The sequence below is a fragment of the Amphibalanus amphitrite genome, unplaced genomic scaffold (assembly GCF_019059575.1).
Source record: "Amphibalanus amphitrite isolate SeventyFive unplaced genomic scaffold, NRLGWU_Aamphi_draft 000167F_arrow, whole genome shotgun sequence".
In the NCBI taxonomy this organism is placed as follows: domain Eukaryota; kingdom Metazoa; phylum Arthropoda; class Thecostraca; order Balanomorpha; family Balanidae; genus Amphibalanus; species Amphibalanus amphitrite.
The window spans coordinates 217,207-281,963 of NW_024881662.1; the positions used below are offsets into that span (position 1 = coordinate 217,207).

Sequence of the window (64,757 nt, forward strand, 5' to 3'; positions counted from 1 at the left end):
GCAGTAACGTCAGCTGACGTCGGACGTCACTGGCCGGCGCTGACCTGTGACTGACAGCCGCCCCAGAAGTCGGCTGCGCACCTTCTAATCAGCACACTTTAATTGGTGGCAGCGGGCGGTGTGCGCTGCGTTTGTGGGTTTCCAGGTGACCGGAGCGGGGGCAGGTGGCGACCGGTCACCCGCGGTACCCTCTGTGACCCCCCTTTGGACCCCCGCGGTCGGCGATGTCCGCTGATAGACGGCGGCCGGTCTGAAGCGGCTGTTCTGGGAGGACTGTTTGCGGCCCCCCAGACGGGCGACAAATGCTCCGATGGAGCACCCAGTGACCGCCGGTGGCCGCTCGAGTGATGCCTATCACCGGCTCGGCGGGAGGCCGCCCGGACCGACGGAGGCCACTTACCGAGCGGACAGTGGACGCGGACAGGGGATATGGACAGTGGACACCCAGGGCAGTGCTAGTGGGCAGACTGAGTACTATTGCAATCCTGGAGCGGTGGTTTACCTTGTACTGAAAAGAGAAAAAAAATGATTACATTGTACATGCGAGCCGATTACCTTCACTTTGATAGGCGTTTATAAAATATTTTGATTTTCCCAATATATATTCCGACCTGACAAGTAACGCTAAGCAGGGCGTCCATATACCTATCGACAATTTAGGAGCCGTCTGCAGATAAATTGTTTACCTAGTTAGAAACAATGGATCAGTGTGTTCATGATAAGAAGTGTCCTAATGATGTAAATGTTAAGAATGTTTGATTTGTGATTGCATCACCTTCAGCGTTGGGGCGCTATTGCTGACCTGTCCTGGATGATATGAGAAAATCCGTGAATTGCTTAACAATTTTGTCAACTTAATTGTGCCTAACGTCAATAGCCATATGGTGTAGATGGCTTCGACACGCGATTCATTGATTTGTTGAATTGAATTATGCATTCTCGGGTGTCGTTACGGGCGAGCGCGAAGCGAAGTCCTTCGTAGATTACCGGAAAATTATGCGCATGAGCTGTCTGCCGGCCGTGGTCACACTTTTGGTCCGTGGTCCTTGGCGCGTTCCGTGGCATGCCAATAAGACTTGCTTGTCTCGGCAGTTTCGGACCAATAAGAGCAGCGAGCTTTTATTGCAGGTAACCCATTCATTCTATTGTAAATCAGGATACTTTTCGTTGTGGTGAGTGGTGACCGTCACGGCACGTGCCACGTGCCAAATCAGAGGTGTCAAAAATTGTTCCGCTGACATGAACTCCGCAATGACTGGGCCGATTGGGATGAAACTTTGTTTTTTCACTGGGTACATCGACACAAATGTATGTATATTCGGCTCTAAGAACGCGATTCTCAATGCATCTCTCAACCAAGTGCGGGATCCACGATCTCGCTGCATCTGAAATCAAAACCCATGCCTGTCATTTTCGGGTGCAGTTACATGGTGTACCAAGCAGGCATTTGGAAACGACTGAAGTGGAAGAAAACACAGAAAACGGAATACATCAAAGCTCATTCACCGTTCCACCAGTACCAATTGCTGGTCCTCGTAATGATCACAAAACATTTGCCCGTCTTTGATGCGGAACCCATTCCTTAGTTTCTAGCATACCTACCTTCGACTTCAGTGAACTCAATTATGTCCTTTCTTGTGTTGATGTGTGTAACATTTCAATTACGGTTTTTTTAAATTGGCTTTTGTTGTGACCCTAGACGAAGTACCGTTTCCAACCTGGGACGGAAGAAACGCGTCTCAATTTATATTCATTCCGAAGGCAGCCAGTAGGAACAAGTCAATTTCGGCCCGTCAAAAGCCCGCGGAACGTTTGTTCTTGGAACGCACAATTCCTGTAATTTGGCCACGCGCTCGACACAAAACCAGCCTCAGTTGGAACATTCATCACGGTGCATTATCCTCGGAGATTGTCGGCGGCTGGCGCTCCTCCCTTCCTGCCCGTGTCCGGCTGTCGACACTGACCGGCGACCGGTCGACCGGCTGCTCCAATCACAGTCAGCACGGCGCACAAAGCCGGCCATTATCGACTGGCTAACGGATTTGTCGCCCGGCCTCCGCTGTAATGAAGCCGTGCGTCGCGGTCATCTCCGGCGACATTCCTCTCTGGGCTGTGCGGAGTCGGACCGCCCGCCGCCGCCGGACCGCCCGCGCCGTCAGCGGCCGGCGGCGCCGTCAAAGGCCGCCGGCGCGCCGCCACCCTTTGACGTCGGCCGCGCCGCCCGATCGGTGACCGGCCGGTGACAGCTGACCTGCGTCACAGAGCTCTAATCCGGCACCGACCACCGCCGCGGCGGCCTGGGCGGCCGACGGGCCCACTCCGGCCCGGCTGCCGTAGGTCAGTGCAGGTCACTGCTGTGGGTCAGGACAGGTCATTCCTGCAGGTCGAGACCGCACTCCAGTGCCTATTAAATTGGTTCTGTGACCACGGAATGGTAGTGAACGCTGCGAAAACCGAGCTTATGCTGTTTGGCACGAAGCAAATGCTCCGTGACATTCCCAGCGTGCAAGTCAAGTTTGCCGATGCTACGATCAGCTGTGCTGATCAAGTGCGTAATTTAGGAGTGACGCTAGACAAAAACCTGACCTTTCAGTGCCATGTCAACAAGCTTGTTCCAAAATGTACCGGTATGCTCATTGCCCTCAATCACGCAAAGCATGTCATTCCCCTCGCCACTCTCAAATATCTCATCACTGCTCTTGTTTTCTCAACGATACGATACTGTTTGTCGGTTTATGGCATTTGTGGACAAACTCAAAAACACCGCATTCAAAAGCTGATCAATTTTGCCGCACGTATGCTGAGCGGCCGTCGTAGACACGAGCATATTGCTGACGTGATATGTCGTGCTGGGTGGCTGAGAGCAGATCATCTCATTCAGTATCATAGAGTGATGGCTGTGCACCGTCTGATCGCGTACCAACTGCCCGTATCCCTGGCCCGCACTATCGGTCCTACCGCCAATCAGCGGCACCAGCACCACACGCGAGGCGCTGAGCGGCGGCTGCTGCCTCAGATTCGAACCGAGGCTGGTCGCAGTCGACTGAACTACAGTGGAGTAATAGATTACGATAGCGCACTGCAACATTCGAATGGCATCGTAACGAAAGCAAATGTGAAGAAATTTGTAAGCGGTAACGCCCAAACTTGAGCGACAGCCGTCCACACGAGTGTTTGAGCCTCGTACGTGAGCGCGTGTGAGTGTGTGAACTGTGTAGAAATGGTAGCCCATCTGTCATTTATTTTAGCTTGTGTTTGACGTGCGGATGTGAAAAGCCACAGCGTGAAGTGGATCATTCGTTAATAAACATTCTGATTCATGACAGGTCATCCATGCAACCCGACCCTTCGACTCTTCCTGGCAGTTGCACACCACTGCCTCAGGTCGTTTGGAGTTGTGATGCTCCTCTATCTTCTGCGGATCTAGTCGCGCTATCACGCGGTCACAGCCCCCCTCCAGCCAGACGGAACCCCAGCCGGATCTGGGGCTCGTTTCCGCGTCTGGCAGCGCAAACCAACACCACGTTCGTCTATGTATGAACGCCAGAAGCAGAAGCAGCTACTTAGCACTGCAGCTGGACGGCGGAGGCTGCAGCGTTGCTGACTAACTGGACTGGTTACGTCAGGCTCCTAGGAATCCCAGTGCCGGATTTCCTGCGGTGTTTTGATGCTGAGTCCCGACGGAAGAGGGGTCTGGAGGCCCCGGTCAGCGGTCGGGCTGTCCGTATCGGTCTGGTCAGTGGTCAGTGGTCTGGTTAGAGCGCCTCCCACCCTCTCTCCTGTCCTCCCTCCGCCCGCCGTCCGCCCTTCGACGTCGCTCGGCGGTCCGTGTCGTGATCTCATCGAACCAGCGCCATCGCTCCGCTAACAGGCATTGCAAAACGTCGCATGATGTAATCAGACCAAAGATTGGTAGTTAATGGAAATGTGATAGATACGATGTGTCCGAATGATGCAGTGGTGCGGCGCGACAGTCGGCAGCTGGTCGTGCGACATAGATCTGCAGTAAGTCCATTGTTAATGCTCGTTAAGCCGCTGTTTGACTGAGGACGATGGTTAATGGCTGCACTGATAATGTAGTGTCGGAGACATTACACGAAGAACGTGTTGCGATACGCGTGTCGGGCTCCCGGAGCGAACAAAATGGACTGACCAATGGTCGTATTTCATTTGTTGTTGATTATTCGTGTGAATGTTACCTACTTGTGATTGCAAAGGTAATTTCTTATTCTTGATTGATCCTTGTGAAAGGAGGCTAGACTTGTTTATTCTCTGGAATACCTATGTCATTGTTGAATGCTGCTACTTTGGTTTGATCTTGAGTTTTATCTGCTCGGCATTTCATTGACGCGAAAACTAAATTCCTTTGCCTAAAATCATAGAATTTTACTGGCTTTATGAACTTGTTTATCTCAAATGACGTCCAAACCTTATCATTTCCATGAATTCCGTTGGAGCAGCCGGCTAGGTAACAGAAGGGCTCGGTTTTTATATAGGCTAATGAGCCTCCTATAGAAAAGAACGCATGAATCACCATCTCCTCCGCTGCCGATCTCCTTATTGATCCGAACTTTGGTAGCGGGACTTATCCGCGAGAATCAAGTGACCGGCGTCGCGTCTTTGGCGATATCCATGTTGGGTTCGACTTGAATTGCCTGTCGTATCGACGGACAGACAGAAAACCTACACTGGAGACAGACAGTGGAATTGCATGAATTGTTTATTTGTTTATATTATTCTCACTGTGGTTTATTTGGAACTGTTGCAACCATAGAGATCTTATATAGAGAGGTTCACCTTTGACGTCATTGGTCAACGGCCTGACCTTAACCTTCGCACTTGTAAGAGGGTGTCGAACAGACGCCCCATTCTCAGTTTTTCGCAAATAACTCGCGCAAAAAGCGGCTGTTCGCGACGAAACTTTCAGTACCCTCGAGTTAATCAATATTACGCATACCCTTAAAATTTTTATGACCCTGACCCAAAAGACCTTTGACTTGTGACCTGTTTTCCGAGACCATGTTTGGCCGGAATCGCGATTTAGCGTATTAAGATCTCTATGGTTGCAACCTGCATGCTACTAAAGACATCTCCTATGCTTATGTTTTTTTTTTTTTTTTGGTCTGAGAAATCGCTTTTATCGTGTGAAACATTTCAGCTAATTTTGTTTCTCTAGCGCCTTGCTCTGTGTGAGGGTCGACGGCGTATCTGTAAAGCTGGCGAATAGCGACGGGATGGCGATGGTATTCACTGTCTCTGTACTGGACCAGCCTCCAGTTCCACTGTCCAGTGCTCGTCTCTCTGTCAGTGATACCTCTACTGGCCTTGGACAGACTGAGAGAGGACAGGGGACAGGGGCAGCGGACGCCCCCACAAAATCATCAATTAGCGGGCCGTCCGGGAGGAGCGGAGCACTCCGTGACGGCCGATTATCGGCGTGACCGGCCCGAGAGTCGCGTCGGTGACGTCAAGGGTTAATTGATACGGCCGGCCGGCGGGCCGACCCCTAATTGAGACGACACCAGTGCCGGGCGGCGGGCATTCATTTGGCCGCGCCGACGGGCCGCCGTCGTACGGCTCCAAAGGATGGCTGCCGCCGGCCGACCCCGCCCATTGTCCCCACGGCCGTATTTGTCGCCAAACGGCGGAAGTGGCGCGGCGGCGACCATCGGCGGCGCAGTGCGGCGCACCAATTAGCGGTACGGCCGACGGAGGAGCGGCCGGCCCGGAACCTAACGGCCCGCCGCGCCCCCAGAAACGGGCCCGAAAATAGCAATTTTGGTGGTGAGCTGACCGGATGCTGTGGGCGGGTCGAGGCGTTAGTTTTAATTGAAGAAGGGTCGATGGAGCATAACTGGTGATTGCAAGGGTAATCATCGCCATTTGTGAGGAAAAGAGGACACCGAGATGTCCTGTTGTTCGTCTTTTCTGACAATTGTTTCCGCGGCCGTGTGACTATCCTAAAATGGGAGTCACACACGGGGTCTTCAACTTAGTGACCGGAAATGCCAAGTTGCGAAGACCGAAATAGGTGAATGGCGTCAAAAACATACATGACGATACCTTTTATTACATGAGCATCATTTCGATGTATTCTGGAACCTGTAATATCCAGTGGCTTCAGGATATGATTCCGCATCATGTGTTTCTTGCGCCTCCATTACTAACTCGTTTCTGGTGAGACGGTTTTTGTCTCTGTTTCTTGTTTGAGCTGCATAATTTGCCTTGCCACCCGAGTCAACCGTACCCTAAACCGCTAGCCGCACTTGCCTCCATACCCGTGTCACCCAGCGCTCAGCTTCCATTGCCGTTCGTATGTATACGTGTCTGTCTGCCGCCTCGGCGGCCAGCGCTCGGCCTGCAGTAGGTACCCAAAAACTTGTAGCAATTAATAAATGTCAATTATGGGTTTTATTACCCGACAAATTATTCGTTGTGGGGCAGGTTTTTGGCGGCGCGGTCAGGCGCCGGAGGTGGTAAGACCTCCGGGGCGGCCGGCGCGACGCGACCCGGTTCTAGCGGCGCCTCAGTGGACGGGGCAGCTACCTATCGGTGGACACCATCGCGCGGCGGCTGCTGCCCGGGTGGCACCGACCTCCACTGACCGCTGTCCACCCGCTGCCTTCCACTGCTGTTTGGCCGTCCGCCGATGGCCAGTGTTCACCGCCCACTGCCGTCCTTTCTCTTCCTCCATCGCTGACCACTGCTGTTAGCTCACTGTTGTCAGTCCGCTGTTGTTCGTCTACCATTTCCTCCTGTCGTTTTCTCACCATTCGTCTACCGTCTTACATTCGTCTATCTCCGCGTCGTCCACGGTCTTGCGGTCTTGCATCCAAGCTTCGTTCGCCGCCACCGTTCGCCACCTATCCACTCCACCGCCGTTCATTACCATCCGTCCGCCGCCCGTCCGTCCACCGCCGTCCACCGTCCGTCCACCGCCCGTCCACCGTCCGTCCACCGTCCTTCTACCGCCGTCCACCGCCCGTCCGTCCACCGCCGTCCACCGTCTGTTCACCGTCCGCGCCCGGCCGCGCGGCGCTCGTTGTTTATTCTGTCGGACAGTTTTTTAATGATTCCCGGCTGAATGTAATTAACAGTGGCGCTGCAGATACGGATCGTCCCCGGGCTGGCTACAGATGGCCGACACACTAAGTATGTCAGAGAAAAATACGACTTGTTCGTGTGTGTCCCACTCGTAATTAGTCCCATAAAGGCTAATGTTGATCTCGTTGCGCGCCGAGATAGGCGCGGGCAAAAACGGCCGGTCCGACTCGACCACCAGCGAACGGCCGCGCCGCCCGACCGGCCAATGTGTCAGACAAGTGGCCATGTCCGAGCGACGGCTGCGTGACAGCGCTAGTGAAGCTGGGACGGGGTGGTTCGGCGAGTGACAGCCTTAGTGAAGGTGGGCAGGGTGGTTCGGTTGTGTGACGGCGCTAGCGAAGGTTGGCCAATGTGGTCTGACTGAATGGCTATGCTGCAGCGTGACCAAAGATGGGATAGATGGTTTGACTGCGTTTTGGGAAGGCTCAGGTGGTCTGTTTGGGTAAAATATCCGCGTTCTGTGTGAGGCGACTTGCAAGATATGTCGCTTATTAAATATCAGCGGCTCCTCCACTAGCGTCGTTTACATGTACCTATGGTTGTGGGGGTCCGGACCTCTAATAATTTCGCTTCCTTAATGCAGCCTAATGTATTAAGATAAAGCCACTTTTGGGTTGGACCCCCAAATCCTGAAACCATGGCGGAACCCCTGGTAAAGAAATAAGCTTTTTCCGTTGTTGTGGTGGTTTTGTCTTGGAAAGTGTCGTTGAAATTAGACCGAATCAAATCAGAACGTTATGTTCTGTCAGCAATTGTGCGTGGACCATAACGTGCTTTGGATGCTACTGCAGCCTATCATTATGTTAACTGACATGCGGCCCATCAAAGTTCTATCCATGTTTGCATTTGAATTAGCCGGATACCTCAGGCGAAAATGTCAGATTTCATCAGTGTATATGCATACCTTTCTACCAGGTCGGGAGTGGGTTTGACGATTTGAAAACAAACAAACTTGGTCCCAACAGTAATCTCCGTATCCGCACGCCAGTAGCAGATGGACAGTGTCTACCGGCCTGCCCGAGCATCTCGATGCTTATCGAGAAGTTATTCATCCAGTCATCGACGATGCATTCCTATCGAATGCGTTTACAGGTCTGTCGATTCTTTCCAATTTTTAGGGGGCTGTTTCAGCTGTGTGTCCTAGGTCGTTGTCTGTCTGATGTATGCCGAACTGTAAGGCCCTGAATTGATATTTGTGCTGCCTTTCTGTGCATGATTTAGGGACATTATTGCGCAAAGAGGCTTCCAGAGTTTTACCGGACGTTTCTGCCGTCATCAGCTTCTGTGGATGTTTTACAGCATGGCGTCACATTGATGTGCCAGTATGACAAAGTGGCTCCCCAGAAAATTGTAAAAAACGATCCAAGCTATTCTTGGCGACCATTCGATTCTTGAGCAGGCGCTCCAAGCTAAACCACGAAAGACGGTCCGCGGCGGCTGTGATTTATGTCCAAGTACCGATTACGCTGTACAAAAGATCGCTGACGCCGTCAATATTGATGATTCATGCGTCAGACACTTTCCTATAACCCAAAGCTCGCGGCCTGACAACGAGCCATCAGCGCCGCGCCGTTCACCCTGGTGCTATCGTTCCGATCACGGCGGCGCTGACATGACAGACTCACGTTCTGTCGCCGAAAAATCCACTTCCAGTAGCGCTAACCAGTCAGCTAGAGAAATAACGAAGTCATCAGTCATTTGTGAAGACACACATTTGTTGCAGGATTTCCTGTCAGTCGCTGGAGCGAGCAGTAAAACTGTATATGCCTCTCAGAAAGGTGGCCGAACTATAAATCCCTATGTGGTCACCACGCCGGGAAGATGGGACAGCTGTGAGGTTGGATATATATATATATATATATATATATATATATATATATATATATATATATATATATATATATATATATATATATATATATATATATATATATATATATATATATATATTTGTATATTTCGGCAGGATATCTTCTTGAATACAAGTTTTATTAAAAATGACCGCGTTTTTTGCCTTTTCACGTTTCTTTTGAAGCTTTTCTATCGTTCTTATGAGTGTTTTTTGCTCAGACGTCAGATCAAAGATAAGATTACCAAGTGACATTTATATGCATAATTCGACGTTTCAAATAGACACCGCTATCCATTTTCAAGATAACATGGTTCGCTCGATGCTACGTTTGCAAGCTTCGGTTTGCAATACATAAATGACAATAATAAAATGCAAGTTTGCGCGAGCCTAATTTCCTAAATATCTTACATCATACAAACATTCAATGGACGACAATCACATAAATCGCACCGCTGCAGCACAGTAAGTTGTCTGCTCTAACCCATGTTCTCATGCTGCTACACTTCCCCAGAGTAAAAGATTGGAATACTGTTGGACCTGTTTGTTAAGCGTTGGTCGCTTTTCATGTATGTGTAGTGCTTCTAACACTGCTAATTTTCGCTTATCGTGACATGATGTGATGATGGTGGTGTTCTCTGTCAGGTGTTGTCTTGTAAGTGTTGAGCCGTGTTTCTCATGCATGTGTTCTTTTGGTGCTCCATCTCTTAAATGCATAGTGAGTCTTCTAGAGAGCGAAGTTGTAGTGACACCAATATAGGTTTCTTTACGAAGCCTGCAATCTTCGTGAGGACATGTGAATTGATACACTACATTGGTGCACTTCAACTTATCTCTGCTAGAGTTGATGTTGTTTTTCATGACAAGGCTACGTGTTTTCATGTTTTGGTAAAAGATGACCAGTTGTAGTTTTTGGTTGTCTTGTACACACTTAACATTTTTCTTTACAATGTGCTTAATGACTGTTTCGTCAACCTTGTGGGACGTATTCATGAAGTTTCGATAAAACAATGTAAGATGCGTTTCTGACTGTGCGCCAGCACCCACTGCGTCACTACGATCCATGTGTTTTACCAGTTGCGCCTTGATCTCAGCATCTACTGCCCTATTTGAATAGCCGTTGTTGACTAAGATTTGTTTGACTCTTGTGAATTCAGAGTGCATCAGGTCATAGGTAGATGAAACCTTAATAGCCCTCCTTACAAATGCTTTGATGACACTCTTTTTATACTTATCAGGGCACTCGCTTTTTGCACTCATGACCTGACCTGTGTTTGTAGGCTTGCGAAAAACACTTGTTGTGAACTTATTTTCCTCCACAGTAACGCTAACGTCTAAAAAGGCTAACGTTTTGTCGATACTTTTCTCAAAAGTGTACCGGAGTACAGAGTTCGCTTCAAGACCTGCTATTACTCTTTGTAAATGCTCATCGTCCTGTACCTCTACAAAAATATCATCAACATATCTGCAGTACGTTGTTGGGACCGGACAAACTTCGCTCAGTGTTTTGTTTTCAACAAAGCACATGTAAAAATTCGCAAAGAGAGGCCCCAGGGGTGAACCCATTGCCACACCCTCTTTTTGGACATATAATTTTCCATCGGGACCACGGAATGGGCATTCAGTAGTGCACGCACGGAGAAGTTTTTCGAGAATCTTTTATATATATATATATATATATATATATATATATATATATATATATATATATATATATATATATATATATATATATATATAATTTAGATAATTATATATATATAATTATATATATATATATAATTTAGAATATATATATATATATATATATATATATATATATATATATATATATATATATATATATATATATATATATATATATATATATATATATATATATATATATTGTATTGTATATTGTATGTTCTAGATGGCGTTGGTGGGGAATTAGGGAGATTGTTCGTCCTTCTATGCAATTTAGATAAAAATGTGTTAATGTGATTGGTTTGGAAAGCATCTCGGCATAACCATTGTGGAGTCAAAGGGCAATGTTATGTTATACAATAATACAATGTGGTCTTACAGTGCCTCTAGTTTTTTTTTTCGGTACCTATTCTCAATTTTGCATAAGTAAGCGGCATTAGGAAGGCATAAGGAAGGGACTCAGCGAGACATAATGAAGCATTTTTTTTGGGAGTAAGCCCACTTCCGTGGGGTCTGATGCCACCTTTCCGGTCCTGCCCATTCTCCGTTGGTCCCAAGATCAAGAATAATACCAATGATACCAAAAATGATACCAGTAAGAAGCGAGCATTTAGGACTTACATCCATGCATACATTTTTAGACCAAGGAACTGCTTATCTAGTAATAGACCAGTTCCCATCTTCTTGTGAGTTGTGACTAGCTATACTTTTTTGTCGTTATGGTGTATGTATCCAGTGGCGCAGCCAGGATTTCGTTTCGGGGGGGTCATCGCTTCCAAAGCGGGCCCCCTAGTGTGCGGGCCCCCACCCATTTTTCAGAATCTCTCCATATTTCATACGCATTCTGCTGGGCGGGCCCCCTTTACCTGCACGATAACCCTGAGCGAGTTTGAATCAGAAAATTTGCATAGAACAGTAGCTCGGTAATCACCCGGTCTTCACTTTTTACGCAAATTGACCACGACAGAAATATGTTACTATGACGTATGACTTCGTATCTTTCGAGTCCGATATGAGCCCCAATTCCGCAATATGCATAGCATATTATATGCAATCGGAACTGTTGCCTGCTTCTGTCGCACAAGATTTAAAAGTAGTCCCATGTGCCTGTCCTAAGTCATCTATTGGCTGCTGTAGTAGATTGTGCTTTTATTCTTCTTCATTACGTGAATTCGCTCGTAAGAAGTTTTAACCCTCGCCGGCACAGGGGGGAGGGGTTGATGCAACCCCCTAAGGTTTTTTTTCGCGAAGAACTCGCGTAAAAAAGCGGCTGATCGCGACGTAACTTCCATAGTGCGCTGAAATTCGCGCAACTTATAGAACAAGGATGGGTAACGTGCCTGTGAAGAGTCACAGCTCGATCGGGCCGGTGGTGAGCACATGGCGCGTGCTCAAAAAGTGCAAATTCGCGTCATAGACTTTACATGCATAAATCGGCTTGCAAAAATGGGCGACAATGGCTCAACTTGCCCGACACGGGTCCGGTCCCCGTGCAGTATCTCGGTAACCGTGGGTCCGATCGGCACGAGGAACACAGTATCGTGCATGAGAATCGAACGGGCTATCGAATGGTGTGCGGTGCAGGGATGGCACGCGCCACGTGCACCCGTGAGGGCACTTATGCTTGAAAAATTGACGTTTTGGACGGATTTTGGACTTAATGCTATTTTTGGGTGACTGTCAGACGGAGCGGGTTCAAACAACGCTTGTTGGCAAGAGAAATGTACCTACCGCCTCTCATGGGAAAATTGTGAAAAGCTAATTGATCAAAAACAAGGTGGAACAAATTGCTGGAGAAAATAGCATTTGCTTATGACTTACTTAATTACAGGGGTTTTGCTACATAACCTGGTATGTTTGACAATTGAAATGGGCATAGATTGGAAGAGCATTCAATTGTGACCAAGGTCCAATCATCGCTTTTGCATGACGAGCAACAATATTCTTAAGAATATAAATGTTTCAAACCTCTACATAGTAATTCATCGATGGCTTTCACTCTTCAATAACCTACGCCAACCTATGTCATGAAATACACTTGGCATGTTCTATAGTAGAACGCATGGTTATTATCAGACACGAGCACCTCGATGCGATGGATATTTTTTCCCAAAACCAAAATGCTTAGCCGTCAAAAGGCAATCGACCGTAATGGATACATAACCCACAGACACAAGACCAACCAAACGCCCACCGATCGAAATGCCCCTTATTCGCGTTGCGAAGCAAGCGGGTCACCCTAGCGGGCCCCATTCACCCGGGGGCTCGGGCCCTATCCACATGGGGGACCAAGCCCTATCCATACGGGGGCCCGGGCCACGTTCACCTGGGCTCCGGGCCTCGTCCACCCGGGGCTCCGGGGCCCGCCCACCAGGGGGCCCGGGCCCCATCCAGCCGGGGGCCCGGGCCCCGTCCACCCGGGGCCTGGGGTCCATACTCCCGGGGGCCCGGACCCATCCATCGGGGGCCCTGGCCCCATCTACCCGGGGGGCCATGCCCCATCCACCGAAGGGGCCCGGGCCCGTTCTCCCGGGGCCCGGGCCCCATCCACCCGGGGGCCTGTGCCCTATCCACCCAGGGGCCCGTGCCCTATCCACCCAGGGGCCCGTGCCCTATCCACCCAGGGGGCCCGGGCCCGTTCTCGGCCGGGGCCCGGGCCCCATCCAACCGGGGGTCCGGCCCCGTCCACCCGGGGCTCAGGGCCGTTCTCCCGGGGGCCCGGGCCCCATCCAGCCGGGGGCCCGGGCCCCCTCCACCCAGGGGGCCCGGGCCCGTTCTCCCGGAGCCTCGGGCCCCATCCACCCGAGGGGCCTGGACCCGTTCTCGCGGGACCCGGGGGTCCGGGCCCCGTCCACCCGGGGCCCGTTCTCCCGGTGGCTCGGATCCATCCACCGGGGCCCCATCCGCCGGGGGGCCCGGGCCCTATCCACCCGGGGGCCCGGACCCATCTACAGGGGGCCCGGGTCCCATCCACCCAGGGGGCCGGGCCCGTTCTCCTGGGGGCCCGGGCCCTGTCCACCTGGGGCCCCAGGCCGACCCCTCACCCGAGGTGTCGCAGTGGGCATTTCTCGAAGCGGGCTCGTCCGATTAGATTAGGACCTCTCTCTCTCTCCTCTCTCTCTCTCTCTCTCTCTCTCTCTCTCTCTCTCTCTCTCTCTCTCTCTCTCTCTCTCTCTCTCTCTCTCTCTCTCACTCTCTCTCTCGAGCGGGCCCCTGACAGAAATTTCGGGGGGGTCAGCTGACCCTCTGACCCCCCCCCCCCCTGGCTGCGCCACTGTATGTATCTGTCGCAGGTGGTGCTGCATGCTGCTTTTTCAAATAAGAAAATTTCTAGAATGCAAAGTTATTGATGTTCGAACGATTAATTTTGAAGACTACATGTCGGCCGATAATTATTTGATACAAAAGCTTTGTTCGAAACTGTCGATAGCGTATTTTTGTTTCCAGAATGAATCAACAGCGAGATAACGTTTTTGACCGCTCGTTTTGTTCCACTCTGTAGACATCGGAAACCAACTTCGAGCATCAAAGTTGAAAATGGAAATGCTGTAACAATGAAAGATCCACAATCCACAATCCACATGTCATAGACCTATAATTATGAATCTAAAACTATCGAAGGGTGCACAACATTTTGCACGTCAGTTTGCTCGGGTCTTGGAAACATAGACTCGTTGGAGTGTTTTGTTGACTTGGATGACTTTCAGCGGCGCACGCTGTCATTAGGTTTGACTATCTGTTGTGTAAGGACCGAGTGTGTGCGGTCTGCAGCCGAACACGATGTCCACTTGAGTATCGCGCCGCATTGGCCGCAGTGCGCCGCAAACCGCTGGAATCCAAGTGACGCCGCGCTCAGTCGGCTTATGAGACTCGACCGCCCATCAGGAGGAGGTGTTGCCATCGTAATCAATATCGTCAAACCGCGTCGTGCCGTGTTATACGTGACAGGTGTGGCGGCGGCGGCTTATCCCCCGGCTCATAACACCCCGATCTGCTCATCACTTTTCCCCTCTTTTCTCCCACATGATCTATAGAGCACTTAGCATTGTCACACGGCTCGTTCCAACGTGGAGGCCAGCTCGGATCGCGGCCGTAACGGATTATATCTAGGGGCGCAATTAATTTTGGTCTTGCACGGATAGCCATTATATCAGTGGAAGAAACTGTTCGTGGAAAGGTGCTGTTAGCCCCGTGAGGTGGGTAATTGGTGGATCACGTCTATTCGGACGAGGGAGCCTACAGTGTCATAAAGAATGCTCGCTGCCAGTTGCTTCAACAATGCAATTGATAAATTAGGCTCTGTCGCTTGAAGCCGACTGAACTAATGGTGATGATTTCATGAAATGGATTGCCGTCATCATGTGAGCTTTACGTCAATGCAGCTGTGGTGTGGTCTATAGAAGTGTAATGCGTCGGTGCGTTGACATGAGACTCTCGCAAGCGACACAGCCCGGGCGAAACGTGTTCTAGGTGGGTATCAACACATGTATTGTACCAACAAACATATACTATGTAGTTTCTCATTGCTCTATATAAGTAAAACAGGCACGTCCACAATAATACAATTATATTAAATTATAATATCATCTGACGAATCATAAGACACTTGTATACAAATTTTAGCTCGAAAGAACGGATCATATATATGGAGATAATACGGCACGTATGGGACGAAGCGGAACGATATGAAATACCTCGGATAATTATCGGCCTAAAATGCAGCGACAGATACAGATTGTAAATACTTGGTCCGGAATGAGCACAGTCAAAGTGCAAAAGTGCACAGCAGTTCACTAACCACGGAAGTGCGTGAGGCCTGCGCTTTTCAGTGAACAGAAGAGCAACCAACGCCCGGATGCCTCGCCTCTTACGAAAAATGTGGGCATCGTCGCAGGTCAGTGAAGTCAGTACAGAGGAACATTGGATAGACACAGGCAAGCGACACTTCGCACACAGGATCGATTCGCTCGGCGGTGACTACACACTAACGTATCACAGATATCGGGTCCACATGATAACCCCTGATCGAAGAGAGAACTCCTCTCATCGGAGAGCCCGCTGCTTCTCGCGGACTGAACGAGAACGCCCACAGTCGCGAGAGCATTGCGCTTCTATCGTCAGCGGCGACGACGCATTTGTCATAGAAACGGGTGCCGCGGTCGCCCCTGGCCGCACGCAACGAGAAAGGAGCGGAGGAGGAGACTAGTGCGGCCGCCCGGCCGAGCCCTCCCGAAATAAAGCTTTACTTCAAACGAGCCTGGCACTGAGGATCTCAGACCGCCCGGTGGCAGGAGCCACAGCGTCTGATCCCCAGTAGCACCAAGCAAGACAATCATCCATCTCACACGCACCCACCCCGTCCCAGCCCTTCCCCGGTGACCGCTCCGGCCGATCCCTCAGGGCGCCCGGCTGGCCAGTAACAGGGACTGGGATGTCGGCAGCGGCATGTGCAGCGAGCGGGGCACCTGGCCGGGCAGCGGCAGGCCGGCCAGGGACGGCACTAGCGGCACGGCCGCCCCAGGGAACATGTGGAAGCCAGGCAGCATCGGGTTAGCGGCCATCCGCAGCTTCTCCACCTCAGCCTCCTGCAGGCGCTTCGACTTGGCGCGCCGGTTCTGGAACCAGATCTTCACCTGGGTCTCGGTGAGGCTGAGCTCGTTGGAGAACTCGGCCCGCTCGGCGATGGAGAGGTACTGCTTCTGCTTGAACTTGTTCTCCAGCGAGAGCAGCTGCTGGTTGGTGAAGGGCGTGCGCGGCTTGCGGTTCGGCTTGTGCTTCCGCAGGTGCACCGACAGCGGCAGCAGCAGCTTGGGACTGTCGTCGGCATCTAAGGAGAGGGAAGACGATTGTCAGCGGCTGTTAAAAGCGGTTTGTGGCATGGACAGATAATGGTGGGTGAAACTTAAACTGCTTACAAGAGATAAGCATTCGAACGACAGACATTGTTTTGATCTGGGGAAAACCAATAGCGGTGACAGAAACAACTGTTCATGAACATTATGTTTTAGCGAGAGCAAGAGGCGGTTATAAGCAATTCATTGAATGTCATTGGTTTCATTCATTGAATCGTGGAACTTGTTTTGCAATAACAACGACATTATGAATGTTGGGTACTTATATTGGCAGAAAATAGAAATGCATATTTGAAAATAACTTAACTTGAAGCAGCATTTCTCATTGACATTTTCCTGGTGTGCTAACAGGTGCTACAAATAAAACAATTATATTTCTACATACTAGATGTAACGTTAAGGCTTGCTACGTTTTTTTTCAAACGTTAACAAACATTCGTTGTAGCCGAGAGAACGGTTCACGACTGTTTGTATCCTTGCCAACATATACCGATTCAGTTCAGTTATGCTGTCAACTTATATCCTTCTGATTGATGCGTAGCGACCCCACCTCGGATATCTATTGAATGTTTTGGAATTGTTATCGGTGGACGATAGGCAAAGTTTATGAATTATGATACGCAACCTCCCAAATATGTATCATATGCTACACCTTGTGATGGCACATGCATTTGTATTTGCAGCACTGGGAAGGTTACTTATTGATATTTTTAATCGTGCGGATTCTTCATAAATTCGAAACATTCTATGAGCAACAGTACTTTACAGCGAATTGATGTTGCGTTGCGTTCTTCAAAAGATATTCGTTTGCTGTTTTCATCTAGGTCATCGGAACTCGGTTGACTTATTATTTTTAAGCCCCAAAATGACGATTTTTTCTGGACTTGTTGCCACTTAGTCAAGATTTAAAATAAAATACAATATTTTTTTGGAAACAAGAGGTAGCTGAATATAATTAAGATACATTTGCATGAGGTAAACGCGGCAAAGTTTCTTTTGTTTCAGCTATTTTCGTTTCTTTTCTGCACGACTGACCAATGCAAAGCAGTTTCATCAGGTTACCATGCGACACTCCGTCCGATATCTCACGACTGACGATTATCAGGCCGCTGATCAAGATCAATGAGGTGGGATGAAATAAAGTGTGAACATAGCACACACTGACTGGTGCCACACTAGGACCGAGGCCGGTTCTCCCGGGGGTCGAACTCACCTGACTTCTGTTTGGGCGAGTGCAGGCTGAGCGGCAGGCCGGTGGGCCAGAAGCGCTGCTGTGCAATCGACGGGTGGATCCTGTACGGGGACAGCAGCTCGGGCCGCAGCGGCGCAGAGGCGGCCGACACGGCTGCTGCCGTAGCGGCGGCGGCAGCGGCGGCTGACACGGCAGGGCTGACGGCGCCGCTGCCGAACTGCCGGCCCGGCTCCGGAGAGCCAGCCGGGCTCGACGCCGGACTGCTGACGCTGACTCGAGTCGGCCGCGGCTCGCGACTCAGCAGCGACTCGACGCTGAACGATAGGGTCGGCCGAGCGGGGGCCGGCGCCGGCGGCGGCGACTCCAGCTCCGACCCGGAGGCCTCCGAACAGCTGTCCGATTTGTCTTCGACGGTCATGGCGGCGGCAGCAGCAGCGGGAACACAGGCGCCACTCTCGGCTACAGCGAGTCGACTGGTGCCGCTCAGCCGGCCGGCCCGCGCCGGCGTGGCCGACGACGGGGCGGGGCCAGCGCCGGTGGGAGGAGCCCTCCAGCCGCCGGCCAATCAGAAGACCGCTTACAAACGGCGGGCCGAGTTTGTAATGATAATTGTGCGGACAATAGGAAACAGACTAGCCCGGTGCCTCTTGGGGCATTTTACGTGATTACCTACATGGAGGTTTCACATTATTTGCCATGATTGGTGAGCTGAAAATTAAACTTTAATTATTCCAGGTAGAAACCAACAGACCGTCATACACGAGATGACACCGGCTTCCAGAGATTTGATTGAGATTGATAAATGACCGGTGATTATTAGTTCGAAATCGGCTCCAATTACTGATAGTGAATATGTAGAATAGATAGTGTTATTATCGGGGTGTTCCGAGCACAACTGATTGGTGGAAATCACGTAACATCACGGTTGACACATGGTCAACTGATCGACTGACTGACGGTCTCCAAATTGTTACGAAAGGTTTTTTCTTCACATTTTTAAAAGATGCACATTTTTTGGTGATTTTGTGCAATGAGCATGCACAGCTAACAGGCGAATTGTTGGGTTTTATTATGTGATCATTACTCAAAATTTTTACATACCCTCCCAACTAGTGATGTTGGTATCATTGTAGACCAAGTTGGCAGACTTGTGCATGGATCCGAGAAAATGGATTTTGGATTTGATCCCACGGATCCTGATCTCGGATCCGACGGAATCGTAGATCCAGCTCTTAAATTTATCGAGAGATCCGTAGCGATCATGGATCCGAGCCTACTTTTTTGTTTGAGATCCAGTGAGATCATAGGTCCTCACTTGTTTTTCGAAAACACAGAAATCCCAAAAAAATCACTTTTTGCAACTCATAAACGTTCTATTTTAGTGACTTTATGTGGTTGCACGTCATAACCCATAGTTTTGTGGCACTTGTTGACGTAGAAATACTTAGAAACCTGGTTTCAAGCGTTGTGCATGGTGGGATCCACTCAGATCATAGAACCATGTTCTTGGTCTATCGTCAGATCCTATGAGATCGTAGATCCAGGATAATTTTTCACTCGGATCCGGTGGGATCATAGATCCTACCCTGCACTTTGCTTCGAGATCCACTGAGATCATATAGATCCATCACTCGGGTCCATGCACAATGCACATGTCTGTAAGTTGGCATCGCTTTGGTATCGGTATATGAAAAAGTTTGTAGGTATCCGATTCTCATCACAACTCCCAACACAAAAAAAATCCTCTTTATGAAATTCATAATTATACCTACCCTACCTAGTGGGTGGCAGATGGTAGATATTTTTGGAATACCATTATGAAGTGGTTTCTGTTGCCTTAGTTCAGTGGTGATACCGATTTTGAAGGTGCCTAACTAAATCCGAAAAAGAAATCTTTGATGAGAATGGGAAGCATGGGAAAGCCGCTTTTAATGGGAGCTCAAAGGGGATTTTTCTTCTTTTTAGCTAATCCCTCCCTCATTTTTTGCACCTCCAGACATTGATTCATTCACTTTTCCCTAAATCGATCACATTTTTGTCTTTCTCATGCTAAACCTTTGTCAGAGTCGTGCACGCGTGTGTCGCCATCGCTAGTCGCCCCCCACCCCCCGAAGGTGGGTCGCTTTCTCCGTCGGTCACACCGTTTGTGGCCGGGGAATTTCATCAGCATTAATTTCACATCAGCCGGGAACAAACAGCGAAATCGGCCCATCTATTCAGATTTACGAATTGCTCTCCCGATAATGGGGAATATATAGAGGATCGTGCTGGGTGGCGGGTCTGTAGATGTGCTTCCTTTCCTTCAGTCTGCTGTAGTTAAGTTTCACGAAAGTGGTGTGCGCCTGAATGAAGGGGCTGAATGTTCCGTTTTGATGTTTTTACACGCATAAGACTTATTTAAACTGTCTTATAGCGTCTTTCATCAGCTTAATGTTTCATTACATGCGTAGGCTAAATAGTTGGAACATGCGTAGGCGTGTAATTGGATTCCTTTCTTATTGTTATTTTATAAAAGGAAAAAAATCAACCACGGTTGGGCCTAATAAGATCTTATTCGGCGTTCTGTTTTCTACAAGCTATAAATAATTTTGACACACACCAAGACCGAAAAACCTATCCTCTTTGCTAATCTACTTACCTGCATATTTTAATTAGGTAGAAATTATATTCAGTTGAATTTGAAAGAATTAAATGCATCGTTGTTATTATTGAATATGAAGACTTGATGCCGTTAATAATAGTAAACTACGTGGCCTTTGTGTAGGCGTAGAGAATTGTTAACGTTAGATATATTTATAAAGTTCGTCATTTTGTCGGATCAGCTGATCGGATCACCCTCCTCGGAACTTGCCAAGGATGCGGGCAATAAAGGATATATTCCACTTCGCGTGCGGTATATCACGGGTAGATTGTTCTCCGTACCCAGCCGGAAAGATTCTCCCGCATCTGTCACCTGTACCGAATACCTCAACGACACGGGTGAACCAAAATCGGTTTACATCCCGCGGATAATCCTCACCGGGCTCGCAGTTCACTACGGGCTCGTCGATGGACTGTGGGCGGCGGGTGCTCCTTCCGCCTGTGTGTGAGGTGGGCTGTCCGGAAGCCGGCCGCCTGTCTGGGTGGGGTGGCGATCGCCACTCAGCCGGCTAAGGGCCACCGTAAGCCGCCCGGCCACAGAGGTGCCGACACGACAGTGCGCCGTCTCTGAGCCGATTACCGCGGTGCCGGCGGCACGCTGACCTCCCAGCCGGCCGCTCCGGTGGCCGCTAATCCCCGCCGCCGCCGCCGGCGTGAGCCGCCGGTCAGTCCGGTCACCGAGCGCCGCTAATTGAGTCAGCGGCGATCACGGCGCAGCGGCGGCCAGTGCGCCGCGCCGCGCCGGCTGCCCGGTTTTGTCGGCTCGGGCCGCCCTGTAATTACCGGCCGGGCGCCCTCGATTCATCGCGCCCCGGGCATCAATAATGACGCGAGCAATTACAATCATTACGGCGGTTAGACGGCCGACGCTGGAATGCGTGTGTGTGTTTTCTCGATCGATGAAGACATGAGAAGGCGCAGCGGGTTAAACCGCCGCGCGCCGGCGCAACGGACGGGGACAAGCGGCTGTGGCCAGCGCCTGACCGCAGCATGATGGGCGAGACCTCAATGAATAAGGGATGGTCGCGATACATTGGCCGGTCTACCAGAAGTGGTACGTCAATTGCCACAAATGCTTAAGCGCCGTCGCTCTTTGTACTGGGCATCTGTAGGACACGTTGCATGGACAATAGAGAAATTACGTTTTACCTACGCATTACTTTTTAGAACACGTTTCAGCCACGTTTCTTACGTTTTACGTTTCACTAAATTGATATTTTACTTTGTTAAAAACAATCCAAAAGTGTTCAAGAGTATTCTTCAGAGGCCAAAGTCACAGAAAGCATGCCCACTTGAACCAATATCACCGCTGTTCGGTTGTATGGGTGCTCTCTGCTCCTAACCTGAAGGGGCACTGAACTGAACGAACAGCAGACAAGGTTATTATCGCATCAGTAGCCCCACGCTAGTTTGTGGCTAGCCCAAGCTACTCCCTCGCTCTGCCACTAGTTCAAAACGGGGCACATGCCATAAACAAGGTGGTTTATGCCGCGATCGATCATCGTTGGAGTGAGTCACTGAATGCTCTGTTCGGGTGAGGGTTCTGTTTATCCCGGACGGCGAACGGCAGCACATTTTCAGCGTCGGTCCCCCTTTAGACTCGGGCTTTTGTTGGTCAGTACCCGGCCCGGTCCAGTAAGCAGGTGGAATGTTTGACCAAGTACGTATGTGCCAGAATAGTTGATCCAGAAGTTATCGTGAATGACTGTCGGCAACGGCCTTGAGGTTCAAACAGGTGCATCTTTGGTTTTATTTTACCTGCCGATTACCTACTTTTATTCAACTGGTAGGTATGTATCATCGTTTTCGAAACAATACATATTTGGAGCTAATCGCCATCGGCACTTTTCTCCTTGCCACTTCAAATCCTTCCTTTATCCAAAAGCTGTGATCCGCCGCTGCTGGTACAGGCTGCTATACGTCATCTGTCCTACCATATCAGCCACGCCGACCTGTCAGACGATCAGTCAGAGCGCGCAGGGACGGCCGATTGCGGCAAAAACGTCTCAGAGACGCACAGGGCCGGCTGCAGACCCGGCGGCACCTAATGTGTTCGCTCACCTGTGAACCGACTCCTCATAGCGTCACGTCGCGGAATCTCGTTCAACCAGTCATTAACAGGTGGCACGCAGAAAAAGCGATACAATGAGACGACCGGACCGTGCAAAAACACGAGTGGGGACAGGAGAGACGCGCACGCCGCGGGGACACATACAAACGGGTTAGGTTGGGTTCGGTGAGATAATCCGAGAGCCTTGGTGGTCAGTTACAGATGGTCAGATTGCATGCCCTTGAGCGACTGGGCATACGCATTGGAACGATTTGGAATAAGAGGACGTCTCTCTAATATGTTTTTTTCTGTAGCTTCGACGTGACTTATAAGACCCATATATTCGCAAAGGTCCTTGCAAATTGAATGTGGTGGGATTGCTCGGTTTTGTTTATTCTTAAAGAAGACCAGGGCGATCTGCCCCGACAGGTCAGTTGTGAAGGGCGATGCGCACTCCTCTGTCCCTGTCTCTGTCCCTGTCCACTCTATACCACTCCGTTTTCTCCTGTCCCCACCGTCCGTCTCCCGTTCTCCGCTCTTGCGCCCCTATCCCGACCCCGGCTCTATCTCAGCTCGTTCTCCGCTCTTCTCCCGTTCCTCGTTCACCCTCTCCTAGCCCAGCCTCGGTTCTCCCTCCGACCCTGCCTGCATCTCCCGTTCTCCATCCGTGTTCACTGCTCCCCTACCCAGCCTGTCCTCTCTCCTCCCGCTGCCCGGTCGGCGGCCTCCTCAGCCCCGCCGCCGCCAACGTCGAGCCCAATTAAAACCATTCAGCGGCCGGGCGCGTCAACCCAGATACCTGAGCCGGCTGCCGACCACAATACAAACCTAATTTCCTGATGCATTCACCACGCCATGGCTGGCTATTGTCGCCTGCAAGAAGTCATATTTCAGTGATTGGCCGCATTCAGACGGCCCTTTGGAAGCTACTCGGCTAGCAAACGAGGAGCTAATTGGAAAAAGTGGTTGTCTCCCGTCGACTCTGTCACCAAACACTACCGACGCTATCGCGCGCTGAATGGGAGCCATCTTTTTACACAGTGGCGGCGGCGGCGGGGCCGGCCGGCCGGCCGGCGGGTGGGTGCCGCTGATACGGCCGGTGTATGCGTGCCGCGTGTGCGTACCGCTCACCCCCGCCGCGCTCCCAGCAGGCCGGAACTCTGCCACTGTCCTGCCCCGGGATGTGGCCGGTGCCGTGCTCGCCCCGTGTCCCGGTCCCGCCGGCCCGAATTTAGTGACGTTCCCAGTCCATTAATGGCGATCAACAAAGGCCAACAAAACCCTCCTTTGCTGCCTTTACAAGTTGTTATTCACACTGGCGCGATTTTTTTCCACCCCTACTCCACTGGCTCTTTCAGCTTCTCAATTTAACTTCAATTATATCAAGTCCCTGGCTGAATGGCGACTGACTCTCAATTACATTCCAGCGGGGTGGATTCCGAGAGCCATTGACTGGCCGACTTTATCCGCGGCCGCCACCTGCGCCGGCGCTCAGCGCAGACCTGCCGCCGCCGCCGTGTTTGTCACCAGCTGTCTCATCTCGGCCGTCTGCCGCGCTGCACTGAATCCCGGCACCGCTGGCCGGTCACGCAACAGCGGTCAGCCGACAATAAACTAATGAAATAATGGCGTCCGACAGAAAGCCAAGAAATTAAATTTGATTTTCGCCGCCAGCGAATCACAGAGCCAGAAAATGGCGCGACAAAAATAAGCAGCTGGCGGTTCCGTTCGTTGGCCACGAATAAAGTGTATCCTATTGAGCTTTCATTAAGCCCGCTTGATGCCGCTCGGCGCGCCCTGTCGCTGGCACAAAGCCGGCTCGAGCGTCGCACGGTCGCGAGCGGCTTGTTACTGCAATTTATTGGCTAGCGCGCTGTTAGAGGCCGGGTGGGCAGCGCCGGCTGGACGGTGGACGGACGGCGGGCCCGGTGCGTTCGGTAGAGGCGCGTCTCGCAGGTGGGAAGGGACGGCAGACGGACGGCCAGATGGCTATGGAATACATATGGTCAGAGGCGCTGCCGCTGCGGCGAGTAACCCAAACACGATTGTCGTTGACTGACACTGTGACATGACATGGGGGAAGGGGTCAGCACGTGCCGCGTGATATCGACTGACAGGGCTGACAACTGTGTACAACAGAGTATTCCTTCCTATATGTCACCCTTCCACTGGCGGATCCTGAAAGGGGTCTTGGACGCTGTGGGGAAGGGGTATACCCCGAAAAGTTTTTTCTTCAAATTCCAAGAACTCCTGGAGTTTCGATTCATTACGCACTGCTTTACAGAGTGCAGTCTAAAGCAATATTTTCCCAATAAAAGTTGTTGACACGGGCATTTGTCCCAAATGCCCCCTCCCTCCCCCCGGATTTGCTAGTGTACCCTTCCTTTGTTCTATAGTTCCTACTAGGGTGACCCGCGTGCTCCGCAACGCGAAAAGGGATATTTTCGATCGGCGGGTGTTCGGTTGTTCTTGTGTCGGTTGGGTTATCTATCCATTTCGGTCGATTGTTTTTTGACGGCTAAACGTTTTGGTTTGTGGAAAAAATATCCACCGCATCGAGGTGCCCGTGTCTGATAAGCATGCTTTCCACTTCAGAATCTGTCAAATGTGCTTTATAATTGAGGTGCGTAGTTTTAAGACAAATGAAAGGCGTAGATAATTTTCGCTAAAAATTGTTTTGCAGAGGTTTAAAACATTTATATTTTTAAGAATACTGTTGCTTGTCATGCAAACGTGATGATTGGATCTTGGAGAGAATTGAATGCTCTTTCTAATGATAGCATTTTCAATTGTCAAGCGTATCAGGTTAAGCAGCAAATCCCGTGTATCTTTTTAGTGGCACATTATGGACAAATACCATTTTAATTCAGCGATTTTTTCCACATTGTTTTTGATCAATTAGCTGTCCACAATTTTTCCATGAGAGGCGGTACATTTCTCTTGGCAATTGACGTTGTTTCAACTCTCTCAGTCTGATGGTCACGGGAAAATAAAATAAAATCCAAAATCCGTTTAAAATGGCACTTTTTGAAATGAAATTGCCCTCACACTTGCACGTGGCGCGTGCCACCCCTGCACCGCACACTATTCGATTGCCCGTTCGATTCTCTACACGATGCTGTTTTCCCCGTGCCGATCGGGCGCACGGCTACCGAGATATTGCACGGGGAACGGACCCGTGTCGGGCAAATTTAGCCATTTTCGCCCGTTTTTGCCAGCCGATTTATACATGTCAAGTTTATGACGCGAATTTGCACTTTTTGGGCACGCGCCACGCGCTCGCTATCGATCCGATCGAGCCGAGACCGCTCAAAGGCACGTTGTCCATCCTTGTTCTATAACTTGCGCAAATTTCAGCGCGGTAGGTGCAACGGTGTGATCTGTAACCCGCGCTACGTAGCACCATGTCGCGACCTTCGTAATAGACAGAAACTACGCCTTCCTCAAATAGTAATATAGACAAGCGGCTGCGCCACTTGCTTCGCGGCGTAGCCATAAAATGCGGCAGCAGCCAATTTGCTTTCGAATGGTGTTTGATTTGAATTGATCTGTCGTCTGTAAGCAGAGATATGGACGGAAACTTGCAGAGGAAAATTTTGAACATAATAACTTAGTTGGATGAAATTTGGGTCATATGGGGTCAAGTCAGGTCAACTTGGCCATCCCTGGTCACACTGGGTCAGGCCAGGTCCCCTTCGGTCAGGCCAGGTCGTATAGGTCACCACGTCACATTGGATCGGTCTGTACCACACTTATTCTACTTCTACCCATACCACTACTCCTACCACTACCCCTACCACTACCCCTACCACTACCCCTACCACTACCCTTACCACTACCCTTACCCTACCACTACCACTACCACTACTCCTACCACTACCCCTACCCCTACCACTACCCCTACCACTACCCCTACCCCTACCCTACCCCTACCCCTACCCGTACTACTACCCCTACCACTACTACTACCCCTACCACTACCCCTACCACTACCCTACTACTACCCCTACCACTACCCCTATCACTACCCATACTACTACCCCTAACACTACCCTACCACTACCCCTAATACTACCACTACCCCTACCGCTACTCCTACCAATACTACTACCACTACCACTACCACTACCACTACCACTACCACTACACCTACCACTACCACTGGGTCATGTGAGGTCACATATTATCATATAAACTGATGAACTAAAAAAAGAGTTCCTAACCGTGCTCCTACTCGTGTAATTCCATCATTCTTAACCATATTTGGTGGAAACAGCGCCTTATGACGAATGTGGCGCGTTGCGACAAACATGGCGCATTTGTACCTGTCATTTTGTCATGCATCCTTCCACCGAATTGCTCCTTTATCGGACCATATTTGACAAAGTTGTGCGGTTAGCGGCAAAAATGGCGCATCGTGACAAATGTTGCGCACTATGGCAAACGTGGTGCATTCGGTCAAGCGCAGTGAAAACTGTCTTTATTTACCGAAAATCAACACCTTCATTCGCCTCTGTTTATCAAAATAAATAACTTGCCAATCTGCAAATGAGAGGCACCCGCCACCGATCGTCATGCATTTTATTGTCAAAGGCGATTGAACCCGGCTGCCGATGCCTTGAAGCAAGCTTGAGAGCCGAGCAGAATTAGGAGAAAATGCGCCTTTTTCCAGCGCGTGCCACGTGCGAACCATACACCCCCCGGGACTCGAACCTCGACACTGCACGTGCCCGTGACGTCATCAACACCCTGCGAAAATTTCAGCCCCCTCGACCGCACCGTTTGACCTGCGCACGGCGTCAAAGCACCCCTCTGCACGGTGCAAACACACACACAGAGTTTCATTTCACAAATAGTATAGTAGACAAGCGGCTGCGCCACTTGCTTTGCGGCGTAACCAGAAAATGCCGCGCCAGCCAATTTGCTTTCGAATGGTGTTTGATTTAAAACGGTCTATCGTTTAGAAACAGAGATATCGACGGAAACGTGGAGAGGAAAACTTTGAACATAATAACTATTCTGAGGGCTTAGTTGGATGAAATTTGGGTCATACGGGGTCAAGTCAGGTCAAGGTGGTCATCCCTGGTCACCTTCGGTCAGGCCAGGTCGTATAGGTCACCACGTCACATTGGATCGGGCTGGGCCACACTTCTACTACTTCTACCCATACCACTACTCCTACGGTCTACCACTACCCCTACCCCTACCCCTACCCCTACCACTACCCCTACCACTACTGCTACCACTACCCCTACCACTACCCCTACCCCTACCACTACCACTACCCCTACCCCTACCACTACTACTACCCGTACCACTACCACTACCACTACCACTACCCTACTACTACGCCTACCACTACCCCTACCACTACCCTACTACTACTCCTACTACTACCTCTACCACTACCCCTACTACTACCCCTACCGCTACTACCACTACCACTACCACTACACCTACCACTACCACTGGGTCATGTGAGGTCACAGACTATCAGATAAACTGATAAACTAAAAAAGGCGTTCTTAAAACTGCTCCTACACGTGTCACTCCATTATTCTTTATCGTATTTGGTGGAAATGGCGCCTTGAGACAAATGTGGCGCATTGCGACAAAAGTGGCGCATTTGTACTTGTCGTTTTGTCATGCATCCATCCACCGAATTGCACGTTTATCGGACCATATTTGACAAAGTTGTGCGATTTGCGGCAAAAATGGCACATCGTGACAAATGTGGCGCACTACGGCAAACGCGGTGCATTTGTGTAAGCGCATTGAAAACTGTCTTTATTCACCGAAATCAACACCTTCATTCGCCTCTGTTTACCAAAATAAATAACTTGGCCAATCTGCAAATGAGAGGCACCCGCCGCCGATCGTCATGCATTTTATTGTCAAAGGCGATTGAACCCGGCTGCCGATGCCTTGAAGCAAGCTTGAGAGCCGAGCAAAATTTGGAGAAAAAGCACCTTTTTCCAGCGCGTGCCACGTGCGAACCATCCACCCCCCGGACTCGAAACACGACACTGCACGTGCCCGTGACGTCATCAACACTCTGCGAAAATTTCAGCCCAATCGACCGCACCGTTTGACCTGCGCACGGCGTCAAAGCACCCCTCTGCACGGTGCAAACAGACAGACACACAGAGTTTCATTCTACAAATAGTATAGTAGAAGCGGCTGCGCCACTTGCTTCGCGGCGTAGCCATAAAATACGCAGCAGCCAGTTTGCTTTCGAATGGTGTTTGATTCATACCGATGAGCCGTCTGGAAGCAGATATATAAAGGAATATACTGATGGCTTAGTTTGATAAAAATTTGGGTCATACGGGGTCAATTCAGGTCAAGTCGGTCATCCCTGGTCACACTGGGTCAGGCCAGGTCGTATAGGTCACCAAGTCACATTGGATCGGCCTGTGCCACACTTCTACTAATTCTACCCATGTCACTACTCCTACCACTACCCCTACCACTACCCCTACCCCTACCACTACCCCTACCTCTACCCCTACCCCTTACTACTACTCCTACCACTACCCTACTACTACTACCCCTACTACTACCCCTACCACTACCCCTACCCCTACCACTACCCCTACTACTACTCCTAACACTACCCCTACCACTACCCCTACCCCTAATACTACCACTACCCCTACCGCTACTCCTACCAATACTCCTACTACCACTACACCTACCACTACCACTGGGTCATCTGAGGTCACAGACTATCAGATAAACTGATAAACTAAGAAAGTGTTCCTAGCCTTGCTCCTAACTTGTCGCTCTATTATTCTTAATAATATTTGGTGGAAATGTCGCTTTGTGACAAATGTGGCGCATTGCGACAAAAGTGGTGCATTTGTAATTGTTTTGCCATGCATCCTTCCACCAAATTGCCCCTTTATCGGACAATATTTGACAAAGTTTTGCGGTTAGCGCCAAAAATGGCACCTCGTGACAAATGTGGCGCATTGCGTCAAATGCGGTGCATTTGTGTAAGCGTATCTATATTACTATTTGAGGAGGGTGCGTCTGTCCGTTACCGAGGTCCCGACTTGGTCGTGCTTTGCGTGGACTACAGGCCAGACCGTTGCACCTAGCCCGGTGAAATTTGCACAACTTATAGATCAAGGAGGCGGGACGTGCCTTTGAGGGGTCTCAGCTCGATCGGATTGATAGGGAGCGCGTGGCGCGTGCTCAAAAAGTGCAAATTCGCGTCATAGACTTTACATGTATAAATCGGCGTGCGAAATCGGGCGAAAACGGCTAATTTTGGCCGACACGGGTCCAGTTCCCGTGCAATATCTTGGTGACCAGGGGTCCGACCGGCACGGGGAAAACAGCATCGTGTACAGAATTGAACGGGCTATTGAATGGTGTGCAATGCAGAGGATAGCACGCGCCACGTGCACCGGAGAGGGCACTTTTATTTGAAAAATTGCGGTTTTTGAGGGATTTTGGAATTAATTTTATTTTTAGGTGACCGTTAAATGGAGCGAGTTGAATCAACGCCTATTTGCAAGAGAAAGGTACCGCCTCTCATATAAAAATTGTGAAAAGCTGATTGATCCAAATCAAGGTGGTGCAAATCACAGGAGAAAATGGTGTTTGTCAATTTTGTGCCACTTTATTAATCACACGGGGTTTGCTGCATAACCTGATACCTTTGGCAATTGAATATGGTACCATTGGATAGAGCATTCAATTCTGTCCAATATTCACTCTTCATTTTTGCATGATTAGCAACAGTATCCTTAAAAATGTAAATGTTCCAAACCATTACATTGTCATTTTTAGCGAAATTCATCGATGGCCCTCAAAAGACTTCACGCCAGCTTTCGAATCATTCTAAAGTAGAACGCATGATAATACGACACGGGCACCTCGATGCGATGTATCTTTTTTGTTTTCTTACAAAATGCTTGGCCGTCAAAAAGCAATCGAACGAAATGGATATCTACCAACCAAATCGACACAGACCAACCCAATACCCACGGGTCAAAAAATCCCCCCTTCGCGTTGCGGAGCACGCGGGTAACCCTAGTTAAAAACTGTCTTTATTTACCGAAAATCAACATCTTCATTCGCCTCTGTTTATGAAAATAAATAATCTGCCAATCTGCAAATGAGAGGCACCCGCCGCCGATCGTCATGCATTTTATTGTCAAAGGCGATTGAACCCGGCTGCCGATGCCTTGAGATCCGAGCAAAATTTGGAGAAAATGCACCTTTTTCCAGGGCGTGCCACGTGCGAACCATCCACCCCCCGGGACTCGAAACACGACACTGCACGTGCGCGTGACGTCATCAACACCCTGCGAAAATTTCAGCCCCATCGACCGCACCGTTTGACCTGTGCACGGCGTCAAAGCACCCCTCTGCACGGTGCAAACACACAGACAGACAGAGTTTCATTCTACAAATAGTATAGTAGACAAGCGGCTGCGCCACTTGCTTCGCGGCGTAGCCATAAAATGCGGCGGCAGCCAATTTGCTTTCGAATGGTTTTTGATTTAAATTGATTGGTCGTCTGGAAGCAGATATATGGACGGAAACGTGCCGAGGAAAATTTTGAACATAATAACTATTCTGAGGGCTTAGTTCGATGAAATTTGGGTCATACGGGGTCAAGTCAGGCCAAGTTGGTCATCGCTGGTCACACTGGGTCAGGCCAGGTCACCTTCGGTCAGGCCAGGTCGTTAAGGGCATCATGTCACATTGGATCGGCCTGTATCACACTTCTACTACTTCTACCCATACCACTACTCCTACCACTACCCCTACCACTACCCCTACTACTACCCCTACCCCTACCCCTACCACTACCCCTACCCCTAACACTACCCCTACCACTACCCCTACCCCTACCACTACCACTACCCCTACTACTACCCCTACCCCTACTACTACCCCTACCCCTACCCCTACCACTACCCTACTACTACCCCTACCACTACCCCTACTACTACCCCTAACACTACCCCTACCACTACCCCTACCCCTACAACTACCCCTACCCCTACCCCTACTACTACCCCTACCACTACCCCTACTACTACCCCTAACACTACCCCTACCACCACCCCTAATACTATCACTACTCCTACCACCACTACTACTACTACTACCACTACCACTGCCACTACCACTGGGTCATGTGAGGTCACAGTCTATCAGATAAACTGATAAATAAAAAAAGAGTTCTTAACCTGGCTCCTACTCGTGTCATTCCATTATTGTATTCGATGGAAATGGCGCCTTGTGACAAATGTGGCGCATTGCGACAAAAGTGGTGCATTTGTAATTGTCGTTTTGCCATGCATCCTTCCGCCGAATTGCACCTTTATCGGACTATATTTGACAAAGCTGTGCAATTTGCGGCAAAAATGGGACCTTAAGACAAATGTGGCGCATTACAGCAAACGCGGTGCATTTGTGTAAGCGCATTGAAAACTGTCTTTATTTACCGAAAATCAACACCTTCATTCGCCTCTGTTTATCAAAATAAATAACTTGCCAATCTGCAAATGAGAGGCACCCGCCGCCGATCGTCATGCATTTTATTGTCAAAGGCGATTGAACCCGGCTGCCGATGCCTTGAAGCAAGATTGAGAGCCGAGCAAAATTTGGAGAAAATGCACCTTTTTCCAGCGCGTGCCACGTGCGAACCATTCACCCCCCGAGACCCGAAACACGCCACTGCACGTGCCCGTGACGTCATCAACACGCTGCGAAAATTTCAGCACCCTCGACCGCACCGTTTGACCTGCACACGGCGTCAAAGCACCCCTCTGCACGGTGCAAACAGACACACAGACAGACAGAGTTTCATTTCACAAATAGTATAGTAGATAGCAATACTTGGTTGTGGTGGATTATTCACCTAACCTGCACAACGCCAGCATGAATAATAAAGTTTTTAGAAGTACCTAATGTTGAACATTGATGATGCTTCAATTATAATATTTGTTTTTCGATTAGCCTGTATCCATTTTATCATCAGATAAATCTCCATGACTTGTCATATGTGTTCAACGCTGCACAGTGCACATTGATTCTGGCCGTAATAAATGAACTCCTTTCAAACTGCATTCACCATTACGCTTCTAAGTATCACACCCCGTGCCTAAACAGCTATAATGCATCATCAGGTGAAGGTATGGACGTTGGGCATGCAACCCAGGAAGCCGCATGAATAAATGAGGGATACGTCAGTTTAAATGGCGGTTTGGAACAGCCGAATGAGCCGTTGTCGTGCCATTGAAGGATGTGTTACCGATTAGGTGTAGTCGCGCTGGTAAAGACGTGATTGCCATTTAATTGCATTCAAGCTCAGAACGGTATGCGCTTTGGAAGACGATCAGGCAGCAATGAGCGTTTCGCGTGTGTGGTACGATTTAGCAGACTGAGCATAGGAGTTGGCGGGTATGGTGGCATTTGCATACGTGATTATACGGTTGGTTGTTCACTGTATTCCCCCGCCCGGCGCTGCACGGCTCAATTCTACGACCCTGCCTGATACTGACTCAGTTTTGCCACCCCGCCTGACACTGCAGCATACTTTACACGACTCAATTATGTACCCCCTAGCACTATACTGCATATACTTTTACGCTTTAGAAGACACTTTCTCAAGAGTTAATGTCTTCCCGATATCTTGTCAAATTTAATGTCAGACGAGGAAATGTGACAGCGATCTCAACAGTCAACACTATACCTACCACCTTCTGCGACCCTTTCAACAACCCGCTGTTTCCGGTGCCCTGTTTCGTTTCGCCCTGCCCTGACTCCGCCGAACCAGTCGGTGCGTCTCCCCCGCCGCGGCCGGAGTCTCCGGTCGACTCGCCGGCCGTATCGGGCTATCATCGCTGCTGTAATTGACAGGTCATAGATTGCTATAGTTCTCGATTAAGCGGGAGGGCTGTCGCTGCCGGCGCCGCTCCGCTGACAATACAATGAGTCGCCGGCAGCCGCGGCCCGGCCGACAATGGCAGCCGGTATTTATCCTGATCAGTTGCCGATCGGCCCGGCCCGCTGTGCAACTTTGCAGACACTTAACGAGACAATAAAGTGTCGTAAACGCCCAACAGAGCCGTGTTCTAGACGATAAAAGTGGTCTAAATGAAACGTATCAATGACGTTTGATTGATTTTCAGTGGTGTGAATGGAAACATGGTATGCTAGGTAGCGACTTTTACACCTTTTAGCGTCAAAGTACCACGGAAGACTAATAGCGATTGTGCACAATACCTCATCGTTTATGGTGCTGAGGAGCATAGAATGTTCATGCTAAAAATAGAGTTTTTGAGGGACAGTGATTAATTCGTACTTAGTAACGATTTCAAATTGATCATGCGATAGACTGGTCTTGCGTGTGATACCTTACCGGTGCGAAAGTAGTATATGCTCCTTATCCATTCCGATATAATTTGTACTCGTCAGATATGAAATAGTGACGAACATAGTCTTATAGGTATCAGAGAGAAATTGACTTGCCTACTTCGGCTCAACTTTCGTAAATTTTATCATTACATTAAACAGATACCTTTCATCATTATAAATACTTTTAGTAGGCACTTAGTTCCTCCTCAATGTCAATTGTGAATATAGGTTATGAATTATGTTACATATGATATAAGCACATATCTCTTTATGCATAAATAGTACTTCTATCCTTTTCTATAAAACAGAAGTTAGCGATTTAATGAAGTGTTGTGGCAATAAGTGACAATTAGTGGCAAATTAGTTGCAATTAGTGACAATGCTGAGGAGAACGCCAAAGTGTATTTGAGTTCGTTCTACACTTGACCCTAAAGACCAAAGCAGTCCTGTAATTCGGAGTTCGATTCAATGCGATAAATTCGCATAGTGTTTTGAATATGTAGGTATTTTTCACAAATAAATTTGCGAAAAACGATCCAAAGAATGCATATTGCATATCAATGCCTTGATTTCATAACCTCAAAACTGTCTCAAGTTTGCTTACGCTTGATTCATTTGCAGAACAGATATACCTATTTTGAAATGGCAATTAGTGCAGATAGAATTTGCAAAAGGAATTACAAAGAACATCTTTTGTCATCCTTTCTCTTCCTTGCCACTCTCATCCCAGCAGACTCGAAGACCTCGACGCCGCATCGGGCTGACTGACGCCGCGGCCGGGCAGGTGCCGGGCCGGCGGCCATGTTGTTTTTCGGAGCGAGCTGGCACCGGAGCGGGCGCGCGTGCAACGCGCCGCCTCCGCGGCCGGCCGCCACGGCGTGCCACGCCGCCACCCGACGGCGATTTGTTATTTTCATAGTCTCATTAGGAGTGTAAACAGAGAACGCGCGATAAAATATGGGACATGGACGATTTCAGGCATTTAGCCGCGGAATGCAATTACAGGAAAGGAGGTGCAAACAGATGCAGTGGAGGATGAAAGAAGGAGCAAGCTATTCGGTGTCGCACCATTTGTCATTCTGTCGGGCCTGACAGGCCGGCTGAGGAAAAAGCGGCGTCTGATGGGTGCGGGCGACTAGGCCGTCGGTTAGGTGCCTGTCTCGCGGCCGGTGCACTGCCAACAGCCGCCCAGGTGACGGGGGCTGGGGAGCGCAGAACAGGGAACACGAGCCAATGGGCGGCGCCTCGCACCGGCGGACATTGGATGGGTGGGAAACGGACGAGGCGGGCTCTGGCGCTGGTGTGGAGTTATTGAAACGGAAAAATTTATCAATATGTCAAAAAATAAAAAATGAGAGTGCATACAGATAATATTAACTTTGGGATGATCAGTAACAAGGACACTTTGTGCTGATGAATTTAACTTATATTCCCGCGGATACTACAGCTGATGGGTAACAGTTAGGTAATTGTGTTGCAGCAGGTCTTGGAGGCACATAATGCGGGTAATACGGGTCGAGCGATGCGACGTAACGGCAGAGAGTTTGTAACGTCTAAGACGGGACTGGGAAAAAAGTAAGTGACCGTTGCGATCTACATATACGTCGATGGGTTGGATTCAAAGAAAGCACTAGCTAGGATGGGGAGAACAGGGACAGAAGAAAGCTGCATGCGAGGGAGTACGCAGGTGACTGGGGCGGATATAGGTTATTGTTGAAACTGAGATAGCAACCATACTCCAGCTGAGGTAAAAGGAGGTGGAAGCGAACAACTGAGGATAGGCTCAGAAGAGGGAATAGTCAGGCAGCTGACATTGTGGTCAAGTGCGGTAGATAGGAAGATAAAGTAAGACATCTGAATGCGAGGTCGCATGCAGCGAAAAACCTGAGCTAGAGCTGGATACAGCAGACAAACGCAGCAAGCTGAGCAGCTGGGCGTGAGACAGCGGACAAACGCAGCACACAGCCGGAGCTGGGCGTGAGACAGCGGACAAACGCAGCACACAGCTGGAGCTGGGCGTGAGACAGCAGGCGGCCGACGCGCCCGCCGTAAAACGCTCATTAGGTTACGGTCGCGGCCGGTGAAAGACGTGGATCGCCGGCGACGAGCCCTTCCGAACGGGCCCATACGTTACTGGGCCGCTGGGCCGGCCGGCGCGGCACATAACTCTGCCGACTCGCCGGCCTGATAGACATCTCCGGGCCGGCTCTAATTGGGAGCGGCCGCCGAGCCGAGCGGCAGCGGCCCCGTGCGCCGCGCGCGCTGAGTTAGGACACCGCTGGACAGGCCGACCGACCGCCCTCTCATTGTGCTTTATCGGTAGCGGGCTGAGGACAGCGCGGTGAGATGTGCGCCGGTCGCTGACGGAGCAGGAGACGCCCTGCTCGACTACCGCCTACTGCGGGTGTGCTGGGCGCTGGCATAGCTGCTGACGGAGCAGGAGACGCTCTTCTGGACTACCGTAGGCTACTGGTGGCAGCGGGTCTCTACCGGATCAGGAGACGCCCTGCCCTACTGCGGGTGGTGCTGGGCGCTGGCTGTCAGCAGGCATGGCTGCTGACGGAGCAGGAGACGCCCTTCTGAACTACCGCCTACTGCGGGTGGCGCTGGCTGTCAGCAGGCATGGCTGCTAACGGAGCAGGAGGCGCTCTTCTGGACTACCGTAGGCATTGGCAGCGGGTCTCTGACGGAGCAAGTGACGCCCTGCCCGTCTGCGGGTGGCGCTGGGCTCCAGAGCAGCAGACGTCCGGACTAGGGCGGTCTGTGGGTGGCGCCGGCAGCTGACGGTGACCAGGAACGGTCAATGTAAGCGTCAGTACTGATAGTGATGACGCTCACAGTGACGACTGGGTCGCCTACCGTTGCCAGGAATGTGCAACCATGGATGAAATAATATCATGGTGTTATCTCATTCATGGTGTAACGATGGACGACTGGTGCCGCTTTAAAACGAAGAAACAACCAAAATCTTGAAGGATGGGGAAATTTCGAGCATGGGGTCTAGCTTCGCCATCCATCTGAATCAATTCTAATGGATGGAGGGGGCTATGCTAAGAACATAATCCGAATTCTATAAAACAGAATCCCGTGTTCGGAAGAAACAAACACCTGCTTTGAAGATGCGGTGAATTTTACGCGTAAGAATTAGATGCCTTTTTTCTTAACTGCGTATTGCAGAACCCCGTGCTGCACACTGTAAAAGGCTTACACATTTTTTGTCGTCCCGATGTCCTCGCAGATGTAACTTTTGATCTGAAAGGTGACCCTCAAATAGGGAACAGCTGTAGGCACGTAAATACAAAATGATGTGCTCCTCTTGCTGTGAAAGGATGCGCGTTTGAACTTTTTGGGCCGGGCTTTGTTGTACAGGAATGAAAGACAGGAACTTGTGTCGCAAGAGAAAAGCGCTCTTTGAAGCTCCCAATTAATTTTGAGAATGTTTTCTGAGGCCAATGTTTTTGCTGGCGCTGGTGTAAAGAGCCTTCTACTAATTAACATGTGCTTTTCTCGACACCAGCCTCTTACCTTCAAGTCGCAACGACGCCAAAAACTTATCTCAGCTGCGCGCCGCCGGGGCTGTCTGGCCATTAGCGACTGGAGCCTTTCAAAATGTTTCCAATGCATGAAGCAGCACCATTGTTACCGAACTCTGTCACTGTCTTTCGACGCCGGCATTGAGAACGGCCCCATTAGTGTTTCGAAACAGGAACGCTTTCTTCAGGTGCTCTGGAAGATTTACAGCGGGCTCACTGAAACGGCCGGCCCGGCCGCGCCGGTAGCATCCCAGAAGACATATGGTGAGGCCTCTTGACAAAATTCCGCCCCGCTATCTGCCGCTCGTGATCGTTTACAAAGACCCCAATAAAAGTCGGCGAAATTAGCGTCGGGCCGGTGGGCGCCGGGCGTCGCGCGGCGCCGGTGGCCGGCCGGCGAGCTGTCCTGTCCGGCTCTGATGTCCGGTCCGGTCCGCTCCGGGTCTGTGGGGTCTCCCGGCCGGTGAGCGGTCCTCGGCGGCTCCCACGGCTGCCGACCGATGTGGTAGGTTCGGCGGCCGCCGCCGGCGCAGCACGGTCTAATTAACGACCGGCGAGTCGGCAGCTCGTGAGCAGTCGACACAGCGCCGTGCGGATAAATCACCGACGGGCCGCGACGCGCCGACGCCGATTTTACGGCCGCGCGCTCGGAGCGGGCCGGCCGGCCGACCGGTGCGCGGTATTGTTTCGGGAGCACCGTCCAATTACCTACCGGCCGGTGCTCAATACGGGACGGCGGCGGCGGCCGCGCTGATGGCTCACTTACGGACCACTGTTGCCGACAGTCGGGCCAACTGACGGCGAACAAAAGACAGCCATGAATATTGATGTCGACGGCGTGGCTGCGGCGGTGTGACCCCAGCCGGTGCCGCAGCCGTAATGACAGGCCACGCTGCGCCATTCCTATACACACCGATGAAAAGATAGCAGATTAAGATTGAAACATAAGATATATTTAACGATTCCTAAATGAGCAATTACGGGAAACAATGGCGCTGATACGGAGTGTGACGAGTTTTTGCTACTCCGCGAGCGGCGTGAAAGACGTCCGCCGCAGCGCCGGGCGAGGTGTCAGGGAAGAGTGGGTCACTGGTGCCCCAACGGCGCGCATTCCTTTCACTGAGGCATTGCTACAACTTCCTCTGTTCTCCCTCTACTGCACGAACCCAGAAAAGTGAGCTAGTTAGGTTAGGTAAGCTAGCTAGGTAGTCTAGTTCGTTGACATCCTCCCCCGACGGCTCATATGATCCATCATCCATCATTGATGCCTCTGAATCAAAGGCCGTTGACCACCACTCCAGACTCCGAGAATCTGCCCCAGTGTCAGCCGCTCGCCCCAGCGGCGGTGCCGCCTCTGAAGACATTGATCGCAGCGAGCTGCCACGCTCGGAGATGGCTGACTAATCACCGAATGGCTCGCGCACGGCCGCACTCTCACAAACACACACGGCAATCGCGGGCTTCCCTCGGCCACATTCCGTCTTCGAGGAGGACACATTCCGGCCGACTCTGAGACTCAAATGCCGCCGAGCATTCCGCTTCCCTCTCACTCGCTGACTATGGATCAGAGGCGCTCATTACTAGCGGTGTCTAGAATGAAAACTCACGCAGCATTCAACAAAAAGTCAATTTCTCTTCATTCGCTTTCAGCTCCAGACGTTCATATCCAATGACGCCACAAAAGAAGTTGTCCCGTTTGAATAAGTGGGTGCGAAGGGCATTCCGAAGGCGCCTGGCAAATGAACATGCCTGGAGCTGGCAATGCGGACAATTATATCTGATGGCGCATTTGTCACCGGCGCGGATTCCAGGGGCCTTTCAGCGGCGCGCGGGGACCGTCCTCGACTCTGCGGGCCTCCCAGGGGTGTGGCGAGGACGGCCACCGGGCCGCTGACCGCTCTGTGGAGGGATGTCCAGCAGCCGTCCTCATACCTCAGCAAGCGTCCGGACGTGCCGGCTATCCTCTCTGTGACATGGCCTGGCCTCAGTCTGATCGGAACACCCAGGCATCTATCCTGCCGTCACCGAGGAATTAATTCACATTCTGTGTCCAATTTCAGAACGCTCACCAGTTGTCATTACAACTCAGGGGCGGATCCAGAAAATCTCCAAGGGAGGGGCCATTAGAAACCAGGAGGCCCCCATAATCCCACCTGTTGGAGGCCCCATCTTCCCACTTGTTGGCCCCCCCCCCCCCAAAAAAAAACTGCGTCTATTGAGCTTATCTAGCTGTTCAGGCAACATCTCAACATGAATAGCCACTTTATTTTCAGGAGGCCCCCTTTTCAGCTTTTTAACTTTTTATTTTATTTTTGAAAAAAAATCGGCCAAGGGGGGGGCCATGGCCCCCATGGCCCTCCCCCCTTGTATCCGCGCCTGTTACAACTCAGCAGTGATCACATCAGTAACACTACCTGGATGATCTCATGTTCCTGAACGCTCTTCTCACGGTCTCTCCCTGACCCATCCGGTGTTTCAGACCTGCTCCGCGGGTTGTCAGAGCCCCTGTTTAGCCCAAACTCGCCAGATCGAGTGTTGGACAACAGCGAGCTGACATGCCACACGTTTTCTCGTATCTTGCCCATCAGTGGCCGGCTCCTGTAGTCATTAGACGCGTTTAACGATTATTTTAATCTGGCTGGACACAACTAACACAAGGTTAAATATCTGTTAGCGCGATAGTGATCTAATTGGGCGCGGTGGATGGCCTCGGAGACCGAACGCTGACGCTATATCACTGGATGGAGGGGTCTGGGGGTGGCTGGCGTGGACAGACATTTGTACGGGGCAGTCAGATGACAGCCGTGCGGGATAAGGATCGGAGGCTCACGCCGCTTATCTGATTAGAGGGTAGATATACGGGGTAATCAGCGACATCAAATGAACTGGGGTGACTACAGTGGCGGTCGCAGGGGGGGCCATCAGGGCCATGGCCCCCCCCAAAGGCAAATCAGGGGGGGCCATCATATCATTTGGCCCCCCCCCCCCAAACAACCGATGGGCCCCCATGGCCGTATGGGGCCCTGGCCCGTATTCGATTATCACGAGGCTCGAGAAACCCACGCCAGCTATTAACAGCTCCCATACCAGTCTTTGAGGGTCTTACACTGACGTCGGAGGGCCCTTCAGTGGCGGTCAAGCGTCCACATTGACCGCTGAGGACCCAAATTGACCTCTGAGGGCCCTCCACTGGCCTTTGAGGGCCCCTAAACCGGTCTCAGGGGCCCAACCGGCGTCTGAGAGCCTCATTCCGGCCTCTGATGGCCTCATTTCTGTCTCTCGAGTCCCAAGACCAGCCTTTAAGTGTCTCTGAGGGCCCCGCACTGGATTCTGAAGACCCGATGTTGGTCTCTAAGAGCCCGCATCGGCCTCGGGGGGCCCATCTTGGCCTTTGAGGGCCCTCCGCTGGTCTTTGGGCCCCCCTGGTCTCTGGGCCCCATTGAACCCCAGAGTCTGGGGTTCAATGCCGGCCCTTGCCGGCCTTTTAGGGCCCAAAACTGACCTCTAAGGGCCCATGCTGGCCTGTAAGGACCCACATTAGCCTCTGAGGGCCCCCGCACTGGATTCTGAAGACCAAATGCCGGCCGCTCAGGGCCCGCATCGGCGTCTGAGGGCCCACCTTGGCCTTTGAGGGCCCTCCGCTGGCCTCTGGGGTCCAACGCCGGCCCATGCCAGTCTTTTAGGGCCCCACACTGACCTCTGAGGGCCCCATGCTGGCCTGTAAGGAAACACATTAGCCTCTATGGGCCCCGCACTGAATTCTGAAGACCCGATGCCGGCCTCTAAGGGCCCGCATCGGCCTCTGAGGGCCCATCTTGACTTTTGAGGGCCCTCTACTGGCCTCTGGGGTATAACGCCGGCAAATGCCAGTCTTTTAGGGTCCCATTCTGACCTTTGAGGGCCCCATGCTGGCCTGTAAGGGCCCACATTAGCCTCTGAGGGCCCCCGCACTGGATTCTGAAGACCCATCTTGGCCTTTGAGGGCCTTCTGTTGGCCTCTGGCGTCCAACGCCGGCCCATGCCGGTCTTTTAGGGCCCCACACTGACCTCTGACAGCTCGTGCTGGCCTGTAAGTACCCACCTTAGCCTCTGAGGACCCCGCACGAGCTTCTAAAGACCCGATGCCGGTCTGTAAGGGCCCGCATCGGCCTCTGATGGCCCATCTTGGCCTTTAAGGGCCCTCTACTGGCCTCTGGGGTCCAACGCCGGCCCATGTCGGTCTTTTAGGGCACCACGCTAACCTCTGGACATGCTGGCCTGTAAGGACCCACATTTGCCTCTGAGTGCCCAATTCGGTCTCTGATGGTCTCAACCTGCCTTTTGCAGGCCCTGTACTGGTCTCTGAGGGCCCTAAACTGGCCCCTAAGGGCCCAAACCAGCCTAGGTCCCACACCGGCCTCTGATGGTCCCATTTCTGTCTCTGGGACCCAAACTGACCCTTATGTGCCTCTGAGGGCCCCGTACTGGCTTCTGAAGGATCGATGCCGGCTTCTGAGGACCCATAACGGTCTTTAAGTGTCTCATGCCGACACCTCAGGCCCCACACTAACCTCTGAAGGGGCCCCAAACTGGCCTATGAGGTCTCTACACCGGCCACTGATGGCCGTATTATGTTCTCTGGGGGGCTCAAGCCTTACCTTCGGGGGTCACGCACTTGCCTCTGAAGGCCCACATCAGCCTCTGGGGTCCTACCTGGGGCCTTTGAGATCCTTCGCTGACCCTTGGGTCCAACGCCGGCCTCTGGGGGGTCTGACACCGTACTCTAAGGGCCCCATTGCAGCCTCTAGGCGATAGGTATCGCCTAAGCGCTATCGATGGGCCCATAAGTGTAGGAACCATGGGTGCAGTGGGCGCAGTTGCACCAAACACAATTCTGCAGTGGGTGTAGACAATGTATTCTGCATCCACAATAATCTAGAACAAACCCCCCTTTTCTCAGCAACACTACTTTCCATGCAGCACGACAAATTTAGGATATTTTACCCACTATCCATCTTTCGAAGCATTTGATACTGTAATGGTCTTCAAAACTTACATTTGTGCCCAGTAAAAAAAAGAGAGAAGATGAAACGGAACACATGTGATTGAACAGTGAACAGATACCGAGGACCCACTGTCAAAAGTTTTAGCACGATGATGTTAGAAAATAGCAAAGTTAGCCGCCTAAGTAGACAATGTATTCTGCATCCACAATAATCTAGAACAAACCCCCCTTTTCTCAGCAACACTACTTTCCATGCAGCACGACAAATTTAGGATATTTTACCCACTATCCATCTTTCGAAGCATTTGATACTGTAATGGTCTTCAAAACTTACATTTGTGCCCAGTAAAAAAAAAAGAGAGAAGATGAAACGGAACACATGTGATTGAACAGTGAACAGATACCGAGGACCCACTGTCAAAAGTTTTAGCACGATGATGTTAGAAAATAGCAAAGTTAGCCGCCTAAGCCGCCTTTACTTTTGCGATAATCCATTCACAGTTGCGTGAATTATAGACAATATAAATAATTCAAAATGCACTTATCGGTACCTTTTCGACATTGTACACCTTTAAAGCTCGCAATGAGCCTCCGCTCGGGTGCCGCTCCCTACCCCCCCCCCCCCCCCCCCCCCCCGCTTCACCGGTCATGGCCTGGATTTCTGTACCCGTGCACTACGCCCGTGGGCCCCTTTGAGCTAGCACCGGGCCCCCCGGGTCAGCGCAGGGGCCCCTTTGCCAAGTTGGCCCCCCCCAAACTCCAAGTCTGCGACCGCCCCTGGGTGACTATGACGGTGAATAAGCGATCAGGTGCTGAGTGCTGATGCTGAGCTTTGTCGGTAATCGTTAGCGTCATTTGGTGATTACAGATTTGCATTCTGATGTTATTTACCAGGTCTAAACATGAGCTGCATTGAAGCGTAGCTCGGCTAATTAAGCATGTATCCCTAACCAGTTCCCTCTATCACAGCTGTGTTTGCTTGTAGCACTAACTAAACATCATTGACTCGCTGTCCAGCAGCAACCACGGTGTCCGGCCGGTCGGGTATTCAGTCGGACCATCTGTCCGTCTGTGTCCGCCCGGTGTCCGTGTCCTCGCTGTCCGGGCCGCCGAATTGTCCGCGCCGCGCCGGCCGTCACGCCGCGCGCCGCCATTGCCGCCGCTCTCGGCTCCCTCTGAATTATGATGTTGCTCTGTCTGAGCGATTTTCCGGGCCGGCCGGCCGGCCGGTCGGCGAGCCACCCATAATAGACGCCGCGTCGCGCACCTATAGATATCGACGCCCATTCACCAACCGGCTCAAGAATGCGGCACCGCGTGAATGCCACTTCGTGACTCTATTATGGCCGCGATCGGGGGAGAGGGACTGGCTGGCACAACATTCCCATTTCATGCCCAGCCCACTAATGAAGTGAAAATAGTATCGGCGGCTGGGCGCCGGGGGGAGCCGCACCGCGCCGGCGGGGCGCACGCCGTGGCCGCCGCCGCCGCCGTCGATTTGTGGCCGTCGGATGACCCCGGTGACCGAGAGTGACACGTGACCTGCGCACCGAGTGGAGAAAGCGGCTCCGATGGTCCCATACCACCGCTCGATGACGGACGGCCCGGCTCGGCTGCATCGGAGTCCGCCGAGCGGGGAGACCGCCGCTGATGAGTGTGACGTCATGTTGCTGAGTGTGGTGACGTCATTCTCATTGGCGACGGTTAGGTCACAGATGGATGCCGCTGGGGCGGGAGCTCCGGCGCTCTTTCCGTCCCCCTCCTCTCCCCGGCCGTCGTCAGTCACCGCTAACGACCACTCGGCCGTCGAAACCGATACGGGCGCGGCACGCAGCGGCCGACACTGTTTGCGTCGCTGCCGACGACTGGCACGCAGCGCCGTCGGCACCGGCGACATGTTTATCCCAACCATCAATTTGTTTCGAATGCTTGTCGGTCGTTAGTTAAACGGCGCGACAGCTTTATCATTAATTCGGTGAGAAATTTGGTGCCGGCCTCGTTAGCCATCCGTTACGATACTCCTGTCGGCGCGTCGCCAGCGACAGAGCGGCAGCGTCGGTTTCGACGCGTCGGCGGCGTCGGTTTCGGTCGGGCGCCATTGCCGGCGCGGTGATGAGTCGAACCGACGCGACCGGCTCCGTCCCGAGCGGCCCCACCCAATGATATCCAGCCAGTCAGCAGCCTCGCATCGTTAGACGTCCGATGGCCGTTCGGCCGTTCGGAGTCGTATCCGGAGCCGGACTGGACAATGTCCGATCATTGTCCGGAGCCCTGTCCGAGCGGAACGGTGTCCGGAAACGACCGGAACGGAGCCAGTGGAGCCTGACGCGTCCAACAGCTCAGATTCTGCCAGCTAAGCGTGGACACTGGAGGGAGACGCTTTTTCGGGGTCGCTGGTAGATCGGATGTCAACGGGCGCACTTTTGTGGAAAACGGTGAATAATTTGGGGCCTTTTGCTTTCACGATCTGTGTAATGGTCCGCTAAGATATCGAATGTATGTGAAGAGATGTAGAATAACTTTGAAAAACTTTTCAATGAATGCTAAAGTAAATGAGCCACGAACTTCAGTAGGACAGATTATCTTGGAGACTGAAATACTTATGAGTTTGCTGCTAATGCTACAAATGCTGCATTGAGGAGCGCTTACCGGTCGACCATAAGACAAAAAAAAAAACGTGGTCAAAGTCCCTGTCCAGCCACGTGGCTGGTCAGTCGGGTCGCCCTGTGTGGCCCTGCGACTGACCACACCCCACCAAACGAGGGACCTGACCCCCGCTGAGACACTGTCGCACCGGGGCCGAATCAGTACCGTGACCCGATCGCTCACGACCTCTCGGTCACAGCCGTCCGCGCGTCGGGCCGGCGAGGGACCACGGCAGGCGTCAGCGGCTCACCGGTTTGACTAATGACACGGCGGCGCTATTTCCGAGTCTGATCAGTCAGTCGGACGCTCAGGTGCGGCTCCTGGATCCCCCGATCATCCCCATGGCGTGGTTCATGGCACCCTCCCCAGTCTCGCTCCCGAGTTCATGCTTTCCCCCATGGATCCCCCGGCGTCCCACCACCCTCAGCGGTGGTGGGAGCCCCGGCAGACCGCGGTCAGACGGACAAACGAGCGTGTCACCAGCCGGGGTCATCCGCTGATGGATCACCGATGATACCGGATTAACGGCTACCCCCCGCGACCTGCGGTCACGCCCCTTCGCATCGGCACCCGGCCGCGCAAAGGAAGGTTAATTGAAAACGGAAGCCCCGGTCATCGTATGTGTTAACATCTGATAGTGTTGACGGTTCGTTAAAGGCGATTTATTGCGGAAATCCTGTGGACGAACATTCCTCAGGTCATCAATGGTGGCTAGATAATGGAAGGTATGCTTGAGAAAACGCTCCGGCATATGAGAGCTGTCATTCAGCCGTTTCAGCGGCGTTGTAATTTCGCTAATTTCTCCTCGGTGTTGCGTGTCGGAAGGCGTGTTTTGTCATCGCGATGCTGTCGTCCGGTGCCGGCGATATCAAAGACAAGGATGGTGTGAACACGCCCGTAATAAGCGGCTTCAGTCGCCGCGGGGTGGCGACACGCGACTCTGGTAGAGCGTGTCGTGTCGACCGGTGTCTGCCGTCCACACTGAACCGAGGAGGGTGACCTGGAGCGTCGGTATCGAGCCGCCTCTGAGGGACTGAGAGGCCGATCGAGACGCCTCGAGTGTCGCCGTTTCTTTGTTGGTGAATGGGGCGACCATCCCAAAATATTGTTTGTAGATGGCATCATTTTAAAAGATTTAGGACACATTTCTATAGCGAGCGGAGCCAACAGGCCACTGAACACTCAACAGTCAACAGACCTCGTCTCCGCCCACACCATGGGAAATGACTCGCCCTACCGCAGCTGTATACCGAAGGGGCTGCTGCCCTTCCGAATGGGGATCTGATATGATCGCGTTGCTCCTGTTGCTCGTTAGATTTTATTATTTCTATCGCGTGATCTCATCGCCGTTATTCGATATTTCCTTTTCAGCTGTTGGTGCAGACCCCGTATTCCTTTCCAATTAGCGACGGACCTCATTTTATTGCTCTTTTTCATATCATTCATCGAATTAAATTTGGTTTTTATATTTTATTTGGTTGTTTGATCATGCACAGTAAAGTGTGAAAATATTTGATCCAGACACCACTTTAAAGGTATTATCAGGGTTTTTTCCGAAATTTCGGAGTTACTCAGTGAAACGTGTAGAAGAAGGTGGCTGAGGCCCCAATCCGAAGTCATTCGTCTCAAAATTGCCTAATTTCCAAAGGACGCGTGTATTTCGAGTCTAGAACGTCATTTAATAACTGGCAGCCTGTTGCGTAAATCAACTTCGAAGTAGATTTACACAAAGCAGGTCTCCTGATTAGATCGACTCAGATTGGAGTAGAAATACACAGGAAACCGCTTTTCAGTAGATCGACTTCTGCATGTCGATTTACACACGGACCGGTCGCGCGCTAAAATCTACTCGGATCTGAGTTGATTTACACCATGACGACTCTATGCGTATGTTACGTCGGGAGTTTACACAAGGACCGGTCGCGCTAAAATCTACTCGGATCTGAGTCGATTTACACCATGACGCCTCCATGCGTATGTTACGTCGGGAGTAGTTCTGACGTGATTTAATCAGGAAGACTGATTGGTGTTTCTGAAGTGCGGAGTAGTTTTGACGTGATTTAATCAGGAAGGCTAACTGGTGTTTCTGAAGTGCGGAGTATAGTTCTGACGTGATTTACTCGGGAAGGCTGACTGGTGTTTCTGAAGTGCGGAGTAGTTTTGACGTGATTTAATCAGGAAGGCTGACTGGTGTTTTTGAAGTGCGGAGTAGTTCTGACGTGATTTAATCAGGAAGGCTGACTGGTGTTTCTGAAGTGCGGAGTACTTCTGACGTGATTTAACCCGTGATTTGCTCGTATTGATGTTTTGTAAGCCGCGAATGTATAAGGGGGTCCAACGACGCCCCCCACCCCCCACCCCATTGCCTTTTGGCCCCTGATCGAGCTAGAGCTTCGCGGAAAAAAACGAGCGTGTTGCCCGTGACGGGAGGAAGCCGATGATACCCAATTTTAAGATCTTAGGTCATTGGTCAGGTCAATGACCCAAACGGGAACATCGGGACCTGTTAGAACGTCGTTAAGTGTGGCTGCCATGAGGTTTTTCGGGGTGCTGATGCCTGATCACGAATATCATGGTTGTTTTGTTCCCCGGGGAGCTAGGAAAGACACCATGCCGTGGGCCCTCCACCCGGACCTCCAGAAGGCGATCCAGGAGCGCCGGGCAGCCAGAGACAACGTGAAGTCGGGAGACCCGCGCAATCGAAAACCCGCTGGATCGAGGCGAAGCTCCGGGCCAGCCAGGTGGAGAAACGAGTAACCACTTAACCAGGGAGCAATTCTGGGACTTCGTTACGTTATACCACCGTAGTCAGCTCCCCTCCCCTTCCCAGGCGCCGCGTGTGGGCGGCGGGAAGAACGCAGTGTCCGACGCAGTGGCGGCGGAACACCTTCAGGCTTCAATTAAGGGAGGGGGGGGGGGCACTGCCGACTTTTGGTCCCATTTTTCCATGCAACGCCCATAGGGCTAATGTTAAAATGCCAAAATCAAAGGGGGCACGGTGCCCCGGTGCCCTCCCCGTTTCGCCGCCGATGGTCTGACGGACGGTACATGCCGTCTCGCTGATCAGCTGGTGTCCTAGCATTGCGGTATCTGCAGTTGCGGCTCGGCCTGACACAATTTGGGGGAGGGGGGGGGGGGTAAGCGTTCCTCCTTGCTCAAAATGAACACTTTCACCCGGAGCCCAGGGCCCCAGGTACAGCAAAATCCGATAGTGTGCATGGTCCCGGACTTGCCGCACCCGCACTCCGCAGGACGTTATGCATGGGTATACCGGACCCACTTGCCAGGTCACCACGAACAGTGTCACAGGTGGTAACGGTGGTAACACAGGTTAAACGCAACGCAATGTCTAAGCGAAATGTTAGGATTGGAAGTACTGATTGCAGTAGGCGATGCCCCGAGACGTAAATGAGGTGCAGTATTTGCTTGCGGAACCTTTCTCACGCTTGTCCGATATTCAGATGTATGAACATATGAGAGGCTATACGAACGGAAGGTAAAATGGTCATTTTCTACGACATGCTATGTATCGACGCTAAGTGGCCTAGTTGTTCTCTTTTACTTCGTCTTCCTGTCGCCCATGCCAAAATCTTGGCCGACAAGGCATCCCTTAGAACGGTAGGCAACGCCTCAGACTACGGAAGGCGGTCTTTGTGTGAGCTTACGATGGAGCTTTAGTTTGTCTTACGATGTGGGTTTGGTGGTGAAGCACCAACCACCGTAAATCGGTCGGGTGGTGTCGTAATGAAAGAGCAAGGCAGTAGGATACACATGCGCTAGCAACAGGAACGAGTTTCTTAAAATCGCAAACCGGCTACGAACGGTTTTACAAGAATCTCCAAACTGAAAACCACGAAGTCAGCGCCCCGGCATGCAGTTCAATATCGGGATTGTGCATTGTCGCAGCGATTGAGCTTCCACTTTTGGAAAGAGCTGTTACTGCTCGGGTGCGTGATGCAGTACCTAAGCTTCGTCATCGGTTGATAATGCCCCGGTAAGAAATGAGCATGGGGTGTAATGGTGTTACGTGCTTTCAGTCACCTGAAACAGCGGATAATCTGGACTGGTTGGTCATATTTGGAAATCGGTCTCGTTATATAGGATACTTCATCCATGATATAGGTCTGGTCGTCCTCGAGTTAATCCAATGTTTTCGACATTTGGCTTTGATATTCTCAAACCAGTCATGAGACCCATACCAATAAAAGCAGGTGACGCCTGTGCATTTACATATGTATAATCATTCAAGTGTACGGTAACGGGACCATCGTGTGCACGTTTATGTTCGACCCGTGAGTTCGAGCTAGGTACGCTTCTGCCATCGGAGCGGCGCGGGGCGCGATCATGGCGTGAGTCAGCTGTTGCGAGGCCTGCGAGGGGCGTGGGTCACGGGCCAAGGCCAAATACACAGATGGGTATCGACTCTCGGTGTGTGTGGACCGCGGTCGTACGTGCGGAGCTCAAGGAAGTCTAACATATCGCGCCGTGAAACCTTTAGCGAACCCATCACAATCATGTGCCATCCATGCTCAAAGTTCGGTCGACTTTTCTGATTTATATTAAAGCTTTGGACCAAAGGCCCAACTTGGATAATCAGACGTGAGCTCGCACCCATTCCATTCACTCATACAATACATTTCGATGCATCCCATTCTAAACAGCAGCAGTCGGCGGAAATTCCAGATGTCTACATACATTCCAATCTACATTAAGCAAACAAAACACGGAAGAAGGCGAAGAGAGATACTTTTGGATTTGTTAGAATGTACATTATGGAAAGAACGGGTTTTTTTTGCACGGCCGTATCCCATGTTGACTCCAAAAAAGGTAATTCGCTCTAAACTTAACTGGCACAGTAAAGATAAGTTGGCAAATGAATAAACCAAAGCGATGTGCGAGGTTTAATCCAGTCATATGTACAAAACAGTAAACACGGTCGTAACTTGTCCTGAGTGGGTGGCAGGCAGAGATCAACGCTTTTGAGAGATACACAAGATTTCTTCGCGACATCGCGGCACTGCTTGACTAGATATGTTGTTCTAATCAAATTGAAAGACAACACATTTAAGCTCATAAAAGCTACAGGTACAAAACGGTACAAATTGCGTATATACAAATAGGTTCGTTGTCGTAGGTATTCGTCGTTGTCTTGGCTGGTGTCATTTCGCGCGGGATTGTCATTTGATGCGAGACGAGGCCGGCGTCCTCGGGTCAACTGAAGAGCTTCTGCTACTGCTACGGTCTGCCTGTCGCCTTCAGGTCCACCAGCTCGCCAGCACCCGGATCGGCTGAAGACGTAGTCGGCAATTAACAAAACAACACATTTACAGAAATGCCAGTGGGTATGGAGATAACCATCATCGTTTAAATACGGACACACACACACAATGATAAAAGCACCACAAAACAAATTACTCAAAGGAAATGTGCTACGCTTTTAGGAGTCATGCTACCAATGCCGCGGTTTTCGAAGTGACATAATTTGAATGTATGCATAACTATATCATTTGACATTTAGGTCGTGCTTCACAAGGTACGGAATGGTATTAAACCCAAGGCCATATTAAACCCACAGACATTACGCACGTTGTTCTAGTATTAGGTAGATTAAGACGAATTGTATTGTGTTGTATTGTAATTTGTAGTACAGTCTGTCTTAACAGTACCGCGCAAAGTAACAGTGGATCCATCGAGCCTGACCGAGGAAGGACTGCTGGATTTGAGTCACCGAAACAATGGATATCCTCGTCCATTCCCCAGGTCAATTGATTCGGTGACTTTTAAATTATAGCAGGCCCTTCCTCGGTCAGGGTTCATGGATCCACCGTCACTTTGCGCGGTACTTTTAAGACAGACTGTACAATACAATAAAATCAGTAACAAACGCTATAGTATCCGTTTACATGAGCATACCTCATTTTCTTAGCGCTCCTATCACAGTCGTCTTGCTGCCTTTGGGTCGTCCGCGATTCTTAGCTACCCTTGGTGGCATGGTGAGCGTGTGCAGCTGCACGTTCCTCGCATCATGAGTTGAGATCCGAGAGGTGGATGGACCCGTGGATGGACCTGCAACGGAAGGTGGCACAGTCACCGTCCTTACGGGGGGGACCCCAACTATGGGAGACGGGCCGATGCCGATAATCGGGGACAGGGAAACTTCCGCCCGACCAGCGTCATCACACTGTGACGGAGACTGCGACTGCGACCTGTGGACAAGCCCGGAGCCAGACGGCGCGTCAGAGGGGCCACACGGGAACACAAGATTTCTGCGAGCTGCAAGAGGCTTGGTGGCGCCGTGTGAGCCAGCCCGAGGGGCGACCACTGACGGCGACATTACCCCTGTAAAAATGCCGCGATTAGGGGTTTCCGCCGGCGATCCAGCCCACGAAGGAGACACCACTACGCGGCGTGGTGTCATTCGACCGCTGTAATCAGGCGTACGTGTTTTGGTCAGTGGCGATGGTACTGCCGGCTGATAACCCTGAGCGGTGGGACGAGAAGAGCAAGACACCTGATCAGGAGATGGGATCTCAGCAGGTGGAGCAGCGCCAAGCCGCAGTGGACTGTCGAAAAAGCCGGCAAATATGTCAAAGTTAGGTCGCTCATCTTCTGCTGGCCTTGATCTGCTGGTTGCAGTGAGCAGAGCTCTCCCGGTCGGCTGTGACTGTCCACCTGTTGGAGAGTGGAGATCAGTCAGGTCGGCGTCGGCTACATCGCTGGGCGGTGCATCTGTGGGCAAATCAGAGTCGTTAGTTGGCACGCCATCGACTTCTTCTACGATGAGGAAGGAGCGGCGCTGCTGTAAAAAGTGGAGCATGGTGGTAAGTTTATCCAGGAGTTGGCGGTGCTCTGCTCCGGTGAGCTCGCAGCCCACGGATGCGATCTGCGAGGTGACGTTGAGCAGCTGCCGGTACCGCTCACGCTCCGTCCGTGGAGGCTTCCCTGGTGGCAGTGAGCGGGTGGACACAGACGGAGCGAATGGTACTCGACAATCCAGCTGGGCCTCCAGGTGATCGGCAGCGAACGACAAAAGCCATTTCTGCCCCACCAGCTCCTGAGAAAATAGACACATGCCTTGCTCGAGTCGTACTGCCATGATATGGCGACAGGGCAGGCTGTAGTGCCGGTAGAAGAGGCAGTCGCACGCTGTGGAGCTAACGGCCACCCTTCCCGCCCGGTCACATGCAGTCAGCCCTCCCGGTGAGTCGACCAGTGTTACGGTGGCAGACTCCACCAGCTCGTCCTGCAAAAGAGACAAGGCAAACGAGGTTACGTGACGCTGGTATTGGTCCAGTTCGGCGAAGCGACAGCTGGTTGGTCGTTTGTTGACCTCTGCATGAATCTCCGCGTTCCTGTCGGCACGCACTGTGGTCAAGACGGTCAGGTAGGACTGAATGAAGTTTGGCAGAGTGTCGTTAGTTCTGCAGACAGACTTCATTTTGCCGTGAAGCGACTCTAGGTGGTTGTTTGTGAAGACACCAGACATGGCTGCCCCAGACAGACCTCGCACCCATTCCCCTCTAATTTCGTCCCAGTTGTCCTTAAGATATCTGTCTGTGGCAGGATGTCTGATGTCTTCACGGAGACGCCTATACTCAGTCTCGGAACTGGCGAAGACGAGCTGCTGCAGAACCCCCAGGATCCGCTCTCGCTCTCCCTTCTCCACGCTGGCGAGGTTCAGCTCTCTTCTGAAGGACTGCAGGACGTGGAAGCTGCAGAGAAACTGGTCGCAGTCCGGGAAGACGTCCTTGATGGCAGCTTTCTCCGCACGGTCCTTGTCGGTCAGCCACACCTGAAAACAGAAGTTGCAGCTCATTAATTGACACTTGTGAAACAGCTCTTATCCTTACACCTAACCAGGCTTAGCCTCTGAACGTGATGATCGACATAAGGCCGATTTCGAATTTATTCGCCCTGCAACATGGCATAGCGCAGGGTACTAGTTGGACGATATTCTATGAAAAAAGCATAATAACGCGTGAATGCCGAAAAGTATTTGATGCATGTACCTTATACAATATACATCTTAAGCCAGCCGAGTAACTGATCTTACATGATCAAATAGTATCAATTTGTATGACCCATTTATTCTACACGCATGTTTACTTTGGTGATAGATGCTGCAGCTGTGTTGTGTTCCCGGAAAACACGAAGCATGGCGCCAATCATGTGAGCCGTCTCGTTGGTCACCAGGAAGACGGCGAGAGGGACGCCACGTCCAAACGAATCTACAGTGAGAATCGTGAAGACTGGCGTCCGGATGTCCAGAAGTTTGTAGGTCGAGTCCATGAGGAGAAGGTCAGGAAACTTCTCGTAGGCGCTCCGCATCTCCTGGTCCTGAAAGAAAAGGCCGCAGACAGTACCGGCATCCTCGACGACAGTGGATGCAAATCCGCGCTCGCTCAGAATGGAAATAGCGGCTTCCAGATCAGGTTGTCCATTTTTCGGTACGCGCAACACGTTGTTCAGGTCGTGGCGAGTAAGCACTTTCCCATACTGATCTAGCATGTGCTGGCGGATACGCTTTTTGTCAGCACCGACCCGATGGAACTGTCGGGCAACTTCCTTTTCGTCCTCCGTGAGGCGGCGGTTCTCAGGCTCGAGCATGAAACTAACCTTGGAAACTGTGTGAGAATGCTCGAGGTTAAGTTCTTTCACCACAAGTTTCAAGGACTTGTCCAATATCACGGTGATGAGCACGGGACAGTCTAACTTCTTAGTCTTTGTGCTTCGCACACGATCGGCTTTACCGGCGTACTTCCGTCCCCCGTGAGTGCACGCCAACTTAATCAAACGATACTTCTTTTCCTCTATGAAAGCATCCTTGTCATCCCTGTTTGAGATTGTCTTTGAAATGTAGTGACCAGGGGACGATTGCAAGAAGCTACGAAGTGTCACTGAACTGGACTTGAAAAATTTTGAATTTGTTTCCTTTTCCAGAACACTAATGCACGCTTCCAGATCGCCAAAAGAAGAGAAAGAGTCACCTGCCTTTAACGCGGCCATGTCTTTGCTGTCCACAAGATGCCGGTCGTCTGAAACAGCAAAACATAAACATTAAACATGTACAGCAAAAGCAACATTCTGCGATTTGTGACATGACATCAGACATGACAGAGACATAGCATTGATAGTGGCCGGGGGGCGGGTACACTAGCATGGAAAGCCGAAAATCAACAGGACTAGACCAGAAGCTAGGAACAGAGTCACCAGGGGCAGAGGCAGAGCCGTAATAGGGCAGCTAAAAGCATGTAGAACCAACAGTGGGTCCAAGTAAGCCAGGACCAGGGCTAAACGAAGGATCACACGGAACAAGGGGAGCGCATGGTCCCCCGGAGCATTGACTGGATCACCAGGAGCAAGAGTTGGGCGGGCGGACGGACGGACGGACGGAACGACCGACAGGCAGACAGTGACAGGCAGACAGACAGTGTGAGTGCCAGGGCTGTAAGAGCCGCCAGAGGCAGGGGTAGGACTACCAGGGCAGGGTTAGGGCAACTAGGGACAGAGTCAGGGAAACCAGGGCAGGGGTATGGCTAGGACCACCAGGGGCAGGGACGGGGACACCATGGACCAGGGTAGGACCACCAGAGGCAGGGATAGGGAGAGAGGGCCACCAGGGGCATGGATAGGGCCACCAGGAGCTGGGGGGGGGGGGGGGCAATCAGGGAAAGGGTAGGGGCTAGGTCAACCAATACCCATTCGTGCAAAACTATCAACTTTAAAATTTGACCTTTTTTGACCTTTTTTGACCTGACCTTGACCAGAAAGTGACCTAAGCCGTACCTGATAGTCTTATAAACAACACCATTGAGTTGGAAATGAAAAATTGGCCATAAAACATGCATCACACAGCCTTAGTACCTAAAGTTAGGTTCATGTGACCTGACCTGTGACCCTTGGTGACCTGACCTGGTAATGTCAGTGACCTCTTATAGCAACATATGTACTAGGCAACTGACGCCCTATCGCTGATTCTCGACAAAATGCGTTTTCTTCGGTGTTATAGCGCATTCCCTAGATGACCCGTGAACGGTGAAACATTTCATCTTTGACCTGACCTGTGACGTCATCGGTGACCCCGAGGTCAATGAAATTTGGTTTTCCTCGACAAATTTGACAGGCCTTTCGAACGCCGTTTGAATTTTGCGGATCCGTCCAGTAGTTTCGGAGATACGAGAGGGGGGGCAAAAAATAGCCCCCCACCAGGTCGCGTTATAAACAGACCCCACCAGGGAGCGGGTTAAGGTCACCAGGGACAGGGTTAGGGCCAATAAGGGCAAGGGTAGGACTACAGGGGCAGGAGTAGGTACTAGGGCAGCCAGGGGCATGGATAGGACCACCAGGGACAGGGATAGGGTCATAAGGAGCTAGGACAACCAGGGGCAGGGCCGCCAGGGGCAGGAGTAGGTGCTAGGGCAACCAGGGGCAGGGGTAGGACCACCAGGGACAGGGATAGGTGCTAGGGCAACCAGGGGCAGGGGTAGGACCACCAGGGGCAGGGGTAGGACCACCAGGGACAGGGATAGGTGCTAGGGCAACCAGGGGCAGGGGTAGGACCACCAGGGACAGGGAAAGGGCCATAAGGAGCTAGGGCAACCAGGGGCAGGGGTATAGTTAGGGCCACCAGGGGCAAGGGGTTAAGGCCACCAGGGACAGGGGGTTAAGGCCAACAAGGGCAGGGGCAGGGATGGGCCGTCAGGGACAAGAGTGGGAGCTAGGGCAAGCAGGGGCAGGGGCAGGGATGGTGCCACCAGGGACAAGAGTGGGTCCCACCAGGCCCAGGAGCAAGGTCAGGGCCACCAAGGGCAGGGCAAGGTGCTACGTTAACCAGGGGCAGGGATAGGGCCAACAGAGGCTGGAGTAGGACCACCAGGGGCAGGAATAGGGCCACCAGGAGCTAGGGCAGCCTGGGCAAGGGTAAGGGCTAAGGAAACCAATACAGGGTTAGGGGTTCTGGCAACCAATGCAGGGTTAGAGGCTATGGCAACCAATGCAGGGTTAGGGGCTATGACAACCAGGGGCAGGGTAAGGGCCACCAGACACATGGATAGTCCCATCAGGAGCTAGGTCAACCAGGCCAGCGGTAGGGGCTTGGGCGCCCCACCAAAGGCAGGACGAGGGCCTAGGACAGCCAGGGGCAGAGATAGGGCCACCAGGGGCAGGGGTAGGTCCACCAGTGACCAGGGGCAGGGTTAGGGCAGCCAGGGGCAGGGTTAGGGCAGCCAGGGGCAGGGTTAGGGCAGCCAGGGGCAGGGTTAGGGGACAGGGACAGGGGTAGGGCAACCAGGGGCAGAGGTAGGGCAACCAGGGGCAGGGCTAGGGCAGCCAGGGGCAGGGAAACCATGGCCAGGGTAGGGCTAGGACCAGCAGTAGGTAGAGCGACCAGGGGCACGACCACTAGGGGCAGGGACGGGGACACCATGAAGCAGGGTAGGACCACCAGGAGCAGGGATAGGGCCATCAGGGGCATGGATAGGGTCACCAGGAGCTGGGGGCAATCAGGGAAAGGGTAGGGGCTAGGGCAGCCAGGGGGTGGGGGTGGGGATAGAGCTGCCATGGGCAGGAGTAGGTGCTAGGGCAACCAGGGGCATGGATAGGGTCACCAGGGGAGGAGTAGGGTACTAGGGCAACTAGGGGCAGGGTAAGGCCATCAAAGGCAGGGAGAGGGCCTGGGAGAGCCAGGGGCAGAGATAGGGCCACCAGGGGCAGGGCTAGGGCAACCAAGGGGCACCGGGCAGGGGTAGGGCAACCAGGAGCAGGGCAGTGCTAGGGCAGCCAGGGACAGGGGCTAGGGCAGCCAGGGGCAGGGAAACCATGGCCGGGGTAGGGCTAGGACCACCAGTAGGTAGGGCAACCAGGGGCCGGAATGGGGACACCATGGAGCAGGGTACTGGGTAGGACCACCAGGAGCAGGGGCCAGGGATAGGGCCATCGGGGGCATGGATAGGGCCACCAAGAGCTGGAGGCATTCAGGGAAAGTGTAGGGGCTAGGACAGCCAGGGGAGGGGTGGGGATAGGGCTGCCATGGGCAAGGGTAGGGCTAGGGCAACCAGGGGCAGGGATAGGGCCACCAGGAGCTAGGACAACCAGGGCCACCAGGAGCTAGGACAACCAGGGACAGCAGTAAGGGTTAGGGCAGCCAGGGGCAGGAGTAAGACCACCAGGGGCAGGGGTAGGACCACCAGGGGCAGGGATAGGGTCACCAGGGGAGGAGTAGGGTACTAGGGCATCTATAGGCAGGGTAGGGCCACCAAAGGCAGGGCGAGGGCCTAGGACAGCCAGGGGCAGAGATAGGGCCACCAGGGGCAGGGGTAGGTCCACTAGTGACTAGGGGCAGGGTTAGGGCAGCCAGGGGCAGGGTTAGGGCAGCCAGGGGCAGGGTTAGGGCAACCAGGGGCAGGGCTAGGGCAGCCAGGGGCATGGAAACCATGGCCAGGGTAGGGCTAGAACCAGGGGCATGACCACTAGGGGCAGGGATGGGGACACCATGGAGCAGGGTAGGACCACCAGGAGCAGGGATAGGGCCATCAGGGGCATGGATAGGGCCACCAGGAGCTGGGGGCAATCAGGGAAAGGGTAGGGGCTAGGGCAGCCAGGAGGGGGTGGGGATAGGGCTGCCATGGGCAGGAGTAGGTGCTAGGGCAACCAGGGGCAGGGATAGGGTCACCAGGGGAGTAGGGTACTAGGGCAACTAGGGGCAGGGTAAGGCCATCAAAGGCAGGGAGAGGGCCTAGGACAGCCAGGGGCAGAGATAGGACCACCAGGGGCAGGGCTAGGGCAACCAAGGGGCACCGGGCAGAGGTAGGGCAACCAGGAGCAGGGCAGTGCTAGGGCAGCCAGGGACAGGGGCTAGGGCAGCCAGGGGCAGGGAAACCATGGCCGGGGTAGGGCTAGGACCACCAGTAGGTAGGGCAACCAGGGGCCGGAATGGGGACACCATGGAGCAGAGTACGGGGTAGGACCACCAGGAGCAGGGATAGGGCCACCAGGAGCTGGAGGCATTCAGGGAAAGTGTAGGGGCTAGGACAGCCAGGGGAGGGGTGGGGATAGGGCTGCCATGGGCAAGGGTAGGGCTAGGGCAACCAGGGGCAGGGATAGGGCCACCAGGAGCTAGGATAACCAGGGACAGCAGTAAGGGCTAGGGCAACCAGGGGCAGGAGTAAGACCACCAGGGGCAGGGATAGGGTCACCAGGGGAGGAGTAGGGTACTAGGGCAGCTATGGGCAGGGTAGGGCCACCAAAGGCAGGGCGAGGGCCTAGGACAGCCAGGGGCAGAGATAGGGCCACCAGGGGCAGGGGTAGGTCCACCAGTGACTAGGGGCAGGGTTAGGGCAGCCAGGGGCAGGGTTAGGGCAGCCAGGGGCAGGGTTAGGGCAGCCAGAGGCAGGGAAACCATGGCCAGGGTAGGGCTAGGACCAGCAGTAGGTAGGGCGACCAGGGGCACGACCACTAGGGGCAGGGATGGGGACACCATGGAGCAGGGTAGGACCACCAGGAGCAGGGATAGGGCCATCAGGGGCATGGATAGGGCCACCAGGAGCTGGGGGCAATCAGGGAAAGGGTAGGGGCTAGGGCAGCCAAGGGGAGGGGTGGGGATAGGGCTGCCATGGGCAGGAGTAGGTGCTAGGGCAACCAGGGCCGGGGCAGGGATAGGGCCACCAGGAGCTTGGACAACCAGGGGCAGCAGTAAGGGCTAGGGCAACCAGGGGAAGGAGTAAGACCACCAGGGGCAGGGATGGGACCACCAGGGGCATGATTAGGGCCACCAGTGGCAGAGTTCGGTACACCAGGGGCACAGGGTTAAGGCCAACAAGGGCAGGGGAGAACCACCTGGGGCAGGGATGGGGCCACCAGAGACAGGAGTAGGTGCTGGGGCAACCAGGGCCAGAGGCTAGAACAACCAGGGGCAGGGATAGGACCACCACTAGAAGGGCCACCATGGGCAGGGGTAGACCAGGCAGAGGCAGGGGAGGGACCACCAGGGGCAGGGCAGGGACCAACAGGGGCAGAGCAAGGGCTGTAATGGACAGGGGTGTTGTGAGTGTCAGGAGCAGGAGTAGATCTAGGAGCAAAGGAAGGGCCATGTGGGACAGGGCCAGGGCTGTAAGGAACTGGGATGTGAGTGCAATCACTGTATGGGTCTGAAGGGGCAAGGACAGATTTTCCAGGAGCATGGGTAAGACCAACAGGGCCAGGGGCAAGGCCACCAGGAGCAGATATGGGGCCACAAGGGCCAGGGTGTGAGTGAAATGGGCAGCAGCACTAATGACGGAGGTTTGGCCACATCCAGGGGCAGAGGTAAATCCATCTTCCATGCGCAGGGGTTAGCTGCCGAGGGCAGGGTGAGGGTTTTTGCATGCAGAGGGGCGAGGGCAGGGGTGGGCCAACTGCCGAGCCTTGGGACTTGCAGTGGCACTGGCAAGTGGCAGGAATGTTTATAGCAGCTAGAATTTGACTGGTGAATTTGAAGATGGTTAAAGGATGCATTTTACATTCGACATTCCAATTGTAAAAACAAGTAATACAAAGAAAGTTCTTTTTATAGTAAGGGTCAATTTTGGGAAAGTTGAATAAAATACATTTAAGTGGGAGATCATTCATTTTATTAGATTAATTTTATTTTTACTACGACGCTGCAAAATATTTTAAGCCATATCAACAAAACTATTATGAGCACACATCACTTACACATTTGGATTTTTCTGGGGCCCTGTTTCATGACAACACTGACCCTACCCAGGTATTCGCACTGAGGTTCCATGGAAACTAAAGCAGAATTGCCAATTTTGTTTTACATTTCCATAGAAACTGAACACCAGTGCCTGCTAGCATCGGGTAGCATAACACATTAAAACATGGCCCAGGTGCCACACAAGGGGTGCTCCTTACAATACCTAGTCCTAGTAGGTGCTGGCAGCATGTCACTCATGGCACAGGGTTTTGATTTAGCAGTAATATTTTTAATTGATTGTTCCGCACATATCGACTTAGGATGAAATGAATGATAGCTCAGAGAGACGAGACCACAAACTAGCTAGGTAATGCAATGCAAAGATAAGTACCAGGTGGCATCACAAAAAAATTACGCACAGGCCATGCTGACGTCACAGTGTAAACACCGAGCTGCCTGGATAATACTATTTTACGAGAAAGCTATCTCATCAACTGGGCCACAAAGAAAACTGCTAGCTTACAAAAAAGCATAGTAAAATAGCAAACAAATAACACAACTTTTGTATCATAGCCTCAGCCTCCCTTGGGTCAATCAAGCCAACTGAAACTGCCTGCAATTAATTCTACATTGACATTGATCAAATGGAAGTACAGGAAGTACTTACGCTAGGAATTCAAGCATCATTTGTGTACTACACTAACCATTGTCTACAAAAATCATGCTTTCAGCAAATTGCTCACCCTCAACACTCCAGATTCACCACAGACGCCTCCAGCTCGCCAACCGGTCCCCAGCCGAACGGACGCGGAAAGACCGGCGCGCACCCCTTGTCCCGCGGCCGACGCAACCCTTTCTTTGTTAAAATTCGCGCGGGACTTTGTGCGCATGCGCAGGCCCCATTACGTCACAGACTGGACGTGATTTTAGCACGTCAAGCCGCTGGAGTAAATCTACTTCGATCTGACGTGATTTTGGTCGCATTTTCCCCTGTGCTTAAAACTACTCCAGTCCGACGTCATTTAATCCCATGCAAAGCCGTGTGTAAAACTACTCAGAACCGAGAGTTGACGTGAAATAAGCAGGTACCGGTTGGTGTGTAAATCTACTCAGAACCGACGTGAAATACACAGTCGGTGGCGTTTTGAGTAATTGTACTTCTGACTTCATAAACACGCTTCCATTTCCAAATGGTGGGCCTCCAAAGTTGATCCGTCTGCCAGCCAGTACCTGGAGGATGCAGTACCAAGTACTCGGATACATTTCCCTATAAGTCCATAGGCTTAACACTAGCTAGAGACTTCTAGAGACATTTTTTATGCCAGATAAGGCCGTCGCATACCAGATAAGGCCGCAACGGCCGTTCAACGTTACGTGGGGAAATGGGAGAAATCTAATGACTTTTTTTCTCTGACGTCTCCACTCCAATATCTCTAGCGCAACTGGCAAGCGTTGTTAGCATTGGCTCGTGTCGTCGTAAATAAGATTTGTTTGACGGATATTCCGTAAGTTGAGTGTGTTGTTGTAATTTCTGAGGCTGTATGAGTTGGACGGAATGGCGCCATCCCGCCATGTGCGAAATATGTTGATGTGCGAAACAAAGCTGTTCCTATTCATATTTGAATGTTCAAGACTTTGACTTGTGGGCTTTGTTTGTAGCCAGTGCGTGTAGCTTCTAGATATTCCTGGCTCCAGCAATGAAGAAGCTTGGATGGAACGTTGAATCAAAGTTACCTATCATTTGTAATGTTAATGCTAAGTGCTGAACGTTACCAATAATTCGAGACATCCGTTGTAAGATGTATGACGCAGATCAACTTTGATCAAGTCAAGAGAATTGATTTCAGATGAAATAATGTCAATGTTCAAGGCTGAGCGACTGGCAGATTTCGGAGTGAGCACGAGTGGCCTTGAGACATTCTGTTTCTGTAGGTACTCAAAATAAATAAATTATCATGTTGTGTGCTTTGAGGTTAAGTGTTATCAGTGGTGCTTCATGGTTGTGCTTTGTTGTTGGTGTATGGGCATGTTTTGAGCACATTGCAGCATGATATTGGTGGTGTGTAAAGCAACTGATCTCCGCAGACTTTGCACTTACTTGCAAAGCCTGCAGACTGACTTTGCAGACTTTGGCTGACAATGAGCAATGCATTGCTGACTGATATCATTTATTCTGTGTTTGTAGCACAAAGTACAGAAGTGGCACATACATTGTTACTTTGAAAACCTGATGTGAATTTGATGTAGAAAATTGGTGGCTGACGTTGAGTCCTTTCGTATTGTGAGTAGTGTACAGCTGGTGCATTGAGCACAGACTTGAGACCAGTGACGATTGTATCAGTAGACTGTGTTTGAGTCTACTTATATGGGTAGTCATAAAGCAGGTGTCACACAAAACAAGTGTGACGCCTGCTATACTACTACCCTTATATGGCCTTGGTTTGAGTGTGGTGACCGAGTAAGCTGGTGTGTATAGCCATGCAATAAGTGTTTTGAAATATATTTTTGGGACAGTATTGAAATGGTGTGTTTTGGCCATCTGGCATGGATGATGGAAAGCCACTAACTCAACTTCAGGAATGCTTCTTCATTATGCTCATCTAAGGCACAATCATCTATTTTCTCTTCGCAAGGATTGATTCCTAATTCACTGTCAATTATAACCTGGGGCAGAAGGTTTCGCTGGGCCACACGGTTCATACAGATTCATCCACAGTGCTCAGCAGTGCATGTTTTCAGATTTCAACAGACTGTAATTGTTTCTGTATGTACATATGCATCATGCAAGGGTACAACAGATGCGGTATTTGGTAAGCAGTTGGCAGCAAGGTGGTGTTTGTACTTATTGGCAGAACCAGTTGAGCAGGACTAAAACTATCCTAGTTTCTCTTCAATTTACTCAGATCCGTCTCAACACATTGAACATATTGAAAGCGTCCATCCATGAAGATGTCTGCATGTATACTCATTTCCGAGAAGGCACGGTCGTCGCTCATCCATTGCCGAGCAGGCACTTGCGTGCCAATCGCCGGCGCGCATTAGCGCGCGTCCATGGCTGGGGCGCACGAGCGCGGCCATGGCCGGCATGCACGCGCGCGCGCCCATCGTCGGCACGCAAGCGCGCGCGCGTCCATAGCCGGCGCGCGCGCCGCGTCCTTACCCGGCGAGAACGCCGCGTCCGTACCCGGCGCGCACCCGCGCGCGTCCACAGCCGGCACTGACAGACCCTGACCGACGGGCGTGCTGCCGTCGGCGGTCCTGACAGATGGGCGGCGGGCCCGGCTCCCGCAGCTCCGGCAGCGGGCGGCAGCCATGGTCGGCATACACGCGCGCGCGCCCATCGTCGGTACGCAAGCGCGCGCGCGCGCCCATCGTCGGCACGCAAGCGCGCGCGCGTCCATAGCCGGCGCGCACCCGTACCTGGCGCGCACCCGCGCGCGTCCGTACCCGGCCCGCACCCGCGCGCGTCCACTGCCGGCACTGACAGACCATGACAGACGGGCGTGCTGCCGTTGGCGGTCCTGACAGATGGGCGGCGGGCCCGGCTCCCGCAGCTCCGGCAGCGGGCGGCAGCTCCGGTGACTGTTCCGGCAGCTCCGGCAGCGAGCGGCGTCTCCGGCAGCGCTCAGCAGCGGCGCCAAGCAGCAGCAGCGGCTGAGCCAACAGGCGGCCGCGGAGGCACGCCCCCCCCCCCTTGCACATTGCTCGTCCATGGAGATGTCTGCAAGCACGCCCATTGTTGAGAAGGAACGTGCATCCATGGCTGAGCACTGAGCAGGCACGTGCGACCCCTTTGCACATTGTTCATCCATACATATCAATATAATTTACCTTATTGATTAGTGTGAGTCTTACAAAATCTTAAACTCAGAAATACCACAAGGCAGGCTGCCTGGGTGAGTTGCTAATATGAACATAATGAACATTATACATTAGTGCAGTACCTATAAGTATCCATGCTGTGTGAAGGACTTGGCCCTCACGTTCATTCGTTTGGTGATTGCACATGGTGGCATGTGTACCAATTGTTCTCCCTAACCCTTCTTACAACTTTGACTAGCAAGTAGAAGCTGGCAAAATGCAAGGAGCTTACAAAGTATGCTTATATGTAGATAACTGAGGATGATTCTCTCAATTGAAGCATGATCTGCACTCAACAGCTTCTTCTGTTCTGTTCCACAAACTAAAACTGAAATGCCTCAATTTTCCTCAAAATATATTCATTTATCACTCATAAACAACAAATTACAAAAATATACATTAAGTAGGCACCAGGGCAATAAAAAACATACAAGTTACATATTTTTTCATGTAGGTACAGTCCTTTCACAGCAACAATATGTAGGAACGCACCAAGACGTTCACGGAGAGCCCACCCATAACAAACTATAGTTGAAGCCGGGGCTCTGCTGCAGCAGCACTAGCAGGGGAGACGTACAGGGCACAGAGGTCATGTCACAACATCATGTTGTACGACCTGTTGTTCGAAAAAACAGATCAACATAGATCTTGAAAAACTGTAGCGCTTTCTTCAGTCACTCAGGTAAGCTTTCTCGCAAGACGTTACCTACATTAGATTCACCACTCTTGACAAAATAATCAGATTCAAACTTAGCTCTTGTGCCTGATGCACTTACATTTCAATTTATTGAAATAAAACACTCAAATTTACCCTTGAAAATTGTTGACATTTAAATGATATTAACAGCAATATTTTGATGATCAGCAAACAAGCTATTCAAATCACACCCAAATAATAACTTTGGCAATGTTGATAACTCTTGCTGTCTTATTGAAAAGCAAATCTTCAATTTGTTAATATCCAAATCCAATGCCAAGCACTGAAATCTTGTTGCAAGGCCCTAAAAACAACAGACAAAAACAAAACAGACAAGGCCCGTCTTGTGGAAATCGCCAGTGCGGTGCGGCGGCCTTGGCGAAATTTCCCAAGGCTGCTCTTTGTTTACATTTTAGCGATGGGCCAACTTGGCCGCCCAAGTACTTGTTTTGCGTGAGTAAGTACAATTTTGTCAATTTTGAAACGGCTATATCTCGCAAATTTTGGTACCGATTTACATTTTATGCATATCTTTAGAATCGGCAGAGTCTGGGGAGTTCATTGATTGGAAATTTATGCCGATTCCTTTCAATTTTTAAACCCT

The 64,757-nt window shown here is 51.7% G+C and overlaps 2 protein-coding genes across 3 annotated transcripts; both read right to left on the minus strand.

Annotated features, from left to right (window-relative positions):
• Nucleotides 1–15,189: 15,189 nt before the first annotated feature.
• LOC122383552 (homeobox protein vab-15-like) lies at nucleotides 15,190–18,261 on the minus strand. The gene is made up of 2 exons (XM_043370070.1): nucleotides 17,705–18,261; nucleotides 15,190–16,466 (listed from the first exon to the last, which is right to left on the minus strand). Exons 1-2 carry the CDS (start codon nucleotides 18,099–18,101, stop codon nucleotides 16,036–16,038), a joined length of 828 nt encoding a protein of 275 aa, XP_043226005.1. The 5' UTR covers nucleotides 18,102–18,261; the 3' UTR covers nucleotides 15,190–16,035.
• A 31,202-nt stretch (nucleotides 18,262–49,463) lies between these two features.
• Nucleotides 49,464–60,544, minus strand: LOC122383553 (protein FAR1-RELATED SEQUENCE 2-like). 2 transcript variants are annotated; one of them, XM_043370072.1, is made up of 4 exons: nucleotides 60,339–60,544; nucleotides 53,028–53,956; nucleotides 50,835–52,713; nucleotides 49,464–50,209 (listed from the first exon to the last, which is right to left on the minus strand). In XM_043370072.1, the coding sequence occupies exons 2-3, from the start codon at nucleotides 53,925–53,927 to the stop codon at nucleotides 50,836–50,838; spliced, it is 2,778 nt and encodes a 925-aa protein (XP_043226007.1). In that variant the 5' UTR covers nucleotides 53,928–53,956; nucleotides 60,339–60,544; the 3' UTR covers nucleotides 49,464–50,209; nucleotide 50,835. The 2 variants fall into 2 exon arrangements, with proteins under 2 accessions (XP_043226007.1, XP_043226008.1); XM_043370073.1 differs by lacking the exon at nucleotides 60,339–60,544 and adding an exon at nucleotides 60,263–60,284.
• Nucleotides 60,545–64,757: the final 4,213 nt, after the last annotated feature.

Coding starts and splice junctions, on each gene's coding strand:
- LOC122383552 (XM_043370070.1), bottom strand. CDS start 18,101: ATGACCGTCGAAGACAAATCGGACAGCTGTTCGGAGGCCTCCGGGTCG. Junction 16,467..17,704: donor CTCGCCCAAACAGAAGTCAG/GTGAGTTCGACC, acceptor CCCTCTCCTTAG/ATGCCGACGACAGTCCCAAG.
- LOC122383553 (XM_043370072.1), bottom strand. CDS start 53,927: ATGGCCGCGTTAAAGGCAGGTGACTCTTTCTCTTCTTTTGGCGATCTG. Junction 52,714..53,027: donor CTGCAGCATCTATCACCAAA/GTAAACATGCGT, acceptor TTCTGTTTTCAG/GTGTGGCTGACCGACAAGGA.